Raw genomic sequence first — 68,748 nt, 5'->3', positions numbered from 1 at the left:
GAAGGTTATGTTATGTATTTTCAGCAAAGCGGCACATAGTTTGGTACTGTATTGCAGGTTATACACTACACTTATCTATTATTCCCTGTTTTTGTGGGGTCAAGTTTTAGAACATACAGCATTTTAAAGTGATAAAATGAGATATCTTGTATTAACTTTGATGCCTGAATTTACTCATGGGGATGGTGGAACAGAGGTATTATTTTTGAGGGGAGAGGAAATGGATCTTCAGTAATTCTGCCAGCTCACAGGCAGAGGAAAGCTCATCTTGTTAATCCTCTCTTTTGTTGGTGAAATTTGTTCCACGGCATTGTGTGAATGTGCCGCACTGTCTGAATTCACTCTTGCAACTTCAAATTTAACAGATGGTGTTTAACAGAAGTATGATCTTATCATAAGGATGTAACTGCTACAGAAGGTTATATTAAAAGATGTACACATAAGTGCAAATTTTCATTTTCAGATCTCTTATACTGAAATGTCATGATGGGAATCTATGGCAGGGAAATAGCAATGTAAAGGAAGTGAAGAATCAGCAACTGCCAGCTTGCTAACTTCAGGGAACACTGCTCTAGTCACGCCTACATGATGAGCTACATTATAGTGTCACTGAAAACAAAAGAAGCTTTGATCAAAGCTCCAAGTGTTGGCATTTAAAAACACTGAGCACTTTGCAGCTATAGCGCAGTATAGCTTGCAAAATCAGTCTGAGCATTGCATTAATAAAAATAAATGGCGCGCAATAAAATATAGAAGGTTAAAAAAAAAAGTCAATTTCATGAATTTTCAGACATCTTGTAGCACCCTGTAATTATGTCCGTCATGGTAATTTCCAGTTGCCATAGGGACAGAAACAATGCAATTAAGTGAAACAAAATGTTTAACAGATTAAAGGCAGAAGAATTGTTTATATGAGAGAGAAAAGATTATTATAGTGTTTCTGCACAGCAAAGCTGCAATTCATTTAAAATACTGGAATCAATCAATGTTTTCTTTTATTTCTCTTTCTCTTTTTTAAGTTTTACATAATCGAGATGCGCTTATACAACTTTCCTGCCTGGTGTGACAGACCAATTTAGATGACATGGTTAATGCAAAGAGATTAATTAACCTCTTCACCAGTATTACAACCACAACTCTTTCAATATTGAAGCCTTGGCCGCAGAGGTGAAGTGCATGCAGGGAACACAGTGTGCTGAGGACAAATTACCATCTAAATCATTGAAGCGCCCCTTCACGTACCTTGCGCCTCCATCTACTGTATGTCTGTGTGACACATGTGTCTGCAGGCGGAGCTGGAAAACTGAAGAGACCACAGCCACATTGTCAGAGGGCACTTGATGACCACAATGGAAACTTGCCATCAGCGCTTTGAGAGCCTCCCACACACTCAGATACACACACACATCCAGATACATGCATGTACGCAATTCTCCCTCTGACTCTTTCATCTGATGGACCGGTGTTGACAGTAGGAGCTGCTAATGACTCACCACTAGATAAGTAATCAGTTGGCCCTGTCTGAGTCACCTGAGTGCTCTGATCTCCATTTTTCCCAGTAATTGCAGTCACAGGTGGCGGCAGCGACCTGGACCCACCTGCCATTCTCTGTTTGCTTCTGGCTAGGTAAATAAAGTCATCATTTCATGTGTTGGCAGTGCACTAAAACGCCGACATCTCTGCGTCCGCTTGTCCCCACGGACTCAGAAAGCTGAATTACACTATCCGCCAAGCTTGCCCATTCATACAATCACTATAATTATGATAGATTGTTAATGCCATCAACTGATAGCCATCCACGTAAACTCTAATAGCAATTTGATGACTTGTATAACAAATGGCCCCTGATTTCATGCCACATTTAAGTGCACATTAGTAATGTGGATGCAGGCTGAATCGGAAAGCTCTTGACAGAAGCCAAACCATTTAAGAGCAGGAGGAAGAGGCTTTCACACAGCAGAAAAGCACCCCCCGCTTCCGCGCTCTGCAAAGTAATTACAAAAAAAGCGAATCTCAAGGGGAGGCCGGGTGTGTGTGTGTGCAGCTCAGCTGTTGTTGGAGAATGTGGCTATGGCCTGACCTGATAACGGCATATTTTCACTTTAGTACACATGCAGTAAAATATTCCACCCACACACATAAAAATATCCACTGGGTATCTCTCATTTTGGCCATTGTTTTTATTGGCTTCTGTGTCACCCTTTAGTTGCCCCCCCACACACACACACACACTCTGTTTGAAAATGATAACACTCTCCATGTCTGGCGCCTCAGGTTTTGTCAAAATAATGTGTACACAGAGGCACAATGCTGAGGCTCAGTAGCGAAAACTAGCTCTATCAGCCTTTAGATGTTTACATAAGCATCACTTGCCTACAGATACTCCAATATTAGGTTTTTGATATATTCTGATCCTGTGTAGCGGACTGAAAGCTGACCAGAGCAGAAAACTCACTGTCTTGTTATCAGATTGTCAGTCAAAATCAGTATATCTGCAGTGATGGTGCCTCTGTTTAGATTCAACATATGTGTGGGCAAGATTAAGAGTAGCCTGTTATCCATCTTTAATACAATAAATACCAAGGAATGTTACGTATTTTTTGAGCGTGAAGTAAATTAGTAAAACATATTGAAAAAGTTTAGATTCACACAACAGCATTCCCTCTCCCACCACCCATCTACACACCTCCTGCACAGCTCTATGATAGACTGGTTAGTTTTTCTACATTTTTTATCTGTCTGCGCTACCATTCCCTCTAATCCCTCTCTCCCTGGCAAAATGAGATTGTGCCTGCATTTTGCTGCAACAGCTGACACAGTTCATTCCCCTCCACCATACTGGCAGTGCCACCAAGCAGAAACACACCTGTGCCCTTTTTCTGGCTTGACAAGCTGAGTGACGTGCACATGCTGTGTGTCAAAATCTGTTTATGACACACACACATGCAGAGCAGAAGCAAAGCTGACTGAAGGCGCTACAACTGGAAATAAGTGCTGGAGCTGTTTAAGTGCATGGCTGTTAAAGGGAAAACTGGTACACTCGTCTTCAGGCTTTTCTCTGCACCAGAATGCACTGTGAACATGAAATGGTCAATATTGTCAATTTTTTTTTGTTTAGATGTGACGTGGAAAACTGACTAGTATTTATGCAAATAAGAGAGCATAATAATATGTCTGTAGAACTGCAGCTGCATTGTTTTGAAACTGCAGACCACCTACATGAACGCGGTGTTGTACTACAATTTCACAGCCTAGCAACGATGCAGACATTTTTGACATGACAAAAACATTGCCCCAGTGTTTCTGACATTAAGGCTCCTGCAAAATTCTGTTTTTCATGCTTTATGGGCTCTTTAGTGAACAGCATGCTATATCGTGTGCAACGTATATATGTTGACTGAGCAGGGTGCAAAGCTAGGCATGCATTGTGGGGCAACAGTAAATTGAGGTTAACACTAAGAGACAGCTCCCTATTGGGTCAAAATCAAGCCTGGATAGTAGTGACAAAGTCACAGCAAATATATCACTGACACAGGAAAACAGCAGGGAACATGCTTGAGTTCTCCATCCATTCATATTTAGTGTGAGAGGCTTAACCAAACCTTTATCCCTATGTCTCATCTGCTGATTTTCACCAGAACGAAGGGGGTTCCTGATCAGTCAGACATAAAAGTGAGAAAATTGGGGGTAAATAACGCTGCAGGCTCTATGAAGTTGCAGCAGCTAGGCATTTTTTAGAGCACTTTGTATATATCTAAAAACGCTGCCATACCAAATCTGTTGTTCTTGTTTTCATTCTGCCATGATGAAAGCAGCAACCGCCCAATGGTAACATTTCATTTTAATATTGCTATATAATCTCAAAGGGATGCCTCCGGGACAGAATGGGCAGAATAAAATGTGCTTCAAAACTATTTGGAAAAGAAATGTAATGAGCATCTATCCGAAAACACATATCATTTAGCTCATGGCTATCAAACCCATTGGTCTCCTATGTTAAGAAAAAAAATAATGAAGCACCTGAGGGACTGAAAGATACTGGATGATAATTAAAAGGAGCAATCTGGCTTTGACAAATTGCACACATTGGATGTTTATAAAGCAGTCGAAAAAAGATGGCAAACATAAAAGTGAAGTAATTTCAAGTTGAGAGATTGGGAGCCACAGTAGCAGATGGACGCGGTCTTGACATCAGCAGGGTCATCCTGAGAGCAGAAGATTTGCTGTCTTGTGTGGCCAGCTCCTCACCCCTGCTGAATGACAATTTATATTGGAGATGAAGCAAGCACCTTATCTTAAACTCCTAATTGGCTGCTTTATCCTATTTGCCTTATCTCTTGCTCTGTTGTCACCAGGAAACCAGCACAAATAGTACAAGATTTACTTTTAGCAATTGTGCTACCTTTGATAGTAGCAAGGGAAAAAGTAAGAGAGGTGGCAAAGATCCCAGACAGGGATGTAGCTAAGAATTCTGGGACACCTGCCTTTTAGATAAAATAATCATACTGGATGATCTATTCAGCTATGATCGCAACATGGCTCTAGCACGGCTATGTTGGTTTGTTTGTCTACCACTTTCCAGACTGAAAAATCTCAGTTTCCCAGATGATGTATCCTATTTACATTGGTGATCCACTGACTTTTCACCTAGCGCCACCAGGAGGTTGACATTTGTGGTTTTGAGTGAAACATCTTCACAACTATTGAAATTGATTGTCATGAAATTTGGTACAGACATTCATGATCCTCTAAAGATTAAGTGCAATAACCAGACAGTGAGAGTCTGCTGTCCATGCCAGATCCTCTGTCGTGCTCACCCTCTCCACAGGAGTTGTTGTGCTCTCCACAATCAGCTCCTTGGTTTTGGCAACATTCTTGAGTAGGCTGTTATCCTGGCACAAGAGTGACAGGTTAGTCACTTCCTTCAGCTAGGCCTTTTCATCACTGACGGAGATCAGGCCCACCACCTCTGTGTCGTCAACAAACTTAATGATGGAATGGAATTGAACCTTGTTGCACAGTCATGCATGTACAGGGAGTAGGGGACTGAGGAGGGTTGTATTTACCACCCTGAACACATGGGGCATGTTGGTCAGGAAGATCCAGTTGCAAGCAGCAGGTCTGGTGGAGACTATGGTGTTAAAAGCTGAACTGTAAAGGATGAACAACTGTCCCCCCTTCCCTTCAGGCCTGGGAGACCGCATCATCCTTGGGTCTGTTTAGCCGAAATTTGCGAACTGCAGTGGGCCCATGGTGTGAGGGAGGAAGGTGCAGATGTAGTCCTTGATCAGCCTCTGGAAGCATTTCTTGACCACTGAGGTGAGGACCACTGGTTGGTAGTCATTCATGAACGCTGGAGAAGTATTTTAAAGACAAAGCGACAATAATGGATCCCTTGAAGCAGGTGGGAATCCCTTAACTTTACATTTGGCACTGGGTCAAAATTCAGTGTAGGTAGGTCAAAAATGTGCACAATGCTTTGTTTCATGACCTAATGGCTTCAAAACTAATAATTCTCAACAGCCTTAGCTGTAGTTTATGCTTATCAGGAATTGTGCCAAACTAAGATGGTGTAGATGGCTTTGTACCTGCTAAAAATTAGCATGTTAACATGAATGTCTTAGCGTTGTCTTTGTGAGTATGTTAACATGCTGATATTAGCATTTAGCTCAAAATACCATTGTGCAGAAGTACAGCCATCATTTTTTCTGGGACACTATCCTCTCTCCCGATGTCAGCTGGGTTTGGCTCCAGCCCCCCCGCGACCCTGTACGCAGGATAAGCGGGGGTGACGATGGATGGATGGACTATCCTCTCTAGTAGCGTGGTGGTGTTACACAGCCACAAAGCCACCAAGGGAAGAGGTCGTCCACATCCCATCTCCAACAACAGTCAATATTAGTTTCTTAAACACAACCACAATCTTTCTGTAACTTTAACCAAGTAGTTTTGGCTGCCATAACCATCAAAATTGCAGGTCAGAATATGCTCTGACGAGAGCCCAGGTTGCATAGGCATTGACCATCAGTGTCCTGGTTCGTGTCCAGTATTCCTGTAGGCTACAGAATGTGTTGAACAATAATTTAAGAGCAAATCGATGAATGCAGTGTTTTGGGAGGAAATGGCCGTCTTCCGTACAAATAAAAGCAAACATATAGCCAGCTGATAATGATTACAGGAGATGCAAACAACTTCCTAATGAATTCAGGCCCCACAGTGATAGTCCTCTTGCATGAATGAATGTAATTACAGCCCGTACATTGGTGGTCTAACACAGGCAGGCACTTATTGAGATTATTCCCAGGCTCTGGTGTGCACACTGTGAAGAACGCTGCGTGACACTTGCATGAAAATACAGCTCCAAATATAGCCTACATTGTGCCAAGATATCTGTGATTAGGATGGGAAGGTGACAAAAACAGAAAACAGTATAGTCTGTGAGTGTGGTAGGGATTTGTGCCCGCACATATATATGCACCTTCACGTTGGCTAGAAGATAAAAAGCAAGACGCAGTTTTATGTGGAGACGTGTGACCACTGTGGTTACAGCAATTACTCGCTCATTTTTAAAAGCCCCCTTACACCCTTCTCTCTGTACCTTTTCACCGTTTCCCTCCATCCACGCCCCCTCTCTCTTTCTCCGTAGTTATTCTATTTCACAATTTGTCATGCTGCAACGACAGGCTGAGGCAACGGGCACTATGCCGGTGCCTGTGAGCTGAGCCCGGGTTGAGATAAAGCTAAGCTGACAAGTGGGTTCAGCTGCGTCACAGTGTCCTTTGAAACGGTCACAGAAAAGGGAGAAAATGAATGCAAGGCATGTTCCTCCAGAGGTGGCCCCCTTTACACTTCACCTCTTGGCTCCTCCTGGCACACAGCTGCTGGCTTTTGCCTCAGGCTGCTTCTTCAAATAATGTTATCATCCATGTTGCAAACCTAACATGGAGGATATGAAACAGCATATTCACCCTAAAGGTCACATGTTAAAAAAATAGAAATAAATCCTCAACGTCACCCAACTCTGTACTGTGTTCATTTGACAAGCTTGATGATTTTAATTTTTCTGCACAATTTCAACATACTATTAAATGCCACAGTGTAGGCAGATGAGCCTAAGCTACTAAGCTGCTACACATTCATCTTAGAAATATTATCCCTCATTTAACACACACACACACACACACACACACACGAAGGCTTCCTTAAGAGCACCACTCACTCTCTGGTGGATAAAGACAAATCCATCTCCCTCTCGTCTTTCTTCCCCCACACAGTATTTTCTTTCCCCGAATGCCCATCCCCCCTTCTACTGAGGAGAGCCCTGGTAAATAATTGAGGCATATTCCCCCTCTGCTACTGTAGCTTCCCTGCCTTTTTTTTTTTGCATCTTCTAGGTCTCACCATTATTTGGTTATTCTGATCTAAATATACAAAGTGATACAACTGAAGATATAGAGTGCATTGTAATGCGAGTTGTGATTAATGTTTGCATGCCTGTGTGTCAGAGCACAAGGACCCTCAGGGGATGAGTTTAAATAGCAAACAGAAATGCAAACATCGTCTCTACATTATGAGCTAGAGAATCATCATTTTGACATCAGAACACCCCTGAAATGCAATATCTTATGTCCCCTTATTGCTTCTGATTTCATTTTGAAGAGGGCTTTTCCAGTCTAGTGAGTTGGCCAAGCCTTCAGGTGCCATGTGGCCAAAGCTGAATATATGCAGCATGGCATGGTATGAATGATACAAATGATGCATCATGTCACTCGGTCTGAGAGGCATAAAGTGCTGTCAAGTTTCCCTCACTAATGCAAGATGCTCCTGTTCTGTTAAATCAAATCCCCTAATTGTGCTGAAGAGCTCATGGAGATGTGATTTAGCAAAAGATTGCACAGAGACCCTTCCTGTCTCCTTTTATAATTGATAATATGATACAACAGACCCAAGTTGACAGCAATCTTGATGCTGCAATGGCTGAAGCTTTTGTGGTTGGGATCTAAAATGAGGTGTTTGCTGACACCTGCTGTCTCAGTGCATGAAGCTCCACTTCTACTATGTTACATACTACATAGGCACACGTATAAGCTGGTAAAATCATTACACTATACATCATGAGACTTTGCATTCTAATTATGTACACAACTAATAGAATAAAAAACACATTAATTAGACTGCAGGTTTCTTGTGAGCATCTTCTTTTTATAAATATTTCAATATTTTTGTCCATCCATAAAAATCTGACACATAAATTAATTAAAATCTACATAAAGGAAAGAAACAGAAAACAATCAGAGAGCTGCATCAACAAGTATGGCTCACCCATTTACACCAATCAAAAGTCAAACCTACACATAAGAAAAGAGGGGATTTAAAATTAGTCATAAGGCAAAGAGGCTTAAATGGTAACTGCCTGAGATTAAATGTATATTTTTTAACATGTGTACACATATCAAACTGAACCCAGAGGGAAAATAAAAACATCGACCCCAAATTCTAAAACAGAAAAACAAATAAAACCACATGATGGATCTGTGTAACTCCAGCTCAAACTTTTTTCTAACAGCATTTCCTTCTATTCAGCAGGTGATCAGAGCAACAAGACAGAATATTATTCACCTTCAGGATGACTTTTAGCAGCAAATAAGACTCAACTAAGGCCGCATCCTGCTTGATGTTCACACATACAGTATACCTAAATTAGAGTACATTCAGACTGTATTGACCATCCAGTCAACACACTATCCTTCTTAAATGTGCAATTCAACATGCAGCGATGGCACCTGTATATCAACTTAAGTTTTAGAATAAACTATAACTCCAGTGAAAAATAACTCCAGTGATGAAACGTATAATCATAAAGGAAGCTTTCTATATCATAGTGTACTTTAAATCGACTGTAATGCAACTTGTTAAACAAGTTACTTATACGGTGGTACAGCAGTCTTCTTAACTGTCTGATGGAGCAGTCTTAGACGTCTCATCCTCCATGATATTGGCTGGACTTGAGGGGTCTGAATAAGTACCTTTCACCTCTGGGAGAGTCGTGTCACTCAGGTTCTCTGTGGTGACTTCAAGGCCTACAAGGCCATCCGCAGCCTCTCTGCTCGGAGAAGCGGTAGTGATCAGGTCAACGACACGCCCCTGCTCGGTCTCCTGGGCGTCTGATCCTTCTTCCCTCTCCAGAGAGGAAGGTCTTTGGTCAACAGATGAGGTATCTGTAAAAAATGATTATTAAATTATTAAATTAACAAGTGTAATTAAAGGAAAGCTCCACCCCAGGGTACAGTCTCTAATGTTTAGTTAGGAGCTATTTTATAATAGAGGCTCTGATTAGCGTTTCTGTCATGACAAATTTGTTCCAACTTGCCTCAATATTTTTCATGACAACACTGGATCACAAGTGAGCTCTTCTATTGCTATTTTAGCTCTGTTGCTCATATACTCATATCACTACTTTTATGCAGCAAGAATGGATAATAATTCACAGACAAAGCGATTAACTGAGCCCAGACATGCGAGGAATGCAAACAATAGCTGCTTTAAATGGTTTTCATTTTTCTTTTCAAGCAGAGTGGCATTTTAAGCCTGTAATTGCTCTATTCAGCGGCACAATTCAATCACTTGCAGAGAGTGTAGTGGTACTTACCGAAGCAATGCTGATCACCAGAGTCATCTCCATAATTAGCAAACATGGAGCTCTGGCCCATGTCATTGGTGGAAACCATGTCTGACAAGTCTGGAGTCAACGCTTCGGATATGTTGGAAATATCTGCTATTCACAAAACGGACAAATGACCAATTTTATTATGTGTGAAAACATTTACAGTATGTCAACTAAATGAGACACTAAAAACAATTGTATGCTACTTAAAATTAGATCTGGTTACCTAAGTCCACCGTTGGCTCTGAGGGTGAGGTTACACACAAGTCCTGCACAGCATCTTTGATTTGATTCAAATCTATCTGACTGACGCTAGAGGGGCTACACGCGGCCACTGAAGGCACCTGAGAACAGAGAACTTGTGTTTCAGACTCAACAAAAGTTTCAAGTATAAAAAGAACATTTAATAAAAGAAAGATGTGACAACCTATACCTCAGTATTATCACTTGCAACCAGCTCTTCGCTGCTGCCGATCAACGTGGATTGCAGAACATTTCTGTCCTGGGTGTTAGGCTGAGCTGGACGAGTTGGGATTCTGTGCAAGTAGCCATAGCCAATGCCACAGCCTAAGCTAAAATTTAAGACAAACAAGACAAGGTCACTACAATAAATGTTTACTGTGTCTGTACATATACAGGTGACATTATAAGTAAAGGTCATCTACTTCAATTTGAAGACATAATACCTACCTTCCCTCTCCTCCCCATGCTCCATTTGGAGTCACCACTACTTCTCTGCACTGGTCCGTCTGTGTGTTGTACACCAGCAGCTTCAGAGGTTTCCCCTCATTGGCTTCAATTAAAGAAAAGAAATCCTCTGACTGCAAAGGTTACACAGAAAGAAAAACGTTTTGAGTTCTACTAACTTTATAAAAAAAAAAAAATCCATATATATATAAATAAATGCAAAAATCAGAAAGGCTTACATCTTGCAACACCTGATCGGCTCCCACGATGAAGTCATTGTGAGCAATAAGGCCAGCAAACGCTGCAGGAGAACTGGCTTCCACATCCTAAAAAAGATGGTAATGAAGAAATTTTTATTTAAAACCATAGTCTGAATTTAATTTAACTTAACATTGTACTGTTATATGGGAATTTATTTGTTGGTACCAAATTAGGTTGTACCAACTCCACAAGAACTTTAATGATAGTTTAAATGGTCCCCTAGTAAACCAGTGGAACAACAGTCAAGAACATTTGGTTTATTTACTCCTTTATCTTCTAACATACAAGAAAATACTGTCTACCACCTCAAAGCCGCCAATAAACTGTTTAGTATCAGGCCAGCATGAGTTTACCATATGTGGGTTACACAATACATTTAAAGAATAGCGCCGATTAAGGCTAGACTTGACTTACCAAGACATGCCAAACATTCTCATTGGCTCCTTCAAAGCTGCAGAAACGGACGCTAGCACCCAGGAGACCCTGACCACCCCACATGTTACTGGGTATCACCTCCAGTTCCCTCACCCGCTGGGTTTTAGAGTTGTACACTTCAAGCTTGACTGCTTTCTCCACATTGGCTTTCAGAAGGTCTTTCAACAAGTCACTTTCTTTACTCTGGAGAAACAGAGAAATATGGACTATCCCAGCTGTGACAGTGCAGAGATGGTGAACCAGTTTTATGTTACAGAACATGTAATGAGTTTGATCATAACGCATAACATGGCCACTTTTTTCTGATGATGTTTAAATTTCATTGTGGGGAAGGAAAAATTGGCACAGAAACACACACAATAAAACAATGTTTTAAAAAAACCCATCTAATTCCATTGCAAGTCACCACAATATACACTTAAACAGTTACAAATTTGTTAATATGACATAATTAACATCATATCATGATGAAGTTACTCTTTGTTGTCCCAAAATAAAATATTGATATTGTTGATATTGTGTAAAACTGCAACTTTTTATAAGACTTAAAACAGTTGACAAACAAAGGATAGGTCAGAGGATTTACATGCTAATTGAAGAATTACAAATTTAACACCTTGAGGTTCAGAGTTAACTTACGTGGTGGCATGTTTCAAAAGGATACCTTCTGTGGGCGAATTGTATCAAAACGTAACAAAACTAATGTAAAATTCCCTATTAGATGGTTTCAACTATACTTTCCAAAATGTCTCTGTTAACAGAGCGATTACTTTCTCTAATTTCAACGCAGTCATTAACATACTACTTCTGAACTCATTTAGTCCTCACAATGTTTTTTGTTTCACAATTACATTCATAATTGTGTCACATAACCATTAATATAAGATTTGTTAATCCAATATACTCATCCAGTCTACTCACCAGTCGGGTATTTCCAATAGAGAGAATAAAGTCAAAGAAGGGCTCCAGACCAGCCCTCAGAGCAGGTGAGTCCTCTTGAACCTGAAATGTGAAAAAACACAATGTGGTTTGGTTGAGTTGACATGAAGGATCCTGTGTTATAGTCGCCCCCGTGTGTCAACTAAATATATTGCAATGGCAATAATTTTGGGATCTTCCTTACAAGATATCGCACAGCTGGTGTTCTTCACATTGCGAATAGGATGATATGTAACGTTAACTCTATAATTTATACTTTCTGATATCAGTTTCTGCAGTGAGTACTAAACAACTACAGTCTCTAGCTTGGATGTGTGCCAAATGCCACCTCATCATGGGCGGACATCATTAAAAATGACCACGACTAGAATTACTAACATTTACTTATAGAATAACCTGACATTTACAAACCAACAACTGTATTTATCCACAGATAAATGCAGCAACAACATCTTTTCAGGACTAACATATTTAGCAAGTCAGTGAGCTAAAAACTGGTAAGTTAACCCAGATTCAAAAAGTGAGCTGTCGGGACGAGTCGAGGTTTATAACCTTGCAGTACAACAACGTACCCCGTGGACATGATATCCACTATTAGTTCCCCCGTCCGACAAAAACGAGCTCTGAGGTAGCCCCATTGTCGTCAACAGTCACGTAATACTCGCACTGACTAAATGTCACTGAGGTAGCGTAATGTTAGAAGGCATTACTGAAAGCTATAGAGCTGATTCAAGCTAGCTAGCGCCAACAGCAGAGGGAGGTGCACACAGCAGGCGTTTGATGGCTAGGCAAAGCTAATAAATAAAGAAGCCAGAAAACTCGAGCCTGTATTGTGCTTTAGATCCGTGGTGACACCAAGGTAGCTGCGTTCGATTAGCCATCCTTGACAGGATGTTCTACGCAGTTGCTTGGCAACAGAATACGCGAGTGGAAAAAGATTCATCTCATTCAAGAAAAATTTTAATATTTAATACAAAATGTTGTGCATACAAAAGGCTATGTTTGTAACATTAGATTGAGCATGTCTGGGGGGAAATGGAGAATTACAACGGTTACTGTGTTATATTTCTTTTATAGCTGATAGAGGGTGATATGCATATAGGCCTATACATAGAAACAATACAATCAGCAGTCAGCAGTCGGTGTACAGGCTACTTTAATAGTAAATAGTTACCAGAGTTTCACACACTTACTAAAACATTACAGTTATTGTTGAAACTTATTTTGAAAGCAAATTACCTCCCGTAATTCATTGATTTACAGGGATAATGACCTTGCTTAGTCTTATAAAAACATAAATTGAGCATTTTACATTAGGCTACATTAAGACTACAGATTGTAATACTGAACATGATAAAAAAATATCTTTGGTTAGAATATCTGGAAAGAGCTTGTAGGCCTACTGTTAGGAGACTGACTGTCCCCTCATCTGGAAAAGATGATGGACAGAGATCATATGTGTTCAGGCAGACACTAAATACCTAACTTACCTGGATTAAGTCACCCACCAACCACGTCATCATTCTCTATATTTCCATAGGGCCTAGTATTTCCTCTGAAATTTGGTGGATAATTTGGTACATACCAGTATGCATAGTATGAAGTATGCAGAACTCTTACCCAAGTAGCAATACCACTCTGTAAAAGGGCCATTCCACCAAATGGGTGCTATTTGTGTCCCCAGGACATAAAATGTATGCATAAAAATTTACTTTAAAATACTTTTTATTATTAAGCAAAATGCCCTGCACATTAATACAATTGCAAATGCAAGATAAATAAATTTAAACATTAATAAAAATTATCTAGAACACTAAGACATAGCATTTGTTACCTGTCCCTACTCCCAAAAACTACACTCTACAATGTAATATAATGATTAAAAAACTTGAGAAATCTTGGGGGGTTTTTTGCATTTATGAGTGACTCCATATCCCATCTATGCTTTAAACATTTTTTCTTCATAAAATGTTTGTAATATTTGAGTTAAAATGCACATTTTAGTGGTGTCCCCAGGTTATCACTCAGTCCTGTTACCCTAATACATTCCCCCCTCTAAAAAAAATGGAACATTCCACAAGTCCCACGTTTAAGAGAAAGTTGCATCATCTGCATCTTCTGAAGGTCATGGGAAGACCAAAAGTAAGTTCTCTAATTTTCTTTTCCTTATATTTAATGATATTGTAACTACGACGGAGAAGGTCAGTTACAATATTCATTCCTGTTACCTAAATTATTTCTTAGACTTAATTGTTTATTTTAAAAAATAAACTTTAAATAAATAAATTAAATTTGTTGTGAATCACTAGAAAGTGCTCAGTGTCCTCATGCTAACATTGACACCATGTCACTATATTTCATGTATTTGCTAACTCTATGCTAAAAGCTCGGTCCTGTTACTTTCAGTCCTGTTACTCAAATACACTCTCTTCACCCCCTTAGGAACGTGTCCAGAGGGGAACTTTCAGATTTTTCATGGGCTTTATTCTAAATCCAGATTGGTGGTATGAAACTAGATGACCTAATGCATCCATTGGTACAATGCATTTCTTTGCATTTGGTATAAATGGGTTATTTTTCCCTAGTGTATTTGAATATTTCTGCTATATTGTTACCCAGCGCTCATTCCTGTTACCCAGCGCTCATTCCTGTTACTAAATTGCTTAGTTTAAAAAATAAAAAAAATAGATAAACCACTATTTTTTCTATTATGGTGCGCAAGTCATTTATCCAATTGTTTAATAAATTACATGATAAAAACATTGATGAACCTGAGGTTTCAGTCTCCTTTAAAACAAAAAAAAGTAGTGCATTTTTTTGAAAAATACAACTTGCATGCATATAAAGTACATTTTTTGTTACAAATATTACATTTTTTTGAACATGTAACCAACACTTTATTTAAAATAAACACTTTCTTTAGGGAAAAACAAAGGAATTATTTGACCTGCTTTTAAACATTTTAAACATACAGGCCTACATAAGTAAAAGCCTTATCAAGATAATTTATATAACAATACAAAAGCAACTAGAAGAGTGCAGATCTCCGCCAGGCCTGGCAAAATGATATCATGGATAGGCGTATAAATGGCATGCCTCTTTTCAGGACATTTTGTGTGTCATTTCTAACATTTTAAGCTTTTTGCATGTCATTTAACACTGTTAGAGACGCCCCATTTTACGAGTTATGGACTTTCAGGAAAGGAAGAAGTCAGGCGACCTTCGGTGTCAAGATAACAAAAATAAACACGTGTTAACATTATGAAACGGGCGCAGTTTGGTTAGGTTTAGGTAACAAAACTACTTAGTTAGGATAATGAAAAGATCATGGTTTAATATAAGTAGGCTACATTAGTTAATGTCAGACTACTTTTGTAATACGATTACTTTCTTAAACAGATTACTCTTGTAATCAGATAGTAATTTTATTGCTTTTGTAAATAGAAAATCCAGTCATCAGATTATCAGATTACTTTATACATCTTTAAAATTAGATTACATTCCAATTTTTTTATTACAAAATTAAATTAAAGTAAACTAGATGAGTGCACTAAGCAGAGTGCAGATCCCTGCTATGAAGAATATTACATCAATGTCTTAAGTCATACGTGTGTTATCCAAGGACCGTATAAAAAGGTGTTTTCACGCCTGTATTGCTTTTGGCATGTTATTTCATGGTATTCAGTCTCCATTGACTTAAACTATATTGCCCAAAGTATTGGGACACCCCTCCGAATCATTGAATTCAGGTGTTCTAATCACTTCCATGGCCACAGGTGTATGAAATCAAGCCCCTAGACATGAAGACTACTTCTACAAACATTTGTGAAAGAATGGGTCGCTCTCAGTAGCTCAGTGAATTCAAGTGTGGTACTGTGATAGGTGGCCACCTGTGCAATTAGTCCATTCGTGAAATTTCCTCACAACTAAATATTCCACGATCAACTGTTATATAACAAAGTAATATAACAAAGTGGAAGCGATTGGGAACAACAGAAACTCAGCCACGAAGTGGTAGAGATGTTTGTAGAGGTTCAGCCAAAGTGTCTCACGAAAATAGGATTAAAAACAATATTAAGCAGATAACTGGAACAACAATGTTAACATTTTAAGAGATGATATTTTTTATAGATTTGTTTAACTGTAGGCCTATGCATGTTTTCGCTTATGTTTGTACTGCATTATTAGGCTACAGTCATCCACTGTTCTTCACATTATGGTGTGGAAAATGTCCTCTTTTCACCAGCTGTTGATCAGTTACAGCTCCTATCTGGAGGAACATTTGTGTTTGATTTACGCTCTTTACAGATGGTCTAGTTGAATCTGCCTGCATGTGAATGCACCTGCTACTTTCCCACCATGATAACAAATATGAACTCTTGTTTTTAAAGTTTCCTTAATGAAAAAAATGCAAATACAATGAATATATAACTATATATATGGATTTTGAGAGATTTATACAGTTTCTGACTACCTGTAAAGAAATCTCACATTTTTCATGTGTTCCCCATTCTTCACCACAACATGACATGGTGTACGTTCAATAATCTACTTGGATTAGAGATTTTGGCAGGTGTAACTTAAATGGTTGCCTAATACTTTCTGAAGGTCTTCCAGTCTCAAACTGATATAAATAGTTAAAAACAAACTGCCACTTGCTCTCAGCGCTCCAACATGATTTGGCTTGTGGCTTTTCTGTCCTGCATTGGTAAGTTTTTCAAGAAATACACCAGCACAATTTACAATCTACTTTTTTCAATGCTGTTTGTGAACATTGAAACAACATCACGGTAATCTCTGCTCATGTTCATGTGTGCACTAAAGGGCTGATTTGTGCTGAAACACCCTTCAACCATAATGTACACAATCAGAGGGTCATAGGAGGCCATGATGCTAAACCCAACACCTGGAAATGGCAGGTAAAACCTACAAGCACGTAATGATATGATTAAAATTAATTTCAACATTTCATGTATTTTTGTCCTAGATACTACTGCCAGTGTTTTCATTTTAATGTTCAGGCCATTAATTTTTTATGTGCTGTGGGATTTCCATATTTCTTATTGAACAAATAGGTTCACTATTGAGCCACTGTTCCGCGTCATACTGAATGATTTCTGAATAACGTTAAACCCTCTACCTGTTTGTATTTGGTCTCTGTTTTCTCTCAGGCTTCTCTGCAGTATGATTCATACAATGATGGTTATTTCTACCACATCTGTGGAGGCACTATCGTTCATGGTTTCTACATTATGACTGCGGCTCACTGTATCCTCAGGTTGGGTCTTATTGGAATCAACATACGCCTACTATTTGCACTTGTGAACATGTAACATGGTGCTGCATGCTTATCCCCTATCTGCTGGATGAATGCCTGTAATGCACAACATGTTTCTTTTGTTTCTGTCAGCATGGATGCTAGTATGTACCGTGTGGCGGTGGGTGAGTATAATCTGTACGAGTATGACGGCAGTGAGCAGTTCATCCGTGTGGAAACGATTGCCGTCCATCCCGGCTGGACTGGAGACCTTGCCAAGGGGTAAAGTGACCGCAAGTCAGAACACTTCTCTTAATTTGACCCTAAGGCAAGCTATAAAAAAGCACAATTTTACTGATAGCAAAGGGCATGTTTTAGTCAGGTGCATTCACATTTACAACTGGGAGCAATCCTGTATTACAACTTCCCTCAATTTTGGTCACAGTGTTTTTCTCTATTCTTTTTAATACTCTTATATAACTTGCATTGTCTATTCCATATTTATATATTTCTACATTTATTTATGTCAACTGTATGTTTGTCTACGTGTAGCACCTTATCACCAAAGCAAATTCCTCGTATGTGTTAAATCGCCTACTACTTGGCAATAAAGCTCCTTCTGATTCTTCTGATTCTGATTCAGAGCTGTAGTACTTTGAAATGAGCAGATTTGAACAGAACTATTGCATCTCCTCCCCACTGCATTTTTTTTTGTCTATTAGAAATGATATTGCTCTCTTGAGACTCGCTAATCCTGTGTATAACAACGGCTACGTGGCTATTGCCAACCTTCCCAGTCCTGGCGAGATGCTGCCTCATGGTTTCACCTGTTACATCACCGGCTGGGGACTTATGGACTGTGAGACCCACAGATACTATATAGCCGATGCATTTATGTACACCTAATAAAAAAACAACCTCCTACACTCCCTCTTCACTCACTTCTTTCACAGACATAGGGAGCATTCCTGCTGTCCTACAGGTGTCTCCCATCGCTGTGGTGGAGCATTCTGTCTGCTCCCAGCCTGAATGGTGGGGCAGCATTGCTCTGAGATCCATGGTGTGTGCTGGAGGGGATGGAGTCGTATCAGGCTGCCAGGTACAGCAAACAGATGTGTGCATCCGTCCAGTGCAGGGCAGTTAGTTTTGTCCTGAAACCAGTTTGCCTCAACCCCAAACAAGCAAGGGTGTTTATATATATTATAAACATATATTATTTGTATACATTATTATATATTTCTGCATTCATTTGTAAAGATAGCAACTCTCTAACATGACATATCTTGTTTTGCTCCTCGGACAATATTTTGGGTCTCATTTCTAGTTATAAAAATACTTTTTAAATTTCCAAAAATCAAGGACAAATAAATTCTTCCTGTTATCTAAAATCATATTTAAGTGACTCGTGATGTCAGTGATCCTGCAACTACTGACTTATTTAAAGATGATAATTCTGACAACAGTGGCAGCTACTGTATATCAGGAATTATCCCTGCCAGCAAGCAGATCTATGGCTAAGAAAAAGCTGTATAAAAGAGGCTGAGTAAGAGGTAAAGTCGTTGCACGGTCTTCAACCTGGACCTTCTCGTCTTGTGTCTGTTCTCATTGCTACCTGTCCCAGGGCGACTCTGGGGGTCCCCTGAGCTGTTTCACCGACGGAGCCTGGCGAGTCCACGGTGTTGTCAGTTACGGTCCAGCTGGCGAGTGCAACCAAGTGTCTAAGCCCACTGTCTTCACCAGAGTCTCTTCCTTCCAAGACTGGATCTCTTCAGTAAGCCTCTATGATGTGATTCTGAAAAAGACACCAAATTCTGTCTGCATATTTCAGCTGCCTGACTTTTTATTTCTTGTTTTTTTTCCCTCACAGTTTGTACGACATCAATAGACAGTGCAGTGTTTTGTCCATACAGTCAAATGGAACCTATGAAATAAAATTAACATGCATCTCAAGCGTTTGTGTTACTTTTCTTTCTTTTACGTTTTCTTGTAGTTCTTAATTTAGCCAAACGGTGGCAATAGTGGCTCATGTTCAGAGTAACTACCATGCTGACTCCTCTCAAGCTTTGATGTGTTTCTTGGCACTCTTGTAATTTCTCACAGTTTCAGAAATGTATTGCTCACTGGATGCATTTTGTATTGATTTACTTTGTTTACAACCAGTCTGCAAATGGGGCCACTGTTAAAGGGTCATTATACCAATAAAAGTAGGAATGGTTACAATCCTGATCCCCTGACCTCCCAAGCTCCTAAGCTCTCAGGATCTTTTGATTGGAATGGACTTCTTTTAGGCTAAAGGCTTAAGTGGCAATGTGGCACGGAGGTAAAACCCTTTTATGTAGCCAGAACCAAAGAAAACCAAAAAAGAAGTAACATCTACCTAAAGACTTAAGAACCCAATTTACTTAATGGTGGCCAAATGTGAGCCATCTATATGTAGTCACCAGGCCGTCTGGGTTTTCTGGCCATATGTTTGCGGTGGTAGTCAGGAGACTACAGCATGACATCACAAAGTGTTTTGCTTTTAACCATGGAGACCAGAAGCCACAGATGAATTCCTGTGGTCCGCACAAAAAAACCCCCAAAGAATGTCACTGCATCTAATGTAGTGTGAGTCGTCTACCGCCTATAATCCTACAGTATAGAGAATACAAGGATTTTACTAGATTAAAACACGAAACTACTGAAATTGTTTTCCTACTACATAAAATATGCATAAGCTAAATCAAAGAACGTGACTGTGTGGGCATATTTGCTTATGCGCCTGTGAACTTCAGTAAGGTTTATTATATACAAAAGTTCACTTTAACAAATCAACGAACAACAGAGTCAAGCATTTAGAAAATGTTTTTTTATTGTTATTAGGAGGGACAGGCTGTCAAAATGGCTTAGATGAAAGAAACTGTTTTTGAACAGCAGGTTAAAGTGTGAATATGTAAAAAATAAAGCAGCTTTGTTTGCTCTGCAGGACCATTCAAGCAGAAATATGTACAACACAAAAGGCAAAAAGTAAGACACGTTCTTTGAAAATAAAATTAAAAAAAGCTGTACTGTAATACATTACATTGATAAACACTCACGGTTGCCATTTCTTCATGAGAATTGATGTTTTGTACAAGAGAAACAAATGTTTGCTTGCAAAAATCAGTGCCCTCTTCATGGCGTAAGAACATGGATTTCAAAGTAATCAAAAAGGCAAAAAGCGAATAATACATTTCCAATGTGCACTCAGCACTTTTCAAAGTATACAATTAATCAGAACAAGTTTTAACAAACAGGACCTGCATGCATAATTTCTAAAGGGTCCAGAAAGGCTGTTGAAACAGCTGTAGAAAGGGTGAGATATGTACATCAACTCTCTAGTGTCCTCAACTGTTCACACAGGTGACAGCAGAATCAACTTTGAAAAGTCTTGTTCTACAATTAATGAGGCAACTCTTCAATTTTCAGGGTTTGTGTGTGCAATAAAAAATGTATAATATATGCAGTTTTTATCCACAAAAACCCTTTACATGTGTAATTTATAACGTAATGTAACCCAAGTCACAGACTTCCCAAAAATTCAGAATACAATCAAATTGATCTTTGCAATTTCCTTTTTTTTTTTTAGTGGCATTTCGCTAAGATATCAAACCATAAGACTGCCTATGAAAAATACTTCAGAACGCTAGAGAGCAATAACCTTCATAAGTATACATTTCTCTATAATTCATATATTACAAAGGTTGTCCCAGATTGAAAATTATTCATTTTGCTTTCTTAATAAAATATTAAATTTTTCAGTGATTAGAATTCTTTTGTCAACCTACATAAATTAGTTACAAAATATTAGTGTAATTTTCTATGGTTACATTATAGGCAGCGATACAATAGACCCATAATTTAGTTTCAGTGATTAGGGAGATTCCACAGTTTTCAGTCCAAAAGCTTAAATGGAAGCGCTGTGCACACACCAATGGCTCCCCTGATAAGCAGGCACATCCAGTAAACTTCACAACACCCCATTTTATTGCCAAAATGTCTTAAATTAAATAACTAATGAAATGATGACATAATAAGTTACCAAAGAAAATGTTAAATGTATAAGAGAATAGATATTAAATACTTTGTTGGACATGTGGTCCCATTTCCCATAAAAACGCCGAAAGGTGATATGGAAAAAAGGAAGGAAGATTGCACTTTCAGGTGAAAATATCAAACCACAGTGCTTCTTGAGTGAAAGTAGGCTTTATCTGAAATAAATAAAATAAAATCATGAAGGAAATAATTTAAAACAAAAGTAATAAAAGACAATACAGCTACAGCTTTGAATGGTATGAGCATAATTTGTAGTTACCCAGCTCATAAATAGGAAACTCTTTAATTTAGCGTTGAACTGCTGAATCGACCCCATACAACCAAAACGATGCCTATTCATACATAGCTATTTTCACAGATAAAGTGCTGATCGAGGAGCTTTTAGAGGGAATTTTTTTTTGTACCATATAAGACCCATGGGAGAGACGTTGAGGAGAAAGAGTCCACTAGCTTCAGGATTCAACACAGGGAGGACCCCTACCTACTCAAGTCACCTGGGTGTAAGCCCAAAGGGAGAACATGAACAGGACTATGTTGTGATTTGACTCGGGTTTCATATGAAGGCCATCACAGCAATGGTCACCATACATTGCCTCCAAAAGCTAGAAAGCTAGAAAAAATCCCTGAGGTGCACATTCAGCTGTGTTGAGATTCCCAACCTGGCCCCCAGTTAAAGTTGATTCCTGTTCAGCATAAGGTTGGCGATCTTGGTTTGGTTAAAAGAGCTTTCTTAGGAATTGAGAGCCATCATTGGTTTCTATGGGCCTGGTCAAATTTATCTTCATTTTTGTATCTTTTCACTTTTAACACTAGCTGCCATCTCACACAGCAATAATCCCAAACTGCTTTGCTAACGTTTTGAAGGCAAGTCTGGAATTTGAACATTTATTAGGCAAGAGGGAAATCACAGCTTCCTCCGAAAATCACGTTGACATTGACTTCTTATGTGCATGTTCAGCCCCCTCCCCAAACCCCTGTTTTTTTTTCTTGCACTATCCGCACATTTTCACGTTGTGTCAAACCTTCACAGACTCCATCACAGACAATTTCATGGCTTCCTCCAACAGCTGATTGTCTGTAAATGTGGCAGGGGGTTCTGGGACGGATTCTGAAAGGCCAATCAGTGATTCCAGGAGGCAGGTCCCTGGGTCACTCGCCGGAGGGAGGCTGGGGTAACTAGGCAACTGAAACTGAAAAAAGTTGTCCATGTGTTCATACTCCTTGAGGGAGTTGTAGAGCGAGCTGGGCCCCAAGCAGGGGAAGCCGTCAAAGAACTCCAGGTCTGACTCCGAGGAGAGGCTCAGGTCCATGTTATAGCTCGCAGAGCGATCAACGGAGGGGGAGGGCGTGCGTGGCACACTACTGCTATGGAATAGGGCGTTTCCCTGGTTGGCGTTCTCATCCAAAAGTTCTGAGATGGCTGTTGCTCGATTGTCTGTGTGATCATCTGCAGAGTCCAACAGTGTAGCGTCTATATTGTCATTTTCGTCAGCAAAGTCCACCATGCTAAAGCTAGTAAAAGTCTCCGTAGATGGCGGCTGCTTTTCTTGCTGTTGATCTGGGCAGCAAAAGTTTTTACAGTCCCCGCCTTCCCTGCTACTTCTTGAGCCGGTGTCGCTGAAACTGAGAATGCGGCTCAGGCCTTTCTCATTGACATCCAGCTGGGTGTTATGCACACACCGGCTTTCGCCTACCTCGGAGTCCTCACTCTGACCTGAAGAGTCTGAGTCTGTCATATCGCTGCTGCAACTGTTCTCTCCAGCTACCGCCAGTTCCGAGTTAAAGGGAAAGGAGGGTACTGCTGGTAAGGGGGTGGCTGCTGTTGTGTTCTCCTCCTCCTCCTCCTCTGTGCTAGACTGCTCCTCCAGTCTCTTCTCCAGCTCCAGCTTCATGATAGTGTGGATGTAATGCGTCTGTACCCTGGTAGAGTTGAACTCAATGCGACCCTCTGTGTTGCCGCAGCCGTCCTTCGTACAGCCACATGGGAAAGAGGAATGATCCATCTGTGAGAAGCAGAAAGAAGTCGTTAAATTACTTGTGAAACTCAAAAGAAGAGTCCCAATTGTACTGTGATTGCCCTAATTGGTGAACTTCCTATTCTCAATTTTATGGTTTTCTCAGCTCTTTACCTGACATTTGATGCCAGCCAAGCTGCAGCTACACGTCTCAGGTTCGCAGAAACCCTGGCAGTCGCAACCGCAGTTCTCCCTGGAGATCCTCAGCTCATGCAGGTGCCTCTTCTCCTCCTTGTCAATCTTCTTCACACCAGCTGCTTTGAGCAGTGCGTAGCGATGTTTAGGCGGGTAAGGCTGGAGGAAAGAGCCCTCATCCAAGTTGGCTCCACTGATGTTGATGTCCTGCTCGGGGATGTCGTCCACTGTTAGCTGCTCGGCCTCCTCACTCTCTTGGGTTCCATTGTTAGTCAGCTGGAGAGAACAAAAGGCATGAAATGTTTTATTGTTGTATTGAATGTGTGTTTCAGAATTTGGGGATTTTTGCTAATTATCCAGTACATTTTTAGGGCAAGTTAGCTCACCTTCAGTTTGAGAGCCTCCAGCTTCTCTTCCCTGAGCCTGTTGAGGAGTTTTTCCCGGCGTAGGAGCCGCTGCTCCACAGCATACTCAGCAAGCGTATACGTGCGGAGCACGCTGTGGCGCTGCATCATGCCCAGAGTGCATCCTCCTCGACTAGGAACACTGGTGAAGCCCTGGCACCGTGGGAAGAAGAACACCGTCACCTGGTCAAAGGTCACGTTGCCCCGTCGTGCTCGCTTGGATTTCTTAAGGATGGATGTTGCTGTGGATGGAGAAAGAATAGATTTAGGATGCACATTGTCCAAGAGGGAGATTAGTGTTTTCAACAGGAGGTGTGTTCTGTTGAACTGCTGTAATTGCTTTAATGTGCCACTAGATGGCATAATGCTTCATCACTTGAAGTCTTGAGACCTGTACAAACCCTGCTGGAGAGACTGTAAAAGGACACCCCTCTGATTCATTGCCCCCTCCGTCCTCAACCAAACCTTATCATGTACCCAATTAAAAGACATTGCTAACAGTCACTTACATCCTGTAAAGTGAAACTTAAACGACCAAGAATCCATTCAGCCTTGTTTCATGTCCTACTATGCAGCAAAAAAATAAAATAAATAAATAAAGCCCAGGAATTTCCCCTTGGTGGCCAACACAGTGGAGGAAGCTGGACTGCCAGGATCACAAACTGGTGGGTAAATGCTCGGGGCTTCCAGAAGATGGGTAGGGTGGAAGTGTAGCTCTCAGGACAGGAATAAAAACTGCCCACCCTGGTCTCCCGGCTTGCTGACAATCCCCACAAATGGCCCAGTAACTGAGGGGAGTCAAAGGTCCTTTCTCTGTTAAAACATTCAGGACCCACAGCAACCAGCCATCTTTCTATACCCAGACACAAATACAATAAAACCATATGGGAATCGAAGTGGAACCATATGTAGGAACAAGCCTAACAATTATTCAAGCTTTATTATAAATTCCACTTCCTCTGCCCAGAAATACTCAACATGACTTTAGAGCCTTGCTTAAAGACATGTTCCTCTGCTTAAGCCGCCAGAGCCAATGTTTTTTTTTGTGTGTATGTGTGAACAGAAAGGGATGCCAATTTACTCCACGTGTCGAGCATTGCCTTTATTATGTGGTGGGGTATTCCTTATATATTCCCATTTTCTCAGCAATTGAGCTTTCTTGGAACAACTGCCCGCAAAATTCACAGGAGTCAAATGGGAAAATCTGTGTACTTGGTGTGATAATTGAAGCTCAGATGTCGAAAGCAACCTTTTACCCCAATGCAGGTACAGACAATAGCTATACTATGTCTTATCTGACGCTAGGGGTAATACAGATGAAACAAACTGCCAGTTCCAGCTTCACATCCATCAAATTCAGTCAGGCTTATGACACCTGCAGGAGACAAATGACACCTTCTCCGCTGCCTCAAAATGGGATAGCTTTGCAGGCCGTTTTCCCCCCTTCACTTCCCAATGGCAGGCAACTTTCTGTCCAATACAAACACCGGATTTATAATGGTCTGCACAATCTGCTCTTCTAGATGCATGCCTTCTATTCTTGATAGGCCTATCCCCCCTTTTTTTGTATCCCTTCACCCAGCCTCTTTTAGCACCTGTGCTGGGTGCATGCCCAGGCTTCAGACAAGGCTCTGTGTGTTCCCAGCCTTGGCAACTTGCCATGCTTCTCCTCCTGGCTCCCTGCCCCACCATCCTGGAAACCTCACAACTGTTTGCCCTTCTCCCCTACAATCCCTCTCCAACCCGACCGGCCCCCAAAGGCCAGCAGACGCACCCAATTCCAGACAGAAACACCCCGAAGCCGCTCGACCCACATCTCTCAATGAAAGGTGGGGCAATGTCTGTCCTCAAGGCTCTGGGAAGAAGGTGGAGACAGAGCCAAGGTGTGCAGCCACTGCATAATGCGATTAGCCATTTTGCAGCTTTAGGGCATGAAATCAAAAGGGGTATTCATTGCAGAAGTCTGAAATCATTTCTGTGAAGTGTTTCATGGGCTGCCAGCTGCCTAAATTCCTTAACTCTTCCCCATTTTTATGGGTTTGTTATCAGAGCCTCCGCGGAGCAGTAAAGACAAGGCGAGAGAATGCATTTAAAAGCATGTACCATCAGCTCTTTGTATGATTTATTATTGCTGGAAGAGGACACTCACTGTTGAAATGTTTTGCTGGGGAGCTGGGGTTGCTTGGAGTGGAATCCAGGGTGTCCGAGTAGCAGCTCTCTCCCTCCGAGTCCCAGCCTGAGCAGGCAGAGGAGAGGGAGGAGGGTGAGGAGTAGCATGGGTCCTCATCCACCTCCTCAAACTTCCTCTTGAGAAGCCCACTCATGGCGTTAGTGTGAACAATCTGCATGAGAGAGCAGAAGGAGGGGTTATTAACCAATTATTCACACTTATTTGAATAGCTTTGTTCCGTCTTATGAATGTAAAGTACCTGGAAATAGAACACAACCAGAAATGCCATACAATATATGTTGCATGAACGCTATTGTACACACGCACAGGCTTTTAAACAGTGATATTGGCAGAAGAGAGTCTTGTGCTCGGCCATGTGAGACCATAGGCATCCCAACCTCGTGCTGCACTCAGCTGAGAGTGGAAATAAGGCATGGCCCAGGAAGCAATCAATCAGGCCTATTCGCATAAGTCAACAATTACTGGACCCTTCGCCCTCTTCCAAATCCCATCAGCTCGGCAAATGCATTGATTAGAGAGAAGGACAGAGCACAGAGGTGAACAAATCATCTAGCAATAGACATTTAATTTCAATCATTCCCTTTAGGCAGCCATCACTATCAAATACGTGGGCCAAGGCCAGGGCAATTTGCCACTTGTCCTTTTTAATGTGTTCAAATGGCTCTCATAGTAAATATGTACAGCTACGCATAGTCAAGATGTTTTGTTATGCAACTCCTGCAAGTTTTTTTTTTTCCTGCGCTCCTGGGAGAGGGGCTGCTGGTTCAGCGATAAAAACAATCACTCCTTTGAGAGACACAGACAGGCAGGCAGACAGAGGCTGGAGGGGAAAAAAATGAGCACCAGTTTTACCCTCTAATTTTCTAAAACATTGCCCAATATCTGTGAAACCTTTTCCATGTACAAGCTTAGCTGATATCTTTAAATCTTATTTAAGTCAATGAATAACACTCCCATAGCTCAACCAAGTCAACCTCCTGTCTCCTCAGCTTGTTCCAGGGGAAAAAAAAAAAAAAAAAACACTGACATGAAAAATTTACATGCAGGATGAGAAGGAAGGTTTACTGCTGGTTTGTTTTATGGTATGTAGCTGCGTCACGTAGCTCTGACAAACAACAGATAATCTTCTTCAGAACTTCTGGGAAGCGCAAGGCCATGGTGACTGATAGACAAGACAGGTCATCATCGCAGTCCGGGGGCCAAACTCCTGCTAACTTAAACAAAGAGAGACAGAGGGAGGAAGGAAGTGAGGGGAGAGGGAAGACATGACTGGGCTCAACTCCAGCGCAGACACTCCCTACGATGATGTGGAATGAGAAATGAGGCTTGTACTTTACCCATAAAGGGATCATTTCACCATCAAACTGTTTATGGTCTTCGAACTCGGAGCCAAATCACTTACAGCTGCTCAAGCGTGTTATGGATGGAATTTTTTTTTTTTGCTTTGTTTGTTCAAATATTTGCTTGGTAATGCCTATAATTTAGAAAAAATGTTTATAAGGAACTGTCAAAGTGTATTTTAGCACTCTTTCTTTTTTTGGCTTTTTTTATGGGGGGAGGGGTCTTAAATGCATGTCCCAACCATGTCAATTATTAGATCGAACACGGCTCAGACACACAGACACGAAGCTGTCCTGCCAAAGGGCTAATTTGTGAGCACTACTCCTTAGAGGGCAGCTAAATGTGTCAACGGCAGGGTACGTCATGCATAGAGATCCTCCAATGGCTTTAGAGAAACCTTTAACTTTGTGTGTGATCTGCTGGACGTCTGGCTTGTCTTATCAGGATGTTATGTAAGTGTTAGTACTTCAAGAGCAGGGGGAATTTTCAGCATGGAACAGGGAGCAATTATGCAAAACCAGTTCAGTCAAGGGCAAGAGGCTGACACTTTTGTATAGGCAGTGGGGGCAGCTGTGCAGCTGGATAGGGAGTTATTGCTGCAGTAAGATGTTGTTGTCCCCAGTGCACGTATGATGAATGAATCACCTTGCAATAGGTCAAGCTGGCTCATACTGCCTCTGCAACAAACACAAAGGTTTCCACCTCAGCGTGCTTTACATTACCGATCCAATGAGAAAAGCAGCCGCTGATTTGCCATCCATCAATTTACTTGAGCAGGAAATAATCTCCAAAAGCCTTTCACAGCCACTAATATTATCACATCATGGGATTTGCCTTGAAACAATTTAGAAACACCTGGGTGCAGCATCTGTTGCTTATGTATTCACTGATCAGAAAAGTGTACTCTAAACGCCACAGCATACATATCTCTGTGCGAGAAAGGAGAACACATGGGTTCACCTTACATTTTTGCCATCACTCCCACCCCTCTTTTCCCCATTAAAAAAATGAAAACAAAGCTGTGAGGCATCGTCAAGGGAGTGCATAGCGCCAGCTAAGCAAAGTCTTTTTAATTAAAAGCTGCAGTGAGGCAGAAGGGGGAGGAGAGGGAGAGATGTGGGGGGGCAGTGGTGTCAGAACTGGGTCATTGTCTCTTGACTGCAGTCTACCTGACACATTGATTTGTTAATCCTGTTCAACGGGCAGAAACAATGGTGAGAGGTTAATCCTGGCAAGGGGACGGCTTGTAGTCAATCTGGAGGTTCTCAGCCTGCTCAGCCGCTGCAGCCACACAACAAGGCCAAAAGAGGCCAGGCAGAGCGGACGGAACAAGGGACTGGGGGTAAAAAGACAACAATCGTGCATTTACTCATTTGCAAAAGGTAGGAGGGAGGGGGAAAAAAAGAAACAAAGATAAAAGAGTTCAGAGAACTGAGATCCAGCTTCTCAAGAAGGCAGTGCCTGTGAATGTCTGCTTTTAAATGGAGAATGGATGTGATCGGACAGCCGAGCCAGGGAGGGAGCACAGCATGTTGTCAACGCGCACTAAATTATGCATCGCTGTCATTCCATCAACCGCACACAGGCAGGCAGATAAAGGACGCATCCGCAGAGGTGCTCCCCAGCCAGTTGTCACGAAGTTGGGAAGATAAATCTCTGGCGAGGAGATTTGTCACCAGAAACACTACACAGCTCACGTCAGATGCAAAACTATGTCAGTCGAATAAGATTATCTTGATACATGCAGCTACAGGCTGTTAATATGACTTCAGAATCCCAATTAAGTTCTACTTTATCTGCAGACAGCTACTCAAGTTCTTATTAGGGAATCTTAAATTATTCGAACAGGGAAGAATGTATATGCTGAAATATGAAATATGCTGAAACCATTTTGGCTTAATAAATCACTCATTAAAAACATTCAACAGCAAATAAGCAAATTTCTCTACCTCTTAACTTTTGCTAATAGCTTAAAAACGGTATTTAGGGTGAAACAATCCATTCCAGTCATTTCTACTTTTCCCAACGTGACAGAGAAGAGTTGACAAAAAAGAATTTATTAAACAGGAGAAGCCCAAAGAAACAGGTAACCCATGAGGACAGAGTGGAATTTGTGTGTCGAGGAACATCTAAAATCTTAAAGGCCTAGGGGATTTTTTTAAACACATCCCTACATATGTAGAGACATCACCCAGCAGCCTGTTTAACCTGCCTCGGTTTGCCCCGCAGCACAGCAGTACAAGTCACAGTTGACTTTGCCCCTTGCACAGGCTGTTCAGCCCCTTTGCAGCTGATAACAGTGTGGGTGGGTCAGACAAGTAGCACTAAACTTAGCCATCCAAGAGCATTTACATGGCACGCTGACAACTAAGTGCAGTGTCTGAATGAGTGACTTGAGTTGAGTGCTCATAAAATGTGATAATGATGAGCTTGGGAGTCTTCCTGCGTGTGTGGAAGCGTGTCTGGGCAGACTTCAAGGTATTGCACCTCTCACTTCCAGGTCTGTCACTGAGAAGACAGAGGTAATTGATCGGAGCCATCAAGGTGACAATAGGGCTGCATTCCAGCTCCTCCTGCACAGCTGGGGAAACACTGGCTCAGCTGTTACTCAGAAGTGCTCCACCTGCTGGAACAATGCAGGGAGAGCTCCGGCTCCAGCTCTGTGTCTCTCTCTCTCTCTCTCTCTCTATGAGCCTGTTGTTCTCGCCGAAGCCACGAAGCTTGCCGTGACTCTGCCACAGAAACATTCTGTTCCTCTGCCTCGACCCGTGTGCACACTGATTCCAAAAAGGAGAGGTAGTGGGAAGAAGGAGGGAGGATCTTAAAAAACAAATAAATAATGTCATGTCTCCAAGCCACAAGAATTCCATTCTGGCTGCACCACTCTTGCTGTAATAGTGGGAGAAGACATACACAGGCTCTATGTAACCCAGATGTGTTTTCTACTGCTAACCACTGGAAAGTCCTACTCCCATAAGTTAGCAGAGCGAGCTACCTTTCCTAGCCACACCTGACAGGGTATTACCTTGCACGTGGACCTCACATGCCCTCAGCTGTCATTAATCTGTTATGCAGGACAAACTTGAACAGCCAGGTGATGCCTGCAGAAGTCAGACTGTGTAGTCCTACTGATTTGTTAGTTTATTAACATTTTGAATAAAAAAGGGGGTTAAAGAACTGATTTTAAGTTAAGTGCTAATTCCTAGGGAAAGTTTCACTATGCAGAGAGTGCGTGATAAAATAAGATATAACTTATTAATCCTCTGTTGGGGAAATTTCGGTTGACATAGCAGCACAAAGGAATATAAAAGTACAGATGCAGTATTGTAGTAGAATTAACACACTATTTACACTATACAATCAACACAATACAATGTTGTGGAGCCTGATGGCACAAATGAGACAAATGAGTAGAGAAAAGAAGCAGAAATGTGAAGCTGTGGTCTGTTTTTTTTCTGACAGATTTGCATGTTTCAGAAACTGTGCAGTGTGTAAAAAAAAAAAAAAAGCAGAGTTGAGAAACTCTCAAGAAAAGCATTCCTTTGCATAACTGTCTACTAGCAGCAAACATGCAGCTCTGGTGTGTGTGTATGTATGGAGGAAGGGAGGAGGTGGTTGTGGGTTCAGGGGTCGTGCTCCAGTCTGGGACACTTGCTGTATGGAATGCTGGGAGAGGACAAAGCAGATGGGAGCTCTCCACTGCCGTGTGGGAGACCATCAGCAGAGTCCCTGCAACCCCCACCTTCCCCCCTCCTCCTCCTCTTCTTCTTCTTCTTCTTCTGGCACAAAAGCGTGGGGCCATCCTGCGTGACCAAAATGAAGCAAGCACAGACAACCTAGTCTGAACCCAGAACTGCTGCTGGAGACAGATACTAAAAAAGTGCGTGTGAGCTTCCTGAGCTTGTGAAACACATGGTGCACAGGAAGTGGCCATCCAGATTATCTATGCTGTATCTGACAGCTGCAGGCACCACAAGGTTAGCACAGGATCATATGATGGAGATGAGGGAGTCAGGAGGTATGGGTAGTATTTAGCATGGGTGAATTCCCTCCAAATATTGCACAGAGTTTAACACACTGGTAAGCTATTATTATTTTTGGAGACACCAGGTTGGAAAATGTGAGCTAAAATCTAAAATTATGCAACATAAATGCACATAAATACTTATTCAACATCACTGCACATTCCTGGGAAATGCATGGCACATGAAAGGCACAGCATCAAGTGCTATATCCATTCTCTATAAACAAAGGATCTTTCAGCTCTCTGTTGCCTAATTCCAGAAAACATGATTCTAAAAATGATCCTGGTGAGGTCGCGCTAGAGACGATTCAATTGATTCAGCCGCTTTACAATCGCCCTATAAAACGAGAGCCTCAGACTATAGTGTTATTTCTGAAGGAATAAAAATGCATTAATAACAGCTTCTGATGAGGATCATCACAACAAACAGCAAGCGTTGCTTTTCCACAAATTAAATACAAGACACAAGTAGAAGGCTGTGCGTCATAATCATTGATAATGACATGGAAATATCCCCATGTGCTGTTATGAAAAAAATTGTTCAAACAATGAAGGCGCTCAGCATCCCGTCCCCACACCTGACTGCCTTAACTGCTATCTGCAAGAGGTGAAAGCTTAAAAAAATTAAAGAGAGGATCAACCATTAATCAGAAATTAATCATTAAATGTGGCCGAACGTTTGCGTCGTGAGGCCAGGGCTGCGCTCCCAGCCCCGCTGACCCGATCATTCCTCATGATTAATGCTAATTCCAATGACAGCAGCCCTGTCAGCTGTGTGTGCTCACATGTAGTGCCTTCAGGAGTCGCTCGAGTTACAAGAGGCGCACCAGCACCGCCAAAGTGAACAAGAGCAACTCCGCACGGGCTCAATACCCAAAGCCGACCTCATCAACTAGTTCAGATAAATGAATCCACATCCGAAAATACACTGTAATGTAAAGTAGGCTGCAACACTACCGGCGCGAGCTGTGAAGTTTCAACAAACCTCAATAACCAGTGATGGATCTATATGAAATCAATAAGTGAATGGAGCGAATTGTTTGGATCTCGCCTAAATCAACAACAAATTAATTTGATTCCTCTGCAATTACCAGGGTGCGATCACCTGTGCGTAAGTCAGCCACGAAGCCAGTTAGGCTAGTTAAAACTCACTTCAGCAAGCAGCCGTCCATGCCAATATTTATAATAAAGCGTCAAGTTAAACGAACACGACTACGTGCAAAGTGTGTTTTAGAAAAAAAAAATAAGAAATCCAACCCGCACACCATAAACGACCCATCTCCATCGCCTCGCGCAGCTACACACAAGACATTGTGTTTAAATGGCTCGGACACAACAGAAAGAACATTCAAACTATTTGGCTCTCCTCCTCCGCTGATGTGAAACACATTCAAATTCGGCGTTCAATAACCCCCGGCGCTCTGTTTTCTATACTCACCACCAATTCCAGTATCCGATCACCATTAGTGACAAAATCGCGTTGGATAAACAGGGCGGGATCCCGGTGTAAGTAATCCAAATGGCACAAAATAAATACAGCGCTTATCCCCGCATATAGACAGCTCTCGGTGCTATTGTCTGTGTGTGTGTCTCTCTCCGCCGCACGGGGCTCCGTACCAGCTGAAGCGCTTCCCTTGTCTGTAGCAGACTGCCGAGAAGCGCAGCCTTTTTCGTCAGTGGAAAACTCCCTCCTGGCGTCTGGTCTGACGCAGGCGGTGACACAAGGAGGCTGCCCACGCCGCTTCCTGCCTGTCCTCCTGTGTGACTGTACCCGTACTACCTGCCTGAGATAAAAAAAAACAAAAAAAAAAAACAGGCTACATAAGGCCATCTAGCCTATTGTATTAATTTAACATAAAGAATATAAGAAACTAGAGAAAACAGTCACTCCTGAGCCAGAGCCTCTGGTGGTGAGTTTGTAAAAATAGGCCAGGCTGTTTTGTTGTCAGACAGACAGATGTTGAAATGATATGTTGAAAACTCTTTAATTATTTAGCTAAGTAAACTATTAAAAACCCCATATGTAACAAAGCTAAGATCAGGGCTGAGGTTTTGGAGAGACATGGTTTTAATGGGGCAGCAACAACTTGGCCTACTGTAAAGCCTATTGTTTTGTAATGTTTTTCCTAACTGAGTCTCTGATCAGTCACCCCCAACACATGTTCACATGGAGAAAAAAAAAAGAGATTGATGGGAATCTATGCCTATTTCAGAGGATCTCCAGATTCCTCTCTATATGAGCTAACATGGTGTGCAATTTGCAGTAGTATCATCATGGGGCAGATAACATCATGTCTAATAGTGATGTGGGAGGCGCAGTCAAGCTTCATGGTGTGGCTTATTTCCAGTTAAAGGAATATACTGACTAGGCTGTATGAAATTATGACTCAGTTTCTTTTTCATGGAAGTTCAGTTAACGATAGCTTCAAAGGAAACAACTTAGCAAAACAAACGGTGAAAACTACATTCTTAAAATGATTCATGGCAAGTCACATGAATTCGGACTCGTCTGATATAAAACATGTTACCTTTGATAGTTTTGCTGGTGTTTTGCTCAGTATCTGGAAAAAAAAACTCCAACCACTCAGAAAGACCATGACACAAAGCTCAATAATATCATAGTAGATGGATACTGAGTAAAGATGTCTTTCTGTGGCTGCCATAGAGGACACAGAGGTCTCTGTATGTATTTCTGGGAATTGGGAAGTTCTAGCAGTTTACATTCAACAGTTACAAATATACACACAATGGGTATTTTTTAAGATTATTCTTGTGTTTTTACACTCCTTAAAGGAGAAGTTCGTCCTTTTGGGGAAATACCCTACATGTATTATTCTTTCTTCCTGAAAGTTAGATGAAAAGATCAATACCACTCTCACATCTGTCTGTGAAATATAAGCTACAACTGACAGCAAGCTAGCTTAGCTTAGCACAAAGACTGGAAACAGAGGGAAACAGCTAGCCTGGCTAGGTAACAAAATCTGCCTACCAGCACCTCTAAAGCCGACTACTTTATACATTATATCTCGTTTGTTCAATCCATACCAAAGCAAAGTGTAAGTATGCCTGACATTTTACTGGAGGGTAAACTATTTGTTTGCTGGCAGCAGTTGCCAGGCAGCAAGTGGAGACTTCAGGAAGTCCAAAATGTCAAACTACTGCTTTACATTTGACTACTTTTAGGCCACCAAAAAAAGTAAATAAATCATTTCTGACAGCTAACTAAATAAAGGAGAAAAATCCAAATAATAAATAAAAAGGACAGACTTTATTTTGGTGTGGCGGGATTGGTGGGGCTAATACTCTGCTTCAGCATTTTCTAAAAAACTGGCTGAGGCCCTGAAAACTGCTGGATTAAGATCAAGAATGTGTTTTCACACTGATTTAATGATTTCGCACCAGCACAACATCTAAAACTTCACGGTGTTGTAATCACTGATTGACTAAATCTGCAGCGCTTTTCCCCAGAAGCAGCGGCGTCACACACCCTTTCCTGTGATCCGCTGAACTCCTCTCAGGTATTTACAAGTCTTGCCACTCACAGCGAGAACACCGAGATACTTTGCTTTCATTCTCAGCTGGACCTGAACACTGAGGCAAAATGTTCTGCCAATGTCAACACAGGTGCTTCACTCAGATATTTGGGGAGGTGTCTCTTAAAGCTGTGTATATAGAGCTATGCTAATTGTCTGCTGCTAATAGAGGGCCCCTTTCCCACTTGCCTGTTGAGCCTGAGGGCCCCATTTAGGCGAACAGGCAAGACAAGCTAATCAAGCTGAATGGAAACTGAAAATTCTTCTGAAATTAACTTCTGTTTTTAACATAAAATACAGTGTACAAGCATGTGGATTTGCTTGATATGAGTCATTTGCTTTGGACGTGGTATTTTCACTGGAGTCATAATTAGCATTTAAACAAGAGTGAACGGCTTTGTGATAATGAACACGTTGATACCAGAGATCATGGCTGGCCACGCAACTTATTTGTGAACCCAAAGGAGTTATTTGGAGTTATAGCGGAAATGTGAGAAAAGCTACTGATGAACAACGCAAACACACTATGATCAGGAAAATAAATACATGTTCCACATGAAAACAGCGGAGTTAAGATCTTAGAGGTCTCGACATTAACAAGTTGGTGTTAACATAAAAGCCAGATTCTGAGTGGAAAAAATCAGGTGAGCTAATTTAGTAAAACGTAGGGTAAAAGAAATCACTAAAATTTATGTTTTTCTTGAGGTTTTCCATGGTTCAAACTCAAAACATTTCCTCAGTAAATAGTGAAGTCAAGGTAAATCATATTTCATGACATACTGTCACAGCCTAATTACATTGGGATTAAGGTGAGGAGGGAAAGGGCAATTTAAAGTGTTAGTGCAGCCTTTGCATTGTTGTTATTGAAACTAGGATAAGTGGAAGAAGTGGAAGAAGGTGTGGAGAGTGGCTCCCAACTTGGGGATCCATCTGAGGGCGGGTCACAAGATGGTTAAAGGGAAAAGGGGGAAGGTAAAAAAAGAAAATCTTAGCTGCCTGTTGAAATAATGGACATATTTGCTACTTAAGATATCTAAAATCCTTCAAAATAAAACAACCTGTGAAGGAATAAACACTCTGGTTTAACTACTCACAACTTATCACAGTAAAATAATGTAGCACACATACAGTACATAAGTAATAAAGTAAATGCACATTTAACAGTGCTATCTGCAATGGGAATCTTTGTAATCTCTGATCAGACAGCACATGTTGTGATGACAATACTGTCTGGATTGTTTGGTCACGCATCCACGGTGTGTAATACCGTAGGTGAGGGTGTGTGTCTCGGTAATGCTTCAGCCCGAGCCTGGGAGTCCAGACAGAAAGACTCCACCCAATTAGCTTCCTTGTCGTCCTGCAACTCTTTAAAACACAACAATGGGCCATCCACAGCCCCGATGGGATAAACTGACTGTCACATGAGCAGCAGTCAGTCAAGAATTCAGCTCTCTTCACAAAAAAAATAATAAAAACTAATCACCAACATTAACAATTAGCCCTCTGTCTGACAAGTCCCAGAGAGCCTGGAGACATTCTTGCTCACTCTGCCTTCACTCTTCAGTGGTTTGGTGCAGCGTAAAGCCTAATTATAGTAGCAGCGTTGGCAAACATTGATCACTGACACAGGATCAACAATGGTGTTTTGACGGACAAACATTATGTAACGGGCAAATCTCAGTAGCGTACAGACTTGTGAGTTTTCATGTGTTGGTTTTTGCTCTTTGATGAAGTGTCCTTCATGAAGTTCTCTTGAGATAAACAGGAAATGTCTTGGCGGTGGAACTCATGCTTTTCATGTTGCCCTTTGAAGTCCCCTGTCAGGCCCATCAATTCCCTTTTTGATAAACAAGGAAAAGTTCCAGGGAACAGTGCGACTCACACATGTTTACCCTCTCTTCGAAGAAAAAGAGCTGCATGTGTGTGTGTGTGTGCGTGTGTGTGCAAGATGGGGGGATGGGAGCCCTGGTGCCAAAGCCACAGAATCAGGCCTGAATACATTAAGGCCACTCTCTTTAAAAGTGTGCCAGAGAGTTCACGGTGGAAGACGCCCCTCCAAGAGCACAATAATGGGCTTCAATGCTTTCCATCTGCGGAGGGAGAAAGGCCTGTGACTGCACGTGCTGCGTGGAGTGGGCTCAACAATGTATCAATTTATGACCATCAGAGGAATCATAAAGCCGCTCCTAGGGTGATGACCGGGGCTACAGAGTGAAATGCCAAAGCCGCCAAACGAACACACGATTCAAAAAAACATTTACAGGCTGCGATTGTCAGCTGAGAGTTAGAAAGCTTGCCTAGAAAGCCTGGAAAATAAGTGCAATAAAGTGTAAATTCACAGCAACATTTGTGTTAATAGAAGTCCAGAAGTGTCCCCTGGAGGAGTGACAGACCAGATGAGACAGTCTGATGTTGTTGCGGCGGCTGCGGTGGTGGTGGTCAGCCCGGGCAGGCTGACACAACAGGGCTCAGGGGGAGCTGATTGATGGCTCCAGCTGTCCCAGAGGAAAGGAACACAGGCAGACAGCTGGTCACCTGTAGCCCCAGACACGACTGTGACGACTGTGCGCATGGCATTGTGTTTCACTGCAGAGGGCAACCAGTGCAACGCAGAGTTCAGGCCACTGTTCATCACAGCCATGAAAACAAGGGACGAGACTTGAGGATTAGAAATACACTTGAGGAAACACACTTAGCCAAGGAAAGCAAGCATAAGAATAATTTATTGGATTTTGAGCAGAAAGTGTTTTGTTAATAAGATTACTTAAAACCTGAGCAGAAGCCGTCTTCTAATGAGAACGCAGTCGTCCACTTTTGTATGAGATTACCGGGAGGCACTGAGAACATTGAGAATAACAGTTGTTTCTACACAAGTTACATGACAGAGAGAGAGAGAGAGAGAGAGAGAGAGAGAGAGAGAGAGAGAGAGAGAGAGAGAGAGAGAGAGAGAGAGAGAGAGAGAGAGAGAAGAGATGAGCTCACTCAGGCACAGGGATTAATCCAGAAGCAAGAGGGAAAGAAAAAAAAAACACACCCTCCCCCTCTTGCAACCGGCCAGCCAATCGGCACGCAGGGGAGCTGGTTTACTTGGAGACCAAAGAATCTGTGTGTAGTGATATGACATCATCAGCTGCCCATTAAAGGAGAGGTCACTTCTTTTTCCCTTTGCCCCCAATTTTGAGGATGAGTGGGGAAATGTGATGCAGTTTTTCAAGAACGTCTGAGAAACAAAGACCTTTTCAGGTTTCTACCTTTCCTGGGTTTATTCCCCCAATATGGATTGTTTACATAAAAGGATTGTTGTGGTAGTCCATTTTCATTTTACCTTCCAGGGTTGTCTGAACTGGACGCTTGAGTAATATTCATGAGTTTCAGTTGTTCAGCCCTGAGACAGGCACGATTCATAAAATCACCAACTTGCCTCTGCTGCTTGCCTTTGTCGCCGCTACACTGAGACAAGAAATGCTCAGTTTTCAATGCTTCCATTCATTCAAACAAACAAGCACTATGTTTGGGTTGCCCTCACTGGACACAGTATGTGTGTTTGCTCCTACTGGTCCTCTGTGCTATGTGTCTTTAGCTTTAGGGGAAGAAAAGCTGCCAGTTTGTGTTTTGTTTACTTGGCAACGTCATAGCGCTGTCTGACTAATGCATTCCGGATCGTCTCTCCCAGGACGTTTGTTCTATGTTTTATTCATCGCTGCGATGTGCTATAGACTGCCTTCCCCAACATAATATTATTGATTGCCTAATAGACTATCAAAAGAATGGCCTCGCTCATGGCATCAAGAGTTTAGGGTACCTTTGTTTTTACAGATATTTCTAATTTTAAAAAAGGAGTAAGCAAGTAACAGTTTCACTTTTGATTCATCTGCATTGTTTTCTCAATAAACTAACAAATGGTTTGGTCTAACCAAGAATCCAAACCCTAAACAAAATCGTTAGATCAATCAATAATAAAAAAAGAATCATTAGTTGCAGCCCTTTAAAAAAAGCAGCAAATGCTCATAACTGAGAAGCTGGAACTAGGTAGTGTTTGTCTTTTTAGCTTGAAAAATGACTTTAAGGCTTAATGATGAACATAGGTGTGATTCATTTTCGGTTGATTGACTGATTAATCAACCATTTATTACAGACTCTTTACATTAACATTGACCTTTTTCTTTTAAAACCTATTTTTGGACACGGGGTATATTTTGTTATACCAGGTAATCCTCCAGTTTCATGAGAGAGATGGCACAGGCACCTAGAATATTAACAGGCTGAATCTATTATTGAAAAAGTGAAGTGTGTAAATCTGGTGCTGAAAGGGTTAATGATGGGTGACACGGGTATTAGTGAAGGGGTTGTCTGCTTGGAGCATACTGCCCGTCCAATAACATCACTTACCAATACTCAGGCAAGTTATTCACACGACTGAGCTAAACCTCACTTCCACACCGGACCTCACAATTGGCCTTTATCTCTGCGACTTCATCACAAAGACTCTGTGATCATTGCAGGCTCCTAAGCTGCCATCACACTCTCCTCAATTGCTGTGAAAGTGCTGCCGGTGTTCAGGCAGCAGTGTTGTTGGGACACGTTGTCTTGCAGAATTTACAGCTCTTGATGGCTCCCTGCATAGCCCGGAAATCAATACATGGCAACCTGTGCTTTATGGCCACATAACAGTTTTAAAAGATGTAGCGTAGAAGTGCCCTCGGAGATATTAGCTCGGTTGAGTGCCAGACAACAAAAGCGAAAACCCCTCATCTGCTTATTTTCCTTTTGCTGCAGCACTTCCTCATTGAAATGTTTACATGCAGCACACGTGCTTTCAAAGAAAAGACAGCGGCTTCTGAAGCACAGGAAGCGCTCTGCTGCAAGTGACTCCTCTGAAACTGATGCTGAGCTGATAACACTGAAGTCACATACAGTATGATTTACCATGTACCCATATAGCAGCCAAGATGGATGCTAAAATTATACAAAATTGTAAAACTTGACTTAATTTTTTGCTAGATTTATAGACACTGCATTGTTAAGCAAACAAGTTATTAGCATGTATAGTAATAACTTCCTTCTGAGTACTCTCATACCTTCAATGTTATTAAGGTAATACCTATGTTATTATGTTTCCAGTGTTATTGAAGGCATGCTTTCCAGGAACCTTTCACCAAAAATTGCAAAGCTGTTTCTAATCTCTTCAACGGGAAGGTGAGAATTCGACTGAATGTGATGGAAGTCCCTCGTCACGTCACACTCTCACTGACACAAGTGGAAGGAAACCACACACCGCCATGTTTCCCGTCAAAAACTCAGCACTTCCTCCTTTTTTTGTTCTCAATGTCTGTGTGACAATTTCAAAGTGTACACACTGCCACAATGTCAAACCAGGTGCTCCTGGGAAAAAGAGAGCCAGCCCGCTGAAATTTCCAGTCACAGCAGAACCGATCATGTTGTGATGAGGATTCAGAGAAATATTTGTAATTGTCTTACTTACAAAGCCAAATAACAATGTAGTAACTCACCAAACAAAACTGAGTTACTCATCAGTTTTATAATTGTTATTTTCTTTTTGTATTTTTGGTTTTGTGCATACGCCATTGATGTTATAAACAAATTAGGTCCAAAGTAGCTTTTAAAGATTACTTGTGATAGAAAATAAGACTTTCATATTACAGCTAGCTGAAGTTACATTAAGTTGTTCTTCATCTTACTTCATCATACTTTCACGGAATAGTTCTACATTTTGGGAAATATGTTTATTCACATCCTTGTCGAGAGTTCGATGAAAAGATTGATACTACTCTCACGTCTGTACAATGAATGTGAAGCTACAGCCAGTTAGCTTAGCTTAGCATAAAGACTAAGACATGTTAAACTTGTAACTTGTTTGTTTAATTAAAACAGTTGACTGAGACTTCAGAGCGAGACTTAAGAAAGTCATATCTCCCCGGAAAAAAGTAGTCCCGCACATTACCCCAGTTAAACCACAGCTTGTTGTTTTTACATGTCAGTTTTTGTTCGGATCAAACAACAATATGTTTATTAGTCAGTTTTAGAGGTGGACAAAATGTTTTTAACAATGAAGGCCGTCCATCATTTTGACAGATTAAGACTAAGGGTGATCTACCATAACGTTAAGTAAGTTAACTCACATGCAACACTGTTAATAACCACATGTAGACCACCTGTAGTAGACCCCCTGTCCAATTAGTGATGAGTGTGCTGTATTCTAGAAATCTTGTCTTTGATCTCACAAGTAGGACCTTGTTGCTGGCTTTAGCCATCGCATTGCTAGGCTATATTGCTACATAGCTATCGCAAAATGTAACAGCACCGTGCCACCCCCCTTTCTAATGCATTATCTGTAATTTCTGTATAATAAATGTTATTGTGATTGAGATGTTTTTGAAAATGAAATGATATCAAATAGGCTAGCCTATATATCTCATTATTATTAAAAATTTAAAATGACAGGTAATTATGATGGATTCTGGTACTGTAAACATATGACCTGAGTCATGTGTGCACCCACTTCATTAAAACAGTTTTGTACTAGAGTTAGTTAACTAAATCTCAGTTTTTGGCTCGGCAGTATTTGCTTGTCATCAAACAAAATCACCCTGTAAAGTCTAATGACTGGCATTTTTCACTTTGGGGGGATGGAGGACATTACAGTACTGGTAATGGGGTAAACGGCAGGGGATGAGCAGGTGGGGGTGGCTGGGGGACGTGCAGTCACTGAGGCTCGGAGAATCAGCATCACAGCATGCTGCTGTTACCACGGCTACAGTGACATGTGGGCCAACTGCAGGTGCCAGGCCGACAACAGTGAGGCCCAATTAGAGACCCCGGGAGAGGGAAGATAATGAAATCCAGCCCTGGACTGACGTGGGTTAACTAAATAAGTCCACAGTCGTTTAGCGTTAACAAAACAGATGACCGGGTGGATGTCAGGGCAAGAAAAGTGGTCACAGACCCCTGGACAGTCGTTCAGATTTATTGACTGACAGACTGAGAAGTCTATTGGCCTTGGTGCAGTGTTATATAAGAGTTTAAAATTTAATTTCATCAGGTACACATCCTGGATTTGCTTGCGCCACCACACTTCCCCTCCTCTAACAAACTGTTATTTTATCACCGCTCTCTTTCTTTCTCTTTCTTTATCAGTCCATTTCAGCTTTTCTCTGTCTGTACCTCACTTAGTTTGACACACACACACTTCACCCAATACACACGCACGCACATACACATGAACACACACACGCCTTCTACAAATTCAACCTCCGGGCTAGCCGGTGCAAAATGGCCTCAGAATGTGAGAAAGGGACAAGTAGCAGTGTTTACCGAGCACTACTGTCCACACATCCGTTCCCACAATGGCCCCATTGAGGGTGGGCCCAGGTTAAAGCCTATTTAAAAGGCTTGTTTAACACTGAGAAGAGGGGCCACATACCCGAACCGCAGGGAAGGGGAGGTGGGGGGAGGGAGAGGGATTCACAGCAGGCTCCTCACCCTCCACCCTAGCTGTTTCTTCAAAGCCGAGCCACTGTTGTGCTGACAATTCACTTTATCTTTTTCTCTCACTGCACTTCTGCTTTTGTGCTTTTTCCGTTTTTTTTTTGTTTGTTTGTTTTTTTACAGTTTTTCAGTGTGCACGTGTGAGAGTACATGTGGACGGGCCACACTTTAAGTTGAACAGAGGACAGGGGCCAACGGAAAGAGAGAGGAGGGAGAAATGGGTGGGAGTAGTTGTAAAAGTAGATGGTTTTAGGAGGGAAAAGCAGGATGGATGGGCAGAGGGGAGGAAAGAGAGAGTAAAGGACAGAGAGGGAATATTTTCCCCTCCACCCTCCCTCCTTCCCGCCTTTCTCTTCTCCTCATGTGAAGGACAAGCCTGGCGGGCTGCGGTCTGGCCCAGCGATTGTGTACGGCGCCTTGCGGTGCCTCACACAGGAACCCCATTAATCACTGGAGCAGGTCTCTCACTCCTGGACACAAAGACCCCACACACCGACTCCACTGCATACACTTGCACATGCAAACACACAAACACAATGAATACTTGCATCTCATATGAGCATGTGAGGGAGAGAGGAAAAAAGAGCAGGAGAGTGTATGGAGATTCCTAAGCGTTTTCACAGAACTACACGTAATTATTTCTAAAATGTTTTGGCAGCGCTCAGCAGAGAGAACTCAGAAAGGAATGCCAAATAGTTTGGAGTCACACCAAGAAAGCAGTCTTGAATTGGTTTAGCATTTAGTCATGGAGTGAATTTGTTCCTGCAACACAGCACAGTCCTGATATTTAAGGCATCAAAGTGCCCCGATCTTGTGATGTCAAGAACGCTTCTTTCATAAACTCCCTTATGGTGCCAAAAGCAGTATCTGATTTAATTAAACAAGCAAGCAAATAGCTAAAGATGACTTTGGTGTCTTGAGAAATTAGATATCAGTGTAAAGACGTGCAGGAGATACACACATTATCCCACAAGTCAAGCAGGCAATGTTTTCCAGGTCATTTGGTAGAGAAATCCCTGCAGCAATTCTATTTCCATCGTCTGCCTTGAGCGTGAGTCCATGTGTGCACAGTCCGTCTATAGTAGGAGCCAAGGAAAGGACACTGCTGAGGTCATCCCCTATATTAAGACTACAAGCTCCTCTTACCCCCAATATGCACTGCAAAAAAACATTATACCGACTTAACAAGTCACTATATAAAGTCTATGACTCCCACATACAGATTTAAAACATTTGGAAATTGGGTCATTAGGTGAGGTTTTTGCACTTTTTAAAAAAAATTGCATGCGAGGAAAAATGCAAATTATTTACTTTTTTTTTTTTTTAAATGACACTAAATCCAAGGGGAAACAATCATTAATCATGTAGATTTTCAGGGTAAATTTATGTAAATATTGCACCTACTTGCAGATTATATAGTACGTCTTTCCAAAGTTTGAACCTGTTTTTTTATGACTTATAAACAAGTGTGCACATTCATTTCTTAATATTGCAACATGCTTGTTGTCCTTCTCAATTGTCAAAAGTGTCGCCTGCTGCATGTGTATTCAAACCTGTGCATCTTCAAACATAAAAATGTAAAACAAAAGCAAACGGCAAATTGGACTGATTGATAGTTCAATCTGCAGGTGGAGGAGGGGGAGGAGTAGTAAAATGTGGACTTGTCTGGCATACGAAGAGACAATTATTTGTGTGTGTGTGTGTGTGCGTTTGTCCTCCTCCACTCTGCCTCTCAGACATCCCCCTCTCATACCTAATCTCAGCCCAGCCACTATAATTTACTGCCCCATCGGTAACTAGCCATTGGCAGGGAGGAGATGTGGGAGCGAGAGGAAAAGGCAGGAGCCAGAGGAAGGCTGAGGGTCAATGGCTATATCGAGCACATAAACCCCCATGTAATGAGCAATATTTGTGTACCAGGAGGAAGGTCGTCAGGGTGAAACGGAGAGGGAGTTGCATGTCACATGCATACACAGGACTCCATTAGTCTAAAGCTAAAGAGCACATGTATAATGCGTTTTTGTATATGCATGTGTAAGCAAATGAACTGAAACTGAAGAGACGTGGAAAAGCTTTCTTCCCTTTTGTCTTACTTTTTATGATGCATCATTTATTGTTTTTATTGGTTTCTGCCGGATGCCAAATTTGCTGCTGCCGTGTTGCTTGTAAAAGAGATTTCTGATCTCAATCAGACTAATCTAGATATGCAAAGATGATACTGGAAACAAAAAGCCATACACAAATGTGTTTCCTTTGAACGCAGGCGTCAACTGTCGTGTGCATCAGAGTGAATCACTATCCTAATTATGTGTTATTGCATAATCAATGTGTTTATCGTGACAAAGCAAATCAGTTTTTGTTTGAAATCCTGCATGTGCTGAGGCAGGCATACAAATGAAGGCCGACACGTTGGAGCTGAATGTCCATCAATGCTGTAAATACTCCTGTCTTGGCTCTAATGTTACGAGTTTTAAAACACACAACAGAGCGAATCAATCAGGGCTGAGCAGCTGACCTCAGCCTGTGTAAACACATTTTATGTTTTTAGGAGGAGTCTGAGTGCTTGTTTTTTGACTTCATGGAAAAGCTGGGCCTTTGTGGAGAGATTAAGGCAGCAGAGCCCGTGTGTTTGAGATTTGATGGGCACTGTGGCTACTTTAATCATCTCAGTCCCAACGTGATCTCACACTATGCCAGCACAAGATGTATCCAGAGCCCTCAGGCTTGTTTCACCCTACACTCATCCCTGGTGGCAAAAGCCCCCGCTGGGATTGACCCAGCGTAAGCCCCTTTCTAACTGATGGGGCTCAGGGACATGGAGTGACAGCATGTGTTTCATAATGATTAAACACTGAGTGAGGAGCCCATCAATGACCAGGCATCAGCTCGCACACACCTCCAGGTGCTGTTAATCACCTAAACAATACACCGCCAGCGTCTTGCGCACAATGGATCCATATTCACGGGCAGTCAGACGTAAATCTATCAGCCGTGGTATCATCAGTCGTTATGTAACAACTCCGATACCACTGATGACAAGTGTTTTTTGGGGGGTGAGAATGGCAGGCAAAGCAAGAGCTGACTGGTCTACATCAGTGTGCTAATGACACCCTGATACTCTAATTAATTAAACCTAAAGCAAACAGTGTCTATTTATTTAAATCTTCCTGGGGTTAATTGTTCAGTAGATCAGGTCTGTGTTTGCAGGTGTGATTAGAGAACAACACAAGATGCTGATGGAATCTGACACCTCAGCACTGTTAAACCCTCATGAGCAAATATGTAACACAAGCAAATAACCAGGGTCCAGAAGAAGCAGCATGGCAGATGTAGTGAATTTAATAAAGCCTTTTAGGAGGACACAAGCACGAAATATGCAGCCCGTAAATCTTTTATAATCTAATTACAAGCAATTTGGAAATCCTTTACAAACCATTTATACATGTACTCTTAATTCAGAGTGTTGTTATAACCACTGTAGAATACTCCCAGTTTGCGAATCTATTAAAATCCGACTAGAAGACGTAAAACTGGTTCACGAGGACATGTTTTTTTTGTTGTTTCTAGAAAAAAGAAAAAAAAATAAGACTTGTGACCCACGTCCAGTATGCACAATTCAACAACAGTGGCTTTAGATAAGAGGAGGCATTACAGAATAACATGTTTCCTTTCTGTCTGATTAATGCATCAGTGACAGATGCTGAGGGGATTAGGTCTAGATTAGTATCCTTTCCACCGACTCTGTTTTCCTCTGTTTACCACGTTGCCTTTTCCAATGGTCTTTTTAAAGAAACAAACAGGATCAGCTTTCCCTGTTTTTCCTTTTTACTCAGCCGGTGTTGTTTTTATGTTGTTTTGTCAAAACTGTCTTGTAGACCAGATTATTTTTTCCACTTTCACAAAGTGACTGCTGGACTGCTGGAGTCGGACACACTGAAATGTCAAACTGCCCAGCCAGGTACTTTCAAACAAAAGACTTTCCCACAAGGTGCGATCGGTTTCACTTCACTGCTCTGGCACTCTCTGCACTCTTGTTTTCAAGCATGACTCATTATTTCACCTTTATTAACCTGACTCATCAGTCTTGCTGACCATATCACGGCAGGATACAGGAAGTCATGTTTTTTGTCCGCTGAAGCTGGCAATGAGATGTGCTGCTTCTGGGCGGATTCTGGCGCCTGTTTAGCCACCCAGAGATAAACCTATCAGCGACTGGGCCTGTTCTCCATTGTTGAGAAGAACACCCGGACCTTAATGAAGTGCATGTAAGCGGCATAAAGGGACCAGGGTGTGTCTCTTCCTCTCTAACCTAAGTAACGCCGGTTTTCTCAGTGTTCCCTGAAACTGCATTCACAAGCAGATGTCTGCTGGCAGGGCCTGCCAGATAATGACAAAGGATTAAATCGCCTGATTCCCACACCACCAGCCCACTGTGTTTGTCTACCCTCTTTAGCCACAATTTATGGGCTCTGCAGAGCAGAGATAGATCGACTATAGGAGTATAAGCCTCAGAGGAATAAAGAGGGGCGCTAATCGGTGAGGAATAATTCCAATTCAGGGCAGTGATTTGGGATTAATAAAAATGCAAATTTACAGAGATGTGATGGAATGGTTTCGTTGATGACATGTTGTGGCAAAGCGATGACATGTTCAGCTGATATCCAAAGTTGTTTTATCACTCTATTTAATGGAATAGTTTGACAATTTGGGATATAGGATAAATATGAAGCCACAACACACTAGCTTAGCATAAAGACTTGAGACAGAGGGAAACTAGCCTGACTGTTTAATGGTTAAAAAAAAAATCAGCGTACCAGTCCCTCTAAAGCTAAATCAATACAAAAACCAAAGTGTAAAAATGACACTAGCTGTTGTCCCCTGCTTCCATTGTTCATTTTATGGACAGATATGAGAGTGTTATCAATCTCATCTGACTCTTTACAAGAAAGTGTATAAGCGTATTTCCCCCTCTAAGAGGACCATGGGGAACAAATAGTGCTATGGTATTTACCCTAATGTCCACATATTCCTTTAAGATAGCTTCTTCCTATTTCCAGGAAAACATAAGTACCTAAAGTCTTCCTAAATACATCAAATGTCATAGATCATAAAAACCGGATTTATGCCATGGGTTGTTTTTTTGTTACACCTGAGTTAAGATGTGTTTTGGCATGGGTCCATCTTTTGTAAGCCTTCGCTGAGGTCACAAAAGCGGCCTGATATTTTAGCTGTGATTATGTGTCAGTCAAAGGAATAAAAGTAAGAATTCACTTGATATTTCCCCTCAAATAACCCACTGTCAGTGTTTTTCCTGCTCCTCAAGGCCTCAAAAATGAGAAAAATGTGGTTCCTTTTTTGCCAACACACTGACTGTAAGGCATATTTTGGGTGCTTTTGGGTTCACTGGCTCCACTGAATCATATGAGAGTGCATTACTCCCTGCAAACTAAAATTAAGTGACATTTGATTAGAGTTGATAAGAATGATCCTAAAAACCTGGTCTGGTTAAAAATGAATGCGCTATCTTTCAAAACCGAACATAAAAGAGACTCAAATAAACAGAACAAACTCTGCCACACATGATAACCTACAATTTTAAATCAAAACATAGATTTTTTGGTTTTATTTGTAAAATACAGAGCCATTTTTGCCTAAACACAAGGACATTTTGGATACACACTGCTTATTTCTGGTGGATGATTTGTGCACCGAACCTGGCAGACTATCATTTGTGTGTGTTTTAATGCGAGTCCTACTGACTCCTGCAGTTTTGCGGATCACCCAAAATAACACTGTGTGTTTGTCATTTAGGGATAATGTAGCTGGCTGGCAAAGGAGAGCAAAGCAGAGCAGCAAAGCAACAATTAGAGAACTGTTCTCTCCGGCTCGCGAACAGAAAACGAGAGGCGGTCACTGTTTTCATTTGGTCAGGTTTGCTTGGCCGCAATGTAATAATCAACTGGCAAACTGTCTTACTGTAGAAAGAGCACACGGCAAAGAGTTGAAAGCAGGACACACATTCTCACTTCACCTCAGCCTCTTTATTCAGTGCTGGGAAAGGTAATGTGAAATGAAAGATACGCTTTTTTTCCTCCCAGCTGTTTATAGATTTGACTTTGTTGACGTACATTTCTATTCATAACCTCCCAATGCAAGTATTTCCCCTCGTGCTTACACATAAACAAGTCACGACAGTGTATGTGACGAGCAAACTATCCTGACAATCCCTGTCTTTGTTTGCGGTAAACTACGGCGCTCACCTGTGACTGCAGTGGCATTGGCAGCTATCCAGGGGCGTAGGCGTGTGTGTGTCTGTGTGTGTGTGTGTGCATGTGTCCCTATGCATGTGCGACTAAGTGTACAAAAGACAGAGAGAGGGCCAGCCAGGCGCCTGTGCATTGCTTTGCCTGTTTCCACAGAGTCTGGGCCCCAGAGGAGGATTTGCAGGCCAGATAGGATTAGACTCCCTCTCTTTACACAACACTGATGGGGATAAGGAGTCGGCGGAGCTCAGGAGCACTCCAAAGCCCCATTAATACACAGCAGCAGAAACCGCACAGATGAGTACCTTAAACAGCTGAGCCCAGTCTGCCCATGTTTGGTTATCAATGCTCGGCTGCTGCGCCGCTGGTCCAGTTATGCCCACAACCAGCAATGCCCAGTGGAAAATTCACTGAATGCACCTAATTATCAGGGACATCATCTTGTTACTGAGCTGCAGCCACTTTTGATCAGTCACATCTCAGCTCACTCTCAGCCTATAAAAAAAAGCTTTCTGTAACTCTTATCCTGGTTGTCATACCATCACAGCACAAAGAAAAGTAAGGACAATCAATATCATCAATATTTGGTACATTCGGTTTATTTCATCAGTGTGGCAACCTGTACCATCATAAAAAGCCTGACAGTATTACCTGTAATTATGTCTCTCGGTTAATCTTCCATTCATGATCATTTATGGCAGTTATCACACTGTAATTAATTCCTGTATTACAATAATACACAACTTCTAAGTCATAATTGACCATAAGTCGTCTCATTATCCCCAATTATCTAACAAACACTGCCAGCCACAGTACAAAAGCCCCATTGGGTAGAATGAGACCAGTCCCAGTGTGTCTTCCATACTGGTAGCTTACTAGAGAGGGTTACTGTCATGGGACTACCCCATGCCTTCATTTAAGCCAGTGGTAGCATTGGTATTAGCAGGTTAAGCTAACGTTAGCATGAGCATTATCATAGGCCTTTTAGCTATTAAATGGAGCATTAGGGCCCGTGTCCACCAAAGCGTTTTTTGCCAGATGAAAACGCCACCTGCTGTTCTGAAAATGGCGTAGGTTACGCACGTAGCCATGCATTTATACTTGTGCGTAGGTCTGTCCGTCATTCTGCAATTACACCCCCAACCGCTAGTCGGCAGTAGCGCTACAGCGTCCACTGTGTTGACTTTTGCCGGCCGAGCAGGCTAACTTGCGGTTTAGCCTTCCGCTAACGTAAACGGGGGGAAAATTGTAAACGTGCGGCTGGTGTAGCGTTTTCAAATGTTACCAACCGAATGGATCACATTCTGATAGCGAAACGAGTCATTTCACTCGGGTTGCGACGGTCAAATATATTGATTCACTGTGTTACAGCCGCTAGTAAATGTTACTTCAAAGCGCAGGGTACTTCCGGACGGCTCGGAGGCATTGCGAGGCTACCCAGCTGACCAATCACAGTGCTTATGGTCCGCATCGACTCGACGTGTAGGAGGTGCACATCAGGCGAAAGCGTAGCCTCTGTGTAGCCTCTGGGTAGCCCCGTAGCCTACGCCGTCACCTACGCTGTCGATTTGACGCAGAAGTATAAATTGCACTTTAGCTTGGAACGCAGGAACAGGAAGTGACAGAGTCTGGAGTAATTTATAGGGGGGAAGACCTTGAATGGTCCAAGTGTGAGCCAGTACAGAGGGGAGTAGCTTTTGAGAAGTTTGTTCAGCATGTAACATTTAATTTCTGGTTTTATAGTTGATATATTGTGCATTGATGTAGCCTGAAATGTTGAGGTAGCATAATGTTGTTTGACTGATTTCCAATTAACTTTGGTTTGTCTTGTAGGGGGGGCTTCCGGTACAAAGGAAGGAGGCAGAGGCTCCTCTGGGCAGAACAGCTTTGGTTTAGAAGGGTGCATGTGTTAGAGCCCAATAGTCAGGGCCTAATGTAGTTTTTTTGTGTTGTTTAATATCAGTTTGTGATGATAATTTGAATAGTTTGTACTTTCCTCGTTGTTGTTTTTGTTATATTATTATGCAATAATTCACCTTGCACTACTGCACTTCCCACATGACTGGTGAAGAAATAAACTGAAGCACCAGGTGAAGAACTCCTGAGTCTATGTCTCCTCTTTCCACCATGGGGCTAAACATTACAGTTACATAAGTGAAGGGTCCTCTCTGCCCCACAAGGATTCAAAGAGCCCTAATCACATTAAGACAAGCTACTTGCAGCTGAGTTCAATCTAACTGCAAACTCTCTCTGAGCTCAGATAAGACCCGCCGAGCCATTCAGACAAGACAGCAGCAGTAGTCCCTCATCAGACGGTCTGTTTGTTTCACTTTGATCCCCTTGAATCACTTCGATCAAGCCTTTCTAGTAGCATCATACAGCATATTGCTTATTTCACCATTAATTCGACACGTTGGTTCAAGAGTGGTCTGTCATTACGGAGGGCTCTCAGCACATTTACTCCCACTTCCTCTTATCCCTTTCTACAGAGCTTCAACATCATCTTTCCCATCTCAAAGTCTCTTCCTCTTATCTACTTCATTCACTACCTCCTGCAGAGCGTATTGATCTCTCTGCAATCTGCCAACTAAATGTCCCACAGAGGCTGCTGTACAGTACAGGAAGTTAAAAGAGGACAAACTGCTCTACTAACAGCAGTCCATTTTCTGCACTCTGCTTCTTTAATTAAGTTAGTGTGAGTATGAATTAAATTCAATTGTATCTTTCTTCTGCACAAAAAAACACATTTCCTATGAGAAGTCATTAAAGGGTAACTACACCCTTAAATAGCAGGGCAAATGAAGTCAGCCTCTCCTGTCATGTTATAGATACCTGGATTAAAAAAAACCTATCCCCAGACAAGAACATCGATATTGGAAGATTTTAGTACTATTGTTTTTCCAATGCAATAGACAATATTGGTGCGTAGCAACTATGGGATGGTTAAAGCTGCTATAATCAATGTTTTTATATTAACAATGAATCAAATGACGTAATGTGCACGTAATGTGAAAGAGGTCACTTGCAGTATTGAACCAACAGAGCTTCTCTCAGCTCATTGTTTTGGTTCAGTCTCACTGCCCTCATCAGTGTCATTTGTAGGCAGAAAAAGTTCTAAAATCCCAACATAAACCACCTGCCCAGCACCACACAACAGACAAACGTTAGGGAGTATACACCTGGCTAACAAACTGTCACATCAACTTAAAAGGTAATCAGTTTGTCAATGTTGTGTTTACTGCTCGTTTGCCTCCCAAGCGGCAAAATAAACAGTTAATACAGGTTTAAAACATAATTATGTGAGATAAGGTTTTTTGTGAGATTTGGCGCCCCTAAGTTTCAGAGTTCACTGCTGTAATAAATAAGGACAGTTGTGCACATGCTTTTGTTATGATTACATTACTTATGGTCAAAAACTAGCAAGTTTTCTAACACAGCCAAACATCAAGCAAGTGCGACAACACAAGACATAGCAATATCACTTACTAATCCAACAGAAAGTAGGCCAGCTCACCGTCTGTCTTGCAGCCATTTATTTCACGAAGAATCCTCTTCTTTGGTCACTCTCTTTTTCTTTTCTCAGCTTCCTGCGTCAACGTCTTCTTCAGTCTCTTCGCCTCTGCCATTAGCTAATGTTAAGTCCATAGAGGCTGCCGAGCCTTACGTTGCTCGCTCACACGGCAGCGCTCACCACAAGCAGCATAATGTTGTTTGAAACTTGGGTGGCAAGCTAGCCACAAAGTTAGCAGCAACCAATGCAAGAGCACTTAACAGTAACTACTGAATCCAAATGAATTACTGACGTACGAGTGTGTTATCAAGTACATTTGCTAACATCAACTCGGGATTCATAGCTAGCAGCTAAACCTCTGTCTGTGAAAGCTCTGGCTGATTTTACTCGAGTCAACAACTTTGCTAACACAGACAACATCAATCAAATGCAACAACATGAGACACAGTAAGCCAGCTAGTAAGCTATTACTCCAACAGAAAGAATGCCAGCTCGGCATCTGTCTTGCATCCTTTCAGCTCTTTTAGCTCACGCCAACAATTAAAAGCCAGTCCGATATTTACTCTTGCTTGGTCACTTTCTCTTTTTCTTTTCCTCTGATGTCTTCTTCTGTCTCTTTGTAGCCTTTACCATGATATCCATACTGAGCTACTTCCAAAGAACATACATTGTAAATTAAATACTCTTTGCTTCTACTTACAGCTTGCTTGCTGAAGAGTCGTGTTGGTGCCGCATTACGCCGTTGTGGCAAAACTTTGTTCGTGCATGGGACTCCACTGTTACATTGGTAATGACAGAGATGCCACTCACCCTATAACAAGTCAGTGTAACATCAAAATGATTCTGAAGCTGTTATTTTAAGATAAAAACATAATGTTGCTTTCAGTTTAGGTAAAGATCATGGTTACGGTTGATAAAAAGAATGTTAATTTCAGGACTTCGACATGAGCTCTGGTGTCCTGCATGAAAGTCAGACGCGCTGACCCTGACCTCCACAACCTTACTTTCCAGTACGCTACATAAAGGGCACACTACTTCTGCATTGGCTACGAATGCTGTCATTAAATCATTCAATATGAACGTAAATCCGAGGGATACTGGACTGGGATTAAATTAATCATTTTATAATGTAGTTTTGGTGTAAATTACTTTAAAGATCTGTTATTATTGCTAACAGGTCTCTCAACTGCCTGGAATCAGCCAAAAAAATGTTCCATTTGTCCAACGCTAAATCCAGAATTTCATGCCACCAAATTACTTGGTGGTTGCAGAGTGCTGATGCACAGTATTTTCATTGATTCAAAGGAGAGGAGATTGACATGCAGCCAGTTAGACGGCACTCTGCTGAGATTACTGCTACTCTCGCGGTCTGTTCAGGTGTTTAAGATTAGAAAAATAACCAGCTGTGGACAGTGAGGACATTATTAACCAAGGTTGGTACAGAGATGTGCTCAGGGCTTAATTTCACCACAAGTCTCGATCTGTGTGTTTAAAGCTGATTAGGAAGCCTCGCTCTGAATTTAAACGGGCAAAGAAAGGGTGTAAAAGTGATGGCAACTAATGAAAGACGGAGGTCGCAAAGAATCCTGTTTCCGACCCTGAAGACCATTTCAAGCTTTTTACAGGGTCTCAGCCACAGACGGTCAGGGGGTCTCGAGCGGTGCTCTGTCGCTGTGATTATTGAGCAGTGAGCAGCGAGGTCAGATCACGGTCATGGACATTTACAGATCCAAATATATGGTCTCAAAACAATGAGTTGCAACAAAGCCTAAAACTGAGAGCTCATTAAAACTCACAGCTGTGGAGAGATGGAAGAATGGTGAATTAGCAGAAGGGAGGAAAAGGAGGCTACTTTCACTGTCTGTTCTCTGTTCAGCCCTCAGTGTGCAGACCTGTAGATGGAGGAGGGGAGGGCTGGGGAGGAATGGAGGGAGGGAGGGGGGTCAGCTGTATTTAGCAGGAGAAGCTTCCTGTGCGTGGGCCTCATGGCGCCGAGCGGGGGACGGGATCCACAATCCAACTTGCTGTCTCCACAAAACACCCTTTGCTACAAAACACACACACACACACACCCTCTGGCACCGGTTCTGCTCTCAATTTCCTGCCTGTAATTCTGGCTGCTGGTCAGAGAAAAAGCAACTTCCTAACAGTGAAAGAGCCCGGACAATCATTCGCTGCTTAGATCACGTGTAAATAATCAAGCGTCATGGTACAAGAGAGATGTTGTGTAAGAGCAGAGGAAAGGGGATGGTGAGGAAATCTGATTGGAACAATTAGTGACACTGACTGATGAAAATGTTAAGTGTCCAGGAACTAATTATTACTCTCAAATAAATGAAAGCTTCATGAGTTATCAGGACTCAGCCTCAACCACTTTTATCTCTTTATATTCATTGTAGACAGATTTTAGTTGACAGTGTCATTTCTGTAGGCAGCCATGGTTATTGATTTCCCCTGAATTATATAATCCATAGCCAGTCAATAAAAGGAATTCTCCAAAGGTGCACAGAGCCTTTTACTACCTGGTCTGTGTGTGTTTTTGCAAACTAGGTTGAGCAGAAGCCACTCTAAGGTACAATTTAAAGACATTCAAATGGCCCCAGTTATATATTAATTTTTCACAACAGAAATGAAGACGAATCACTCTCTTGTTCATTCATTCACTGCTCCATATATGATAGACACAAAAATTGTTTACACTATAGAGAGCAATACATCGAGATTTTGGACACTTATCAATCATTGTCATTTTGAGTCGTCACTGACAGGTCTAGAGTCACACAAGAGTCATTTTTGCATCTATAAAATGTGACTCATCAGCTATCATGTTTACCATGTCCAGCATGCTAGCATTTGCTAATTAACAAACTAAACACAAAGTACAGCTGATGATGATGAGAATGTCATTAGTTTGCAGGTATTTGGTCTTAAACGTCAAAGTTTTGGACAAGTGACCTGATGATGGCGCAACAGAAAAAAAAATCACCAAAGTCATTACAGTTCATCCTGTGGGGAACATGAATGTGTTGACAAAATTTCATGGTAATTTATCCAACAGGTGTACATTCCACTCAAAACTATAAATGTCAACCTCATGGTGGCGCTAGAGGAAAAGGATCCTCAAAGTCAGTGGGATTCATCCTCTGTGGACTGGACCGAAGTGGTGGACAAATCTAGCACTAGAAAACAACAAACAAAAACTGACAATTAAATAAAAGTAGATTTTACTCAATGACTACTTGGATGGTTGCTTTTTGATTGCGAGAGTTGTTGTTGCGGCACAGACGTGTAAAGTGACACATCAGCAATCTATAGTCAAATCTAATACCACACAGAACCAAGCGTTAAGAGAGCCACAAGGTGCCAAACCTCTAATTAGCTTGGCCTTTAGTTCTCACCCATGATAAACAATCTTAGTGAGGACAGCCTTGTAATTAAAAACATGAGAAGCCCTATGTCCACATGCTGTAAAACAAACATTTATTCCTACACTATCTTTGTCTTTTTACACCCATGCCGGCCATCTCCTCACAAACAATTCCTAATTCATGGACATTACAAGACCCAGAGGATGTTCCTAATTACAGGGCACGTGTAAACCAAACCAAGCCTGGTTACCCCTGGAGGGGTAAGAACACAGGAACATCATGCTGGAGCCAGTTTTACTGCTGTTGCCAAGGCTGAAAGAGAAGAGCGAGGAGGAAGTCCTAAACCAATCCCACTCACTGAGGGTTCACAGTAGGAAAGGGGCTGTCAGCAACAGGAGGTGGATCTGTCACGATCAATTACAAAACCACAGGGAATAACCCTAATGAATTCTGATACCAGCCTTTGTCTCTCATTGTTTTAATTTTAGGATTTTTCTGTCCCGATAAACTCTGAACAGTCAATTAACACAGACATAAATCCCATCTTCTTCCAAAATATACAGCATATTTAGGACATTTTGCAAATATGCTATCAAAAGTTCTATGCCTGTCTAGAGATTTATGGAAATCCTTTTAGCCCAGCAGATTAGTCACTTAATTACTATGTAAATCAGTTAATAAAGTGTATTTTACTTATGCAATGGAACTCTTATTGTACATATAAATAAAAGCAATTATAAGTGCATTATGCAAAAGTTCAACAGCCATTTGTTTCGTGTATTTTAAGAATATATTTTTAAGCACACTCATTGTTAAAAGCTAAAAAAAACATCTGCTGTTTAGATGCAGCCGCTCCATTATTCACTTTATTGACATTTCTGCTATCTGCAGGTACATTTGACTACCTCTGTCTCTCCGTGAGATGTAATCTATGCAGAGTCATCTTCATTCTCCTCCATGCACCGCTAAAAAGAATGAGCATGGTGTTAAAACCTCACAAGTGTGGGAAACACACTGACTACAGCAAGAAGTACTCAGATATTTTACTGAAGTGAAAGTAGCAATAACATGGTGTAAACTACTCTGTTACAAGCAAGAGTCCTGCACTGAAAATGTTACTAAAATAAAGGTACAGAAGTATCAGCATCAAAATGTGTGTCAGGTACAAAGAAATTAAAAGTACTCATTCAAAATATTGTTCATATATTGTTGGATTATAAATAAATAGTGATGTATTATGTGCAAGCATCACTTTAATGTTGTAGCTGGTACTCAGGTGAAATTGATTTCACCTGATTAGCTAGGCAGTTTACAGGAACATGTAATAATAATTTAATTTATTAGTCGATTATATTTGGATTAAGCTGAATCCGCAAAGTAACGTGTAACTACAATATCATATAAATGTAGTGAAGTAAAAATTATAATATTTGTTATTTAGTAGAGTAGAAGTGTAAAGTAGCATAAAATGAAAATAAAGTACAAGTACCTCAAAATTAATTAAATTTATATAGTTACAATCCTCCACTGGACTACAGTAGCACAACTGAAACACTTAGCAAAGTACTGTGAACGTACTGTGAAAATCTAAAAAGGTCAAAAGTAAGCCTGAAACATACGGTTTCTTTGATCAGTAGTTGACACAGCCACTCCCACCGACTGGGAGTGGTAACTTTCTATAGATGTTCAGAGAGCAGAGCCACAAACTTATACAAACTCTAATTTGACTATAAAGAAAATATGTTTTAAATGTATTTTTAAACTGCAAAAAAAACCTGCTCAGCTTTGCAGCTAGCCAACAAGTTGATAACAAACCCCAGGCAGCCTGTGTGGATCACTGTATAGAGTTACAAACTGAATCTGAATTATTAGCTTCCCACAACAATATCAACAAAATTTATCCCATTCAAAGGACAACCCCGGTGCCAAAGCACGGGCATTATGGTGTATTGATTCCTGCAAAGCTTTACCAATGTTCTCCTCATATGTAGGTCAATAAGGCTGCAGACTCGCTCAAGTGCAGCTTCAGTCAGATATTTAGGTCACACCCCAATTACAGCGAGGCAGGGAGATGAGCTCTGCAGGGGAAATATCTTTATGGAATACAGCCATTTCTTTGAATGTTATTTTGCAGTTATTTTGAGAGTGAGCCCTGGCAGGGGCTTGAAGCAACAAGCAGCGGTAACAGGAAGATGACAGCTCGGGTGATTGGGTTTGAAAGTGGACCTGTCTAGCCTCTATGCTAATGCTCTGGCTCCTAGACAGTCTTCTGTTGGCGACGCTCTCTGGCGAGCTCCAGTCCTTTTCTTTTGGATGACATCACCATTCATACAGGCATGTCGACATCATTGGGAGAATATGTTTGGGAATCATAACAGCAGCATTAAAGCACAGCTGGCGATTTATACCGTGTGCTTAGTTTGTGTGCACTTAATCTAGACAATTTCTCCATCATATCTGCATATTGTCACTGCTGATAAATACTGATTCCCAAAACAAATCCATGAATCTATCCTGAAACTCACTGTGAGGTTTTACAAGAGGCGAAAGAATGTTGCCGGCCCTATTTTACCTCTCCAGGGGAAGTCCTGGGAGAGTAAGCAGGCTGAATGTAAAGTCAATACCATTCAACATAAGCTCTGCATGTGGTCTGCGTCAGATCAGCCCTGGGAGCGACTCTCAGCAAGGGGGATGGATGGGAGGGCTCATGTGAAATCTTTTGACTACACAAAAGAACTGAAGCAGATATGTTGAAGTCTGTAGTGAAAATGACAAACATGCTACTGCAGGTGCTTAAAAAAAGGGAATAGAACAAATGATAGAGACAGACAGTTGTCAAGGGGAAGGAGGCAGGAGAACAAGCGTTCCTAATTCACAAGATTGTGATTAGCGTGACAGATTTAGTGCATGGTGACAAAAGGGCCTTGCACTAAGTGGGGGGTTTCAGCTCTGTATGTTATTTTAAACTAGCTTATGATGATTACGGCAAAGTGACACTAACTCAACTCCCACATACGCTGCTGGCAAGATTCTCGTGGATGAAGAAATAGTTACTTAATGGTCAAAATAAAATCCCTCTTGCATCATGTACTATGAATAACAAAACGCAATTTCATGCAACCTTATTTTTTAGATAAAAAGTGTACCTTTGAAATGGCCTCATACAAAACAACTTAACAATCATGATATTATGAGTGTTAGAAAACACCTTGTAAACAGTTAATCTAATGTTTTTCACAAGCACAAATGTAGATTTGTTTAAAACTCCTCACATAACTTTCCAGTTGCTTTATAAATTGACCCAGCTGCAGGATCAGGCCCTTCCACAGAAATCCCCTGTGTGGTGTTGTGCATAAATGTGCTGCTACATTAAACAAATAACGCCCTACAAGGAGGCACTTCAACAGGACAACACAATTCTAATGAACTAAAAAGCTCAACCATCAGACTTTCAGAAATTTCATAGGAAATCCTTGGATCATTTACATGTCTCAAAAACAGATTTGAGGAAAGTCCCTTAACACCACAGAGGACCTTTCTGTCAGCTGCTGCTGCCACAATTTGAGCTTTAAAACATGAAATTGGGTATTCCACTCTCAATTAGCTTTTTATTAGGCCACATTTGTAGCATGGTACTAGAGATGGCAAAGTCGGTCTGTTGGTCGATCAACCACTTTTTCTCTAGTGCCACCATGATGTTGACATTTGTGGTTCAGAGTGGAATATCTTGACGATTCGATTGACTGCGTTATATTCAAGGTCCCTATAGCAGTGGCTCTCAAAGTGGATTCTGAAAGCAAAAAGAGGAATTATTTATTTTCGTTATAGTTCCATCCATACAAACAGCTAAAACCAAATATCCTTTTAGATGGGGGACCCTGGGACAAAATCTTATCAAATGGGGGTCCGTGGTCTAATTTGTCAGTTTAGGGGTCCTTAATGTGAAAAAGTTTGAAAACCATTGCCCTAAAAGATAGGGCAATTAACTAATGAATTAACTAAGTAATTATCTAACTTTGGTAAACTGCTGACATTTTCTCTATTGCCATTGTTGAGTCAAATTTGTTCAGCACTTTGGTTCATGATACCAGCAAAACAAACTCACTAAAAACCCACTTTGCTATAGTGCTAATTAGGTAATGTACAGTGCCTTGCGAAAGTATTTGGCCCCCTTGAACTTTTTGACCTTTTGCCACATTGCAGGCTTCAAACATAAAGATATAAAACTGTAATTTTTTGTGAAGAACCAACAACAAGTGGGACACAATCATGAAGTGGAACGAAATTTATTGGATATTTCAAACTTTTTTAACAAATAAAAAACTGAAAAATTGGGCGTGCAAAATTATTCAGCCCCCTTAAGTTAATACTTTGTAGCGCCACCTTTTGCTGCGATTACAGCTGTAAGTCGCTTGGGGTACGTCTCTATCAGTTTTGCACATCGAGAGACTGAAATTTTTGCCCATTCCTCCTTGCAAAGCAGCTCGAGCTCAGTGAGGTTGGATGGAGAGCGTTTGTGAACAGCAGTTTTCAGTTCTTTCCACAGATTCTCGATTGGATTCAGGTCTGGACTTTGACTTGGCCATTCTAACACCTGGATATGTTTATTTGTGAACCATTCCAGTGTAGATTTTGCTTTATGTTTTGGATCATTGTCTTGTTGGAAGACAAATCTCCGTCCCAGTCTCAGGTCTTTTGCAGACTCCGTCAGGTTTTCTTCCAGAATGGTCCTGTATTTGGCTCCATCCATCTTCCCATCAATTTTAACCATCTTCCCTGTCCCTGCTGAAGAAAAGCAGGCCCAAACCATGATTCTGCCACCACCATGTTTGACAGTGGGGATGGTGTGTTCAGGGTGATGAGCTGTGTTGCTTTTACGCCAAACATAACGTTTTGCATTGTTGCCAAAACGTTCGATTTTGGTTTCATCTGACCAGAGCACCTTCTTCCACATGTTTGGTGTGTCTCCCAGGTGGCTTGTGGCAAACTTTAAACGAGACTGTTTATGGATATCTTTAAGAAATGGCTTTCTTCTTGCCACTCTTCCATAAAGGCCAGATTTGTGCAGTATACGACTGATTGTTGTCCTATGGACAGAGTCTCCCACCTCAGCTGTAGATCTCTGCAGTTCATCAAGAGTGATCACGGGCCTCTTGGCTGCATCTCTGATCAGTCTTCTCCTTGTATGAGCTGAAAGTTCAGAGGGACGGCCGGGTCTTCGTGGATTTACAGTGGTCTGATACTCCTTCCATTTCAATATTATCGCTTGCACAGTGCTCCTTGGGATGTTTAAAGCTTGGGAAATCTTTTTGTATCTAAATCCAGCTTTAAACTTCTCCACAACAGTATCTCGGACCTGCCTGGTGTGTTCCTTGTTCTTCATGATGCTCTCTGCGCTTTAAACGGACCTCTGAGACTATCACAGAGCAAGTGCATTTATACGGAGACTTGATTTCACACAGGTGGATTCTATTTATCATCATTAGTCATTTAGGTCAACATTGGATCATGAACTTCTCGAGAGAGTTTGCTGCACTGAAAGTAAAGGGGCTGAATAATTTTGCACGCCCAATATTTCAGTTTTTTATTTGTTAAAAAGGTTTGAAATATCCAATAAATTTCATTCCACTTCATAATTGTGTCTCACTTGTTGTTGATTCTTCACAAAAAATTACAGTTTTATATCTTTATGTTTGAAGCCTGCAATGTGGCAAAAGGTCGAAAAGTTCAAGGGGGCCGAATACTTTCGCAAGGCACTGTACACACGTTAACATGGCCAGATGTGTATCTTTACACCTCAAGTCTATTTTCTTCCGTTTACATGTGTAATTCATTCAGCGTACACACAATAGCACTGAAGCTGCTACCATGCTAACATGGTGTTTTTGCTACACAGGGAGGAAAACATTCTAGTATTAAATCACTATATATTTTTGATTTGGTTTTCACAGCAGACATTTCAACGTATTGTAGGAAAGCACAGGTGTAATTAATGACATTAGCTGATGATTACTCAGTAAGCCATAACGAGGCATGCACAAGACCTTAAACACTGGAATATAGCCTTCATTAAGGCTGTTAATTACACCTGTGCTTTTACTGCTATGACATATTAGAATCATGAAAAATCCCAGTTCTGCTTTCATGGTGCTCTTCTCTAATGTACTTAGAACAGAAAGTTCCCTGTTTTCTCCCTTAGTAAAACAAAAAAAAAAAATCATCTTACAATTTCGAAATGCTGAACTGTCACTCGCCTTCTCTCTTAATCTCTTCACTATTACTCGTTACCATCAGCCACATTGAATATTTTGACTTCTTCTTGCTGAAAAATTCATGTGAGCTTTACTAACAGTGAGTGAAAGCAGAAAATATATCCTCCTCCATAATCTTAAACCTGTTTTTCTAAGGCTTTTTCCCTCTGGCAGAAAAGACACACAAGATGGCTTTCCCAGTGTTATCCCTTAAATCTTCCCCAAGTTATTGCTGGCATTAGTCTGGCTATTTCAGCTGCGATATCAAAGCAACACAATGGACGCGTCAGAACACAATGTCCTATGAAAATGCACAGAGGAAAACCAGAAAGTCTGTAAAAGAGACATAATCAATTCCTTCAGTAGAGGCAGGCCAGAAAAGGTCTTTAAAAAGCTAAATTACATCATGTGGTTCTAATGAGCGACGATTATCTGGATTTCTAACAACCAGACCTGTGTATCACACACAGTGAAGGATGTGTCGATAGCAGATAATTACATGGTTTACACTACATCACACACACACACATACATACACACAAGCAAGTGTGTCTGCTTCAGGAGGTGATTTTCACAAAAGGAATGTATGATGTCATTGTGTAAAACCATAGACTGGAAAATACAAGACCAAGCCCTTAAAATTAGCGAGCAGTCAACAACGCGACAAGGGGAGGGCGGGGTTTCCTGATGAACACTCCCATGGTTTTTTTTTTCCAATTCTGCTGATACCGTGGAAACTTCAAAGAAGTCAGAAAACAAGGAGAGGGAAAAGGGATCTGTTTTGTTTTCCCTCTGTCTGCTACTAGGTGACTTGGCAGATGGCCAGGGAAAGGAAACCAGAAGTCTGCAGTGCAGGAGGCAGCGCCTCATCACCACCTGATGTACTGATCTTATCTGCTGACACCTGGTCAGTCAGCAGCAGCAATGTGGCAATCAGTGTTACAGATCAAATGTCTAAGGCCCCATCTACACTTCTCCGTTTTAGTCTGGATAGGAGGTGCAAACTAAGCAAAAAGTCTCCTTTTAAAACAAAAACACAGTGGTGTGGATGGGGCCTAAGCACTGTTACCAGACTGTCATACAAACGGTATAATCATGTGTTTGTAATGTCTGTAATTATGTCAACATTGTGTGCTAACTGCAGAAGGAACTATTCCCCTTTTCCCCCCAATTTCTCTTCCAAAAAACAACATTAAATTCATGTAAATAGTAGACTTCACGTGTGCCTATGGGATTTTACTTTAGAAATACTGACTTAGATATATTTCATTTATCTATTGTGATTAGCATTGTCTCCTCACAGCAAGAAGGTTGTGGGTTTGAACGCACCGGCCTCCCACGGCTTTTCTGCATGGAGTTTGCATGTTCTGGTGCAAATGCAAGTGTGAATAGTAGTCTGTCTCTGTGTGTCACAGCCCTGTGATGAATACCGACCTGTCCAGGATGTACCCTGCCTCTCGTCCAGTGTTAGGTGGGATTGACTCCAGTCCCCCGCAAAACTCTAAGACTCTAGAGATATTTAACTGTTTAGTTTTTGCCCAAAAACGGTCAAATCACTATTTAGTATGTGTGTAACTGTAAATTGTAAAATCTTCTTCATGTCATTACACCCCCAAATCCCCAGAAATGTTACAGAGGACAGTACCTCAGTGCCCTAAATGGTAAAAAGCCTATATTACTACTGAAAGGTGAGAGGTGAGTGACACAGCACAAACAGAAAACACTGAGATGCAGAGACTCAAAGAAACTATTCCAAGGAGCTTTGAAGCTTTTTCTTAGGCTGCCCTAACATATGGCGCTTTTCCACTACCAGTACCAGCTCAACTCGCCTCGCCTCAACTCGACTCTACTCGGCCCTGCTCCGTTTTCCATTGCAGATAGTACCCAGAGATAGTAGCCCTGGTCGTCATAGCGACACCACACACAACTGCCGCGAGGTCATGTTCAATGCGACACACACACCAGCGATCCACACAGCTTTCTCTTTATTTAAGTTAAACGTTTCAACATTCCTCAGAATGTAAAGACAGATAAGCGGTATGAAAACCTTACAGCTGTGTTTTTCTCTGCCGTTGTTGCTGCAGCGGTCTGTGTGACGGCGGGACCAGAGGGCTCTGTGAGCGGGCGGCTGGCCGGCCTCACACGCTCCTCCCGCGGGTTGGTACTGATTTCTTTTTTTTAAATTTATTAATATTATTATTATTTTTTATTTTTTTATTTTTTTAAATCAATAATTTTTTTTTATTTTTTGTCTATTAATATACACACACACACACGTTTACAGTATTATCTATTTATTTTATTTTAATGTTTAATATATTATTATAATAACAAACATGTTACTGTTTCATTTATTTATGTTATTTTAATTTTGTATATTTTTTTATTTTTTTAACACACACACGCTTACTGTTTTATTTATTTATTTTATTTTTAATATATTTTTATTTTTTTTAACACACACAAAAACACATACGCTTTAATTACTTTACACTTTAATTACTTGTTCAATGAAATGTATGGGGTTGATTGTTCTTATGTAGTTTGTATAAAGCTTTGGCAATATTGTTGTTATACATTCATGCCAATAAAGCTAATTTGAATTTAACTGAATTTAATTGAATAGTGATGATTCTCTCTGACCAATCAGTAGTCTGCCATGTTTTCACGTCATATTTTAGCATCGCCTCTGCTCGCTTGGAACCTCGGCGGAAGCAGGTACAGGTACTTTTCCACAATGGAAAACCAAACAAAGGCGAGGCGAGTTGAGCCGAGTTGTGCTGGTACTATGCAGTGGAAAAGGGGCTATACTTACTTTTATTTGGAACTTATCCATATGTGCCTCTCCCATGCAACGACTAATAACATCTCCTTGACCAGCAAGTCCCCATTGTTCATTTAAAGACACGATCCCTCAGCGGCTTCCCACCTGAGAACACAACCAATTGAAAAGCACACAGCCAAGCTTGTTAATGGCAACCGAATCCCTGTCTATGCAGTAGTGGGTGCCAAATGTTCCTTTTGTGTTACCCCCGGGTGCTCCGAGGGTTGATGCTTGCCAAAGAAATGTAACGTTTTTGAGACATTATGTGTTTTCTGTAAATGCCTTCAGATGAGATTTTCTGTAGGTCTATGAAGTGCCTTACCGCCGAGGGAAGGTAACCCCACCTATCATTAGAAATGTAAATATGACACGGAGAGCACTCTCAATTACAGAAAGGGGGAAATGTTGTGCGGAGAAACCACTGGAGGCCTCGTTCAATCATCGTCCTATTTCAGCACCTCCCGCATGCTGCATTGAAATAGTGTGTGACATTCAAAATAAGTCATAGTGACTACCTTGATGATAGTAACTGGTGATTATTGAAATGTGAGCCTGCCAATTCATGCAGAGGGTGGCAGACCAACCGGGCAGCAGAACTACTGTGTTAAACAATTTCCTTATGATGAGATTACTCCCCATTCATTATTCACACACACACACACACACACACACACACACACACACACACACACACACACACACACACAGCCAGAGAGCACCCTCTGATTCATTTGATGCTTCTCTGTTCACACAGATCAAAGGGAGCAGACCTGATCGTCCATACATTAGGACAAAACAAGCGCCTCCACAGACGGGCCTCCAGCATGAATGCATTACAAGGTTAGTTATTTTAATTGACTCTTCAGCAGCACCACCTTTCACCTCCTTTCAATATCCCATTCAGTCAAAAGAGGTTACGATTTTAGGGAGCTGCTCTGCACTCTGAGTTATCATGATTTCACCCTGCTAGCTCTCAATACTTTGTCAAATGAATTGCAACTCTGCGGTTTTGGCTGGGAAACTAGACACACAAGTAGCAAAAAATCAAAAAAATCTAAGCTAAGTGATTATTTAGTCTTTTCTCCACGGTATCGATATCAGGCCTCTTATCTTTCTGTCAGTCATGACAGCTGACTGAGGGACAGCAGTCTGCAAAAGACCACAGGGAAAGCATGCCTTAAATGGTGAGTCAGCAGCTTGCAGCCAGGTGCTCTGGGTGTCCAAAGGACACAGTCAACAAGAGGTCATTGAAGTGCAGAGCTTAAATTACATAATCAAAGTTTGTTTTAAGCTTTAAATATATTTTCAGTGTGTGACTCTGTGTGCTGCTGACTTGCGTGTGGAAATTTTATGTGATTGCAGAATCCTTTATTTTATTAGTGAGTTTTTGTAGAGAAATGTGTTCAAAAGAAAACTATGCAGTTGTGTTGCTTTCAGCCCATTCATCTCACTGTTCCTGGGTCAGATCCATGCGGATGAGGATGAGGGGAGAGTATCAGCAAATATTGATGTTTGCCACGGTCTCTTTTTTTTTGTACCAGTGCTGAAAGTTGCCAAAGCTGGAAATGTATCTCTATATGGTGCCTTTGAAAACCATATATTATGTCATTAATGAGTAAGTAAATCAACCGTAAACATATCATAAATAATAACATGTACAGAATTGTATTGTGTGAGATACACTCATCAGATCTGACTGTGAATAAGTCAGAAAGTTTGGTCCTTTTTCTCTCTATTCCTAGCAGTTACGGTCAAGGATAGTTGGAGCCTATTCCAGCATGCTTTAGACAAAAAGTCAAGTCAAGGAAGCACCCTGGACAGGTGGCCAATGTGTTGATGCAGTTGGGGGTGTCAATGCAGAGGGCTACGGCAAAACAAAGAAGAAAAAAAGCCAGTGTTGTCCAGAAAAAATGTTGAACCTGGCTCAGCTCTCATTGGCAGCGCTCATTCTCATGTGGAAGGCGCTGCATTGACAAATCAAATATGTTTTAAAATCCTCATGCAACCTTTAGGGTTATAAAATGCTGTGCAGTGTTTCGGTATCTGATTAGGCTTCAGATGCATTCATCTGCTACTCAAACTAGACAACAGCAGCGCAGCCCTTTGCTTTTTTTTAACGCAGGGCTGTTTTCAGTCTGAGCACCCGCTCACAAATAGACAAACACATTCACACCTAAAGGCAACAAGTCTTCAGACTGTGAGAGGAAGCTGGAGCAACTGAAAGACACCCAGACAAACTCAAAAAGACAAGAGAACCCAGCAGCGTCTAGCAGTGAGGCAATCAAAGTCTCAAATATGGACGCTTTAATTTGTAAATTTGTATGGTGGGGTTGTGTTGTCGAGAATAACATGCTATTAGAACCGAATCTATAAAATGTATAAATTGCAATATAATGTTGGTACTGTTAGAGACTCACACTATTCCAGGTTGCACTTGTGTTTAAATAGACACAAGCACAGGAACTTACCTTCCCTCCGCTCTGAGCTTTTGCTGAGGACTGCAGAGGGACGCCTGCCATCTCTGGGTGGTCCCGTTCTCCCGCCACCTCTCTACACAGTGTCTAACACTTGTGTGACATTCCTCACAGGGGTTACCACAGGGCCTGTCCTTTCTCATTGATGTTTGGGAGATTTTAAGAATTTTTATTGTGCTCCATTGGTCTTCCTGCTCTTCAAACAATAGGTAGCATGGAAAGGAATGCACGTATCATTAAAGGGTCGGTTCACCCACATTAAAAGAAAACATATTTTTGCACTTACCCTCACAATAGCTGGCGGCATCTAGCCAAACGGATAGTTTCAGGTTTACTCAGGTTTAGAGATATTGTCTGGTGGGACTACTGACACCACCCTGATACTATGGATATGAATGGAATTTGCGGACCTCAAAGCGCCGACTACTACTTCATTAGAAGAAAATATTCCAGATGAACCCCAAGTTCCCAAGTATTATTCCTGGAAAGACACATTGCTGCTGATTGTTGAGCACCACAAGTGAAATTCCATTCACTGTATTATATTGAATTACACAAAAGCCAGTTTCAAAATGTGAAACTTGTTCAACAGGAAACTACTGATCACTACAGCAGCCAAATATGATGTGTGAAATGGAAGTGCCCAAAATACTACAACTCAGTCTGCTTGATATAACTTTTTTTTTTAATTTCTGACCTCAAAAGACAGGAACTTCTGCACACAATAAATGTCAACTGATGTTTATAGAGACTTCCGGACTTCTACTGATGTTTTACAGTTTTCATATTCTTACCAGAGCAGATGCATGTTGATTGTCTGCCTGGCAAAGACATGTGTGCTGAGTTTCTCATCTGATGCCAGTGACAGCAAACCCCTCAAGGAGAACAAAAAGCATTCTTCCAAAAATGAATATAGTTAGACCTCAGATTCCTAAAACCCTTTATGCTTTTTATATCAGATTGAAGCAATTTTTATTTTCCTTAGAAGATCGACACTCACTAGCACTTCCAACCATCCTCCCTTTGTCTTTGTGCCTCCGCGGGATTTTGGCGCTGAGTACGAGGCGCGAGGGCAGGAGGAGCCCCACTTGGCACGAGGGGAGGATGATTCCCGAGCAGCCTGTCGACTTCACTCCCTAATGCTCTTTCGCCTGCCCCACTGACTGAGTTTTTAATAAATGATGAGATGTGGTATAAATAAACCACAAGGCAGTGCAACTGCCAAAAGGCAGAGAGAGATACTAAGGTAACACACAAGAGGTGATAAATAAGTCAACAAGGACTCATTTGCAGTACTTGGTTTCTATCACTGTCATTAGGGCACTAAGTTAGACTGGATTTGAGAGAAAGTCAAGTTGTGCACCGCTTTCTAAATTTCTAAATATATCTCAAAGGGCAAGAGCTTGGCTTTTTTCTCTTTAGCGTGCGTCTTTCAATTCAACCCCGATTTACATTGGCTTTATTGATATAATTTATATTCCTAAATATGAGATTTTTATTTCAGTACATTAAAATAGTTACTGTATGTGATGCAGGATAACATTTGATTGTAACAACTGTGAGATATCAACCATAAAGGGTCTTGTTTAAT

At 41.4% G+C, this 68,748-nt stretch overlaps 3 protein-coding genes across 4 annotated transcripts; 1 reads left to right on the top strand and 2 right to left on the bottom strand.

The window, feature by feature from the left end:
* Positions 1-8,181: 8,181 nt before the first annotated feature.
* Positions 8,182-12,812, bottom strand: LOC123982675 (Golgi reassembly-stacking protein 1-like). Of its 2 annotated transcripts, none has more exons than XM_046068393.1 (9): positions 12,559-12,812; positions 11,969-12,049; positions 11,027-11,230; positions 10,591-10,677; positions 10,355-10,485; positions 10,098-10,236; positions 9,891-10,008; positions 9,650-9,775; positions 8,182-9,218 (listed from the first exon to the last, which is right to left on the bottom strand). In XM_046068393.1, exons 1-9 carry the CDS (start codon positions 12,622-12,624, stop codon positions 8,950-8,952), a joined length of 1,221 nt encoding a protein of 406 aa, XP_045924349.1. In that variant the 5' UTR covers positions 12,625-12,812; the 3' UTR covers positions 8,182-8,949. The 2 variants fall into 2 exon arrangements, with proteins under 2 accessions (XP_045924349.1, XP_045924358.1); XM_046068402.1 differs by having other exon boundaries at positions 9,650-9,772; positions 12,559-12,811.
* Positions 12,813-16,409: 3,597 nt separating this feature from the next.
* On the top strand, positions 16,410-19,193 carry LOC123974507 (chymotrypsin-like elastase family member 2A). The gene is made up of 8 exons (XM_046055276.1): positions 16,410-16,694; positions 16,811-16,905; positions 17,158-17,264; positions 17,397-17,525; positions 17,966-18,102; positions 18,197-18,342; positions 18,865-19,014; positions 19,111-19,193. Exons 1-8 carry the CDS (start codon positions 16,661-16,663, stop codon positions 19,126-19,128), a joined length of 816 nt encoding a protein of 271 aa, XP_045911232.1. The 5' UTR covers positions 16,410-16,660; the 3' UTR covers positions 19,129-19,193.
* Positions 19,194-20,076: 883 nt separating this feature from the next.
* csrnp1b (cysteine-serine-rich nuclear protein 1b) lies at positions 20,077-33,126 on the bottom strand. Its single transcript, XM_046068378.1, has 5 exons — positions 32,866-33,126; positions 26,021-26,213; positions 23,854-24,113; positions 23,447-23,743; positions 20,077-23,320 (listed from the first exon to the last, which is right to left on the bottom strand). Exons 2-5 carry the CDS (start codon positions 26,193-26,195, stop codon positions 22,334-22,336), a joined length of 1,719 nt encoding a protein of 572 aa, XP_045924334.1. The 5' UTR covers positions 26,196-26,213; positions 32,866-33,126; the 3' UTR covers positions 20,077-22,333.
* Positions 33,127-68,748: the final 35,622 nt, after the last annotated feature.

The sequence above is a fragment of the Micropterus dolomieu genome, linkage group LG01, assembly GCF_021292245.1.
Source record: "Micropterus dolomieu isolate WLL.071019.BEF.003 ecotype Adirondacks linkage group LG01, ASM2129224v1, whole genome shotgun sequence".
NCBI lineage: Eukaryota > Metazoa > Chordata > Actinopteri > Centrarchiformes > Centrarchidae > Micropterus > Micropterus dolomieu.
The sequence above is the reverse complement of the archived record's forward strand: the minus strand, read 5'-3'. Positions and strand labels throughout refer to the sequence as shown.

What these genes read in the sequence shown, in the direction of transcription:
- LOC123982675 (XM_046068393.1), bottom strand. Translation starts at nt 12,624, where the DNA reads ATGGGGCTACCTCAGAGCTCGTTTTTGTCGGACGGGGGAACTAATAGT. An exon ending in TTGCAAGTGATAATACTGAG is followed by an intron (nt 10,009 to 10,097) that starts GTATAGGTTGTC and finishes CTCTGTTCTCAG; the next exon opens with GTGCCTTCAGTGGCCGCGTG. An exon ending in AGAGCCAACGGTGGACTTAG is followed by an intron (nt 9,776 to 9,890) that starts GTAACCAGATCT and finishes TTTTGTGAATAG; the next exon opens with CAGATATTTCCAACATATCC.
- LOC123974507 (XM_046055276.1), top strand. Translation starts at nt 16,661, where the DNA reads ATGATTTGGCTTGTGGCTTTTCTGTCCTGCATTG. An exon ending in GGCTTTTCTGTCCTGCATTG is followed by an intron (nt 16,695 to 16,810) that starts GTAAGTTTTTCA and finishes TGTGCACTAAAG; the next exon opens with GGCTGATTTGTGCTGAAACA. An exon ending in GAGTCGTATCAGGCTGCCAG is followed by an intron (nt 18,343 to 18,864) that starts GTACAGCAAACA and finishes TACCTGTCCCAG; the next exon opens with GGCGACTCTGGGGGTCCCCT.
- csrnp1b (XM_046068378.1), bottom strand. Translation starts at nt 26,195, where the DNA reads ATGAGTGGGCTTCTCAAGAGGAAGTTTGAGGAGGTGGATGAGGACCCA. An exon ending in TGGAGGCTCTCAAACTGAAG is followed by an intron (nt 23,744 to 23,853) that starts GTGAGCTAACTT and finishes TGTTCTCTCCAG; the next exon opens with CTGACTAACAATGGAACCCA. An exon ending in TGGCTGGCATCAAATGTCAG is followed by an intron (nt 23,321 to 23,446) that starts GTAAAGAGCTGA and finishes TGCTTCTCACAG; the next exon opens with ATGGATCATTCCTCTTTCCC.